The 72,089-nt window shown below is 43.0% G+C and overlaps 1 protein-coding gene and 1 pseudogene across 1 annotated transcript; both read right to left on the bottom strand.

The window, feature by feature from the left end:
• Positions 1–44,179: 44,179 nt before the first annotated feature.
• LOC146624972 (uncharacterized) lies at positions 44,180–62,322 on the bottom strand. Its single transcript, XM_085363237.1, has 3 exons — positions 62,145–62,322; positions 45,109–45,534; positions 44,180–44,967 (listed from the first exon to the last, which is right to left on the bottom strand). The coding sequence occupies exons 1-3, from the start codon at positions 62,320–62,322 to the stop codon at positions 44,180–44,182; spliced, it is 1,392 nt and encodes a 463-aa protein (XP_085219363.1).
• Positions 62,323–64,672: 2,350 nt separating this feature from the next.
• On the bottom strand, positions 64,673–71,024 carry LOC146624971 (uncharacterized; annotated as a pseudogene).
• Positions 71,025–72,089: the final 1,065 nt, after the last annotated feature.

The raw sequence follows: 72,089 nt of genomic DNA, 5'->3' as shown, positions 1-72,089 counted from the left end.
CAGAATTTTTAACAAACATACATTCAGAATATAATATGATAATTTTAACCGGTGATTTTAACCTGCACATAGATAATCCTTCTGACCCTGCAGCAAAAGAATTCTTAAACATTCTTCACTGTTTGGATTTTATCCAGCACGTCACGCAGCCGACTCACAACAGAGGACACACTCTGGACCTGGTCATCACCCATGGGCTGTCCACCAGCGTGTCCTCTGTTGTTGACTTGGCTGTCTCTGACCACTACTGTGTGTTTTTTAACATCACCGGTTTTATTCAGCGGAAGACCTCGGTGCGAACTGTGAGGAGGCGCTATCTAACCTCTGAAGTGGCTGAAAATTTTACCAGGGTTTTAGTCAAATGCCCCCCTGTGATTTTACCTGCACCTTGTGATTTGATTTTTAGTTATTTTAACAGCAAACTGAAGAAAAGCCTTGACTCCGTTGCTCCACTCACCACCAAAAAGATTAACGTAAAACATGCATCACCCTGGAGAAACGAAGAAGTCAAAAAACTCAAAAGAAATTGCAGGGCAGCAGAAAGGAGATGGAGGGAAAATAAAAATACTATCAACCATCAAATATTTTCCGAGCAACTTAAAATGTACAATAATACATTAAGGAAGTCAAGAAATTCATACTTCGCCAAAATAATCAGTATTAACAAAAATAATCCCAAGGCCCTCTTTTCCACCATAGATCATTTATTTAACCCTGATTTTAAAAGCTCCAAAAGAAGCTCACAGACTCGCTCTGTGAGCAGTTTGCAGACCACTTCGGGGGAAACGTCAGCGCCATCAGATCTGATATTTTATCTAATCGCGATATGATTGTAAACACATCTGAGGGCTCGATTGTACCTGAGGAGACACTGGACAGCTTTGTCCTGGTTAATGCTGAGAACTTTCAGAAGGTTTTCTCCACAGTGAGACCCACCACATGTCTTTTAGATCCAATCCCTTCTTCACTCTTTAAAACACTTTATGGATTTTTTGAGGCTGAGCTTTTATACATGATGAATTGCTCTCTTCAGTTGGGTGTCTTCCCTGCTGCCTTTAAAACGGCGGTGGTGAGGCCCCTTCTGAAGAAGAGCAATTTGGATTGTAATGATTTTAATAACTACAGACCTGTATCCAACTTACCATTTTTAAGTAAAGTCTTAGAAAAACTTGTTTTTACTCAGATTACTGATTTTCTCAATGATAGACAGATCCTGGAGATATTCCAGTCTGGATTTAGGGTGAACCACAGCACAGAGACGGCTCTCCTAAAGGTTTTAAATGATCTTAGATGTAACTGGGACGCCCAAAAGCTCTCAGTCCTGGTGCTACTGGATCTAAGCGCAGCCTTTGATACAGTAGACCACGCTATTCTTTTAAACAGACTAAAACACATGGTGGGCCTCTCTGGTGCTGTACACAACTGGTTCACTTCCTATCTCTCTGACAGATCTTTTATGGTGAGTATGGATACATGCTCCTCTAAGATCCATAGAATGACATGTGGTGTGCCTCAAGGGTCGGTTCTAGGCCCTGTACTTTTTAATTTGTATATGTTGCCTCTCGGCAGTGTCATCAGGAGGCATGGAGTGAACTTCCACAGTTACGCTGATGACACGCAGCTGTACATCTCCGTGTCTCCTGATGACACCAGACCAATGGATGCCCTTTTTAACTGTATCTTGGATATAAGATCTTGGATGGCAGAAAACTTTTTACAGCTTAACCAGGACAAAACTGAAGTTTTAATCATCGGTCCCGAGGCTCAGAGAGAGAAACTCTTGTCTAAATTAGAGGCATTTTCACTATGTCCTTCGCTACAAGTGAAAAACCTGGGTGTTATTTTTGACTCTGAGCTTGGTTTTATCCCACATATTAAACATGTAACCAAAATTGGATTTTATCATCTAAAAAATATAGCCAGAGTCCGCCCTATTCTCTCTCGGGCCAACACGGAGATGCTGATGCATGCTTTTATTACCAGTCGCATTGATTACTGCCCTGCTCTCTGGTCTTCCTAAGAAGAATATTTCAACTTTACAACTTTTGCAAAACTCGGCAGCTCGTGTGCTGACGAAGACCAGAGGGCGGGCCCACATTACACCGGTTTTAGAATCGCTGCACTGGCTCCCCGTGTGTTTCAGGATCGATTTTAAAGTTCTTTTATTGGTTTTTAAATGTCTTAATGGTCTTGGGCCTTCTTATCTCTCAGATCTGCTTTTACCATACGAACCCTCGCGGACCCTGAGGTCCTCTGGTACTGGCCTTTTGACTGTCCCTAAAGTCAGGACACATACTCACGGAGAGGCAGCTTTTCAGTGGTATGGTCCTCGTCTGTGGAACAGCCTGCCGGAGGAGCTCAGGGCCGCAGAGAACGTACATGTTTTTAAGAACAGGCTCAAGACCCACCTTTTTAATTTAGCTTTTACTTAGCGTTTATTTATTTTATGCTTATTTATTCTATCCTGTTATTCTATTATTAATTTAGGCTTTACCTAATATTTATTGATTTTATTCTTATTCATTTTTTAATCTTCTTACTCTATTTATATTTATATTTATATTGTATCCTGTTCTTATTTATTTTATCATTTTACCCTGTGTATATCGTATTGCGTCATATCTCCAGTGTTTCCTCGGAGGGCGCTCTCTGCACCGGGGCTGTGATCGACCGTGGCTGCTGGGTCTCTGGGGTCCTCTCAGCCTGGTTGGGGGGCTCCTTGGCCTCCCTCCTGCTGTGTGCCCAGCCCGGAGGCTGCGGTCTGTGACCGGCTCCCGGTGCAGACGGCTCTCTGTTATAATGTTTCCTCACTTGGCTCATGCGAGCCCAGCCCAATTTTTACTCTTTAAGTGTGCGCGTGTGTGTATGTGTGTGTGGGTGGGGGTGGGGGGATATATGTGTATTGAGAGTGTGGGGAGTGAGTTGGAGGGTGGGGTGGGCTGCTTTTAACTATGTAAAGCACTTTGTGCTACATTTTTTTCTGTATGAAAAGTGCTTTATAAATAAAGATTGATTGATTGATTGATTGATATAAAAGCTTCAAATTAATTCAGCTGCACACATGAAGCTACAGAAAACACCAATGACCAATGACCTGCAGGGTTAGAGCACCCCAGTGATTTCAATCCAGTCCTCCATATACAGTACATCTTTAGACACACCGCATGTTTAGCAAGTTTCTAACCAAAATAAACTGTTTTGTTACAGTGTCTTTCTCATACACTTGACTCCAGATTTTACAAATATGACCAAACAACAGCTAATAGGTTATTAGCAGCATGATGGCAGTGCAGCAGTTATGTGGCTAAACTGGAATTATAGGTCCTGATTTCCTCTGAAAAACCAGTAATGTTTAACACAGATCAAGATAAAGGTATCCACTGTGCCGCTGGGTTGCATGAATACATACCTGATTTAGGGCCCATTATGCCATAACAGGTTTCGTAGCTTCCCACTGATCTTCTATTATATGGGTTTTTTAAGTGTGTGAGTGTGCAAGTATATGTGTGAGACATCTCGTTACTGCTCCATCTAAGACAACATTATGTCTTTCACCCCAAGGAATCGAGCACAGTAGATGCGCAGCAACCTGGCTGTTCAAAATCTGAAAATCTTATGGACGTTGCGGGAAAAGCTTTGTTGTTACAGGCTTTGTGGTAATGCTCTTATGCATGAGAGCTGCATTCCTGTATAATATGAAAATGCTGCTTTACAGATTTGGGTCATGGAGAGGACAGGAGATGCCAACTCCTGGTAACTATTCTATATGCCAGTAAATGTTTTGCCTTCTCAATGGGGTTGGGACCATCAGTTGTGTTGTGCAGAGGTCAAGTTGGTACACAGCTGACAGCCCTATTTGACAACTGTTAGAATTCATATTTTGGCAAGAACCAAGTAGCTAAGTAAAGAGGACAGTCCACCATTAGTTTAAGAACTGAAATTCAGTCCATCCAGAATATCGCTAAAACTTGTGCTTGAATGTGTCCCCAAGTGCAGTCGCAAAAACCATCATGCGCTACGATGAAACTGGCTCACAAGACGACTGCCCCAGAAAAGGAAGACCAACAGTCACCTCTGCTGCTGAGGATAAATTCATCTGAGTCACCAGCCTCAGAAATCGCAAGCTAACAGCTCCTCAGATTAGAGCACAGATAAATGCCACACAGGGTTCCAGTAGCAGACACATCTCTAGATCAACTGTTCAGAGGACACTTTATGGTCAAATAGCTGCTAAGAAACCACTACTAAGTAAAAGCAAAGAACAGAAAAGATTAGTTTGGGCCAAGAAATAGAAGGAATGGATATTAGACCAGTGGAAATGTGTGCTTTGGTCTGATGAGTCCAAATTTGAGATCTTTGGTTCAAGTCTTTCTGTTACGCAGAAAAGGTGAACAATGGTCTCTACATGCATGGTTCCCACTGTAAAGCATGAGGCCAGAGGTGTGATGGTGTGTGAGAGCTGATGGAGAGAATGTGAAGAGAAACAAAGGGTGGCTATTTTTGAAGAATCTAAAATATAAAACACGTTTTGAGTTATTTCACACTTTTTTGTTTACTACATAATTTTATGTGTTTATTCATAGTTTTGATGCCTTCAGTGGGAATCTACAGTAATAAAAAAAAAATAATGAAAAATAATTAAATAAGAAGGTGTGGTTTGACTGGTAGTGTATATACATACATATACACACACACACACACACACACACATATATATACACACACACATACACACACACACACACACACACACACACACATACATATATACATATACATATATACATATACATATATACATATACATATACATATATACATATATACAGTGGGGCAAAAAAGTATTTAGTCAGCCACCGATTGTGCAAGTTCCCCCACTTAAAATGATGACAGAGGTCAGTAATTTGCACCAGAGGTACACTTCAACTGTGAGAGACAGAATGTGAAAAAAAAATCCATGAATCCACATGGTAGGATTTGTAAAGAATTTATTCGTAAATCAGGGTGGAAAATAAGTATTTGGTCAATAACAAAAATACAACTCAATACTTTGTAACATAACCTTTGTTGGCAATAACAGAGGTCAAACATTTACTATAGGTCTTTACCAGGTTTGCACACACAGTAGCTGGTATTTTGGCCCATTCCTCCATGCAGATCTTCTCGAGAGCAGTGATGTTTTGGGGCAGTCGCCGAGCAACACGGACTTTCAACTCCCGCCACAGATTTTCTATGGGGTTGAGGTCTGGAGACTGGCTAGGCCACTCCAGGACTTTCAAATGCTTCTTACGGAGCCACTCCTTTGTTGCCCGGGCGGTGTGTTTTGGATCATTGTCATGTTGGAAGACCCAGCCTCGTTTCATCTTCAAAGTTCTCACTGATGGAAGGAGGTTTTGGCTCAAAATCTCACGATACATGGCCCCATTCATTCTGTCCTTAACACGGATCAGTCGTCCTGTCCCCTTGGCAGAAAAACAGCCCCATAGCATGATGTTTCCACCCCCATGCTTCACAGTAGGTATGGTGTTCTTGGGATGCAACTCAGTATTCTTCCTCCTCCAAACACGACGAGTTGAGTTGATACCAAAAAGTTCTACTTTGGTTTCATCTGACCACATGACATTCTCCCAATCCTCTGCTGTATCATCCATGTGTTCTCTGGCAAACTTCAGACGGGCCTGGACATGCACTGGCTTCAGCAGCGGAACACGTCTGGCACTGCGGGATTTGATTCCCTGCCGTTGTAGTGTGTTACTGATGGTGACCTTTGTTACTTTGGTCCCAGCTCTCTGCAGGTCATTCACCAGGTCCCCCCGTGTGGTTCTGGGATCTTTGCTCACCGTTCTCATGATCATTTTGACCCCACGGGATGAGATCTTGCGTGGAGCCCCAGATCGAGGGAGATTATCAGTGGTCTTGTATGTCTTCCATTTTCTGATGATTGCTCCCACAGTTGATTTTTTCACACCAAGCTGCTTGCCTATTGTAGATTCACCCTTCCCAGTCTGGTGCAGGTCTACAATACTTTTCCTGGTGTCCTTCGAAAGCTCTTTGGTCTTGGCCATGGCGGAGTTTGGAGTCTGACTGTTTGAGGCTGTGGACAGGTGTCTTTTATACAGATGATGAGTTCAAACAGGTGCCATTCATACAGGTAACGAGTGGGGGACAGAAAAGCTTTTTACAGAAGACGTTACAGGTCTGTGAGAGCCAGAGATTTTCCTTGTTTGAGGTGACCAAATACTTATTTTCCACCCTGATTTACGAATAAATTCTTTACAAATCCTACCATGTGGATCCATGGATTTTTTTTTTCACATTCTGTCTCTCACAGTTGAAGTGTACCTCTGGTGCAAATTACTGACCTCTGTCATCATTTTAAGTGGGGGTACTTGCACAATCGGTGGCTGACTAAATACTTTTTTGCCCCACTGTGTGTGTATATATATATATATATATATATATATATATAGGTAGTCAGAACTGAGGGGATTGAACTACCAGAAGGCAACATTGCAGACATAGAGGACAGTTACAAGTACCTGGGGATCCCGCAGGCAAATGGGAACCATGAAGAGGCCGCTAGAAAGGCTGCAACCACCAAGTACCTGCAGAGGGTCAGGCAAGTCCTGAGGAGTCAGCTGAATGGTAAGAACAAGATCCGGGCCATCAACACATACGCCCTGCCCGTGATCAGGTACCCTGCTGGGGTAATAAGCTGGCCAAAGGAGGAGATAGAAGCCACTGACATAAAGACAAGAAAGCTCCTGACCATGCATGGAGGGTTTCACCCCAAGTCCAGCACCCTGAGGCTGTACGCTAAGCGGAAGGAAGGGGGCCGGGGACTGGTGAGTGTCAGCACCACAGTCCAGGATGAGACAAGGAACATCCAAGAATACATTGGGAAGATGGCCCCAACTGACCGAGTGCTCAGTGAATACCTCAGGCAGCAGAAACCCAAGAAAGAGGAGGGAGACGAGGAACCATCATGGAAGGACAGGCCCCTGCACGGTATGTACCACCGGCAGATAGAGGAGGTGGCTGATATCCAGAAATCCTACCAGTGGCTGGACAAAGCTGGACTGAAAGACAGCACAGAGGCACTAATCATGGCAGCACAAGAACAAGCTCTGAGTACAAGATCCATAGAGGCTGGGGTCTATCACACCAGGCAAGACCCCAGGTGCAGGCTGTGTAAAGATGCCCCAGAGACAATCCAGCACATAACAGCAGGGTGCAAGATGCTAGCAGGCAAGGCATACATGGAACGCCATAACCAAGTGGCCGGCATAGTGTACAGGAACATCTGTGCCGAGTATAACCTAGAAGTCCCGAGGTCAAAATGGGAGATGCCCCCAAGGGTGGTGGAGAATGACCGAGCTAAGATCCTGTGGGACTTCCAGATACAGACGGACAAAATGGTGGTGGCTAACCAACCGGACATAGTGGTGGTAGACAAACAGAAGAAGACGGCCGTAGTGATCGATGTAGCGGTTCCGAATGACAGCAATATCAGGAAGAAGGAACACGAGAAGCTGGAGAAATACCAAGGGCTCAGAGAAGAGCTCGAGAGGATGTGGAGGGTGAAGGTAACGGTGGTCCCCGTGGTAATCGGAGCACTAGGTGCGGTGACTCCCAAGCTAGGCGAGTGGCTCCAGCAGATCCCGGGAACAACATCGGAGATCTCTGTCCAGAAGAGCGCAGTCCTGGGAACAGCTAAGATACTGCGCAGGACCCTCAAGCTCCCAGGCCTCTGGTAGAGGACCCGAGCTTGAAGGATAAACCGCCCGCAGGGGCGTGCTGGGTGTTTTTTTTTTTTTTATATATATATACATATACATATATGTGAATATACACACACACACACACACACACACACACACACACACACACACACACACACACAAACGCTAAACCATTAGACAAATGCATCAACATTTTGTGTGCACATATTTATATATTCACACAAGATGTTGATGCATTTCTCTAATTATTTAATGCAGCAGGGGGGTTTGAGACTATCCCAGCTGTGATAAGATGACAGACGGCATACACTCTGAAAGGTCCCCAGTTTATTGCAGGGCTAATGGCAATAAAATGCTGACACTCATTTGATTTATTATGTAAATACTTAGCTTATATAAATTAGTAGACTGTATATAAACAAATTGAGTTTTTGAAATCAAAGTCAAGGAAAGTGCTTTAAGTATTTTTTTCCCCAATGCTCATCACAGGGTCACTCCTTTGGTTACATACCCTTGGCAAAAAAACAACAAACTTTATTTCTATAGCACCACCTTCCTATTCCAAAGTTACGAGGTGCTTCACAGTATTTAAAACAAACAAAACAAAAGAGTGGTATTAAAACACAACCAAAATACATAAACTGCAAGCGCAGTATTAAAGAAAAAAAGAGCTAAAATTTAATGAGACAATACATTATGCACACATCATAAGACGAACTGTGCAGGTAGGTTTTAAAAAGGTTTTTTAAATGTAGATGAGGAATTGATTGCACTGGTGGGCACACAGTATTGCAGTGTATAATAACAAGGACTTCAGTTTGATCCAAGTTCAGCTGCGAGAAATTAGCCATGCATTCTTTAATGACAGTAAAGAAGGAATGCAGGGAATCCAGACTTTTGTATTTTCTGGATCAAATGACACAAACAACTGGCAGTCATCAGCATAAAAATGGTTTGTATCCTCCTTGACTATGAAATCCTCACACTTTGAATATTTAATAACTAGGATGAGAATCATTTCAATGCCATTCACCAATGCCAACTGCAGGAGAACCAGAGTTATACGCAGGACTCACTGAGTAAAAGGTAAACAGTATTTAAAGCAAAAGATGTCCAGAGGCAAGAATCTTCTTTAGATGCAAGTTCAGGTCCACAAACAATAATCCACACAATTCGATTCACACCAGCCTCTCTCTTGCAACGTGTCATCGGCACAGATGAGAAATAAGATATGTTCAGGTTATGATCATAAATAGTTAAAAAAATGTGAAACTGAGTGCACTAACGCTGTTAGTTCAACAATCAGGTGCTGAATGGTCTTCCCTCAGCTTAAGAAGAGGCAACAAAAATCACTTCCAGGTGCGTTGGAGTGATGGGCAGGAATCCCTAGAGACCATGCAAACAGAGGCATGGTTAATTCAAACACAAGCAAACACACACAGTTAGAGCGAGACAGCGCTATGGAAAAAAGAGGCAGACAGAAAGGTAAGTCAAACTAGGAGGACCGGAGGATATATGGTAAATTGTGTCAAATGCTTTAGTCAGCATTAATAAAATAAGAGCAGTTAAATTACCTGAGGCTTTATCACATAATTTGTTGCCACTCGCTGCCTACCGATGACTTTCAAAAGAATTTTTTAATATCCAAGAAGTCCAGAGATAGGGATGTAGCTATTGAATTGTTTTAAAATAAAATAGCTTTACATAAACAAGGCTGGGACACCGCCAGACTTAAAAGACTCATTTATAATTTTAAGGATCTCTGGGCATATGACCTCATAAACCTTTATAAAGAACTTAGACTAATGACTTATGCATTATTATATTTATGTGGGAAACAATGTAGTCCAGATCTAGTACAGTTATGGGAGTAAGTGCATCTCAGAAAATCCTAAGGTAGAAATGAACAGGTATTATGTTTCATAGATGTAACCACCTTTGTGAAGTAAGTGAGTCTCTCAGTCTTTACCAAATTATTTACTGAAAACAACAACTCTGTCATAAAAATCCAGTGCAGCTGAAGCCTTGACATTATTAGTGTTCATAGAACCTTTATATTCTGCGTTTAGACTTTAGCATGTTTTTTTTTTCATTCCAGGCCCTTGGGTTCAAAGAATGAGCTGGCCAAGCTGTTATTTTGTCAAGAGCTTTCAAGCACATCATACTGAAATGACTGACCATATCGTGGAGATTGTTATGCTGAGCAGAGCAACTGAATTTTTCAGATATCTCAAAAGTGCTAAAGGTAGCAGGATAATCTGCAGACAAGTTTCTATTAACGCTTCGCAGGGATATTGTTTGCTTAAAATCAGGAGAAAGAGAGGTGCACTTTATATGAAATGAAATCATCTCATCAGCAGAAAGAGTCTGTCAAGGAGACGAAATTAATGTCTAATGAAGCTAGAGACACCAGCAACCATAGTCAACTGTCTTCCAGAGGCCAGAGCAGGCGACACTGAGGAAAAGTTAAAACTGCTGGCTAAGGGTAAATGTAAATTCTGTAGACTGCACTTAAATATAGAAGGAAGTGGGTGTGAATGGGTGAATAAGGCATGTTGTAAACAGCGCTTTGAGTACTCTGGGAGAGTAGAAAAGTGCTATATAATTGTCAGTCCATTCACTGTGTGGACAGGGTTTCCTCAAGTTACTTTTGCACTGTCATGTTCCGGCGCATGTTGTTATTACATGGCTTGATTAAGATTCACATTAGGCTGACATCTGGGGCCAGAGCTGAAACTGTTCTGGGCCAGCACAGGGCCAGCAGCATGTCTGTAACTGACTATGTGCTGGCCCATGTGTGGGCCACATCTGGCAAACCAGATCTGGGCCACCAAAGCGCCGTCATTCTTTGCGGTATGTGGGCCATGTGTAAGCACAATGTGTGGGCCAGATCCGGGCCATACCAATTTTGCTATGTGGGTTAAATTGCTGGCTATCTGAGAGGTGTCCAAGAAATGATGTGGGCTTCATAGATAATCCCACTTTGGATGGAGCAGCTCTCATTTCTAGAAATCTGACCAAATTTATTAAACCCCCAAAATGTGACTATCCAGAGTTGGGACCAGGAAGCAGAGTTGCAGTCTTACACGCCTCTCTGCAGCTTCTCTCCTCCTGTTACCCCCCAAAACCCCATCTCCATAGAGACTGTGTCAGCTCCCAAACAGACAAAAAATAAACTAAAAACCAGCAACCAGTTTTTAGTTGGTTGCTGGTTTAATGTTTAACATTATTGTTCTATAATTTCTTTGCTGTAAGTGACTTGTGTTCTGATTTGATGTTTGGTTTTTATCATTGTTATCACTATAAGTGTATAAGCTTCTTTCTCTGTACTTCTAGTGCTCTAGTTCTTTATGTGATTTCTAGTTCTTAGGTTTTCCATGTGTCCCTTTTAGTTCAGTGTCAAGTCTGCAACTTTGTGAATTGTCTCTTGTTTCCAGTTTTATTTTGATAGTCCCAGTCCTACGTTAGTGTTCCTAGCTTCGCTTCCCCTTGTCTCGTTATGTCCAATTAATCCCAGCCGTGTCTCCCTTCTGTTTCCCATTCCCTGACTGCCCTGTGTGTATTCAAGCCCTGTGTTTTCTTGTGTGTGCTGCTGGTTCATCTGTGTTTTCCCCCTGCATCTTTCAGGTTTCAGTTCTGTGTTTTGTTAGTTTTTCCAGTTTATGTTTGTAGGTTTCCGTCCACACCTTCGCCATTTCTGTTTGTATCACCACCTTATGAATAAACACACTTGTATCTAAGGTGCCTGCACCTTGGGTCCTAATTCTCCACCTCCACACTGCCACAGCGGACGTGACAAAAACTTCCTTTTGGCTGGAAGAAACCTCTAGCATAACCAGGCTCAGTGAGGGCCGGCCATCTCCCATTACTGTTTTAGGGTGTGGATGTATGATTTTTGATCTGGATGCATTTGAGTGAGATGAATGCCATCTCAGTACCCAGCAGTTCATTATATTTTCATCAAGGACGATTTGAGACAAGCAGAAACAACCTATTTTTCAGCTTGTTTGACCATGTTTTTCACACTTAGGAACACAAAAACCACACTCTCATACTTTAAAGCATTTGAAGGTTACACAGTGGAATAAGTCATTACGTAAAAGTTTGTAATTAACTGCGCCACACAGATTACCCTGCAGAAAAACACCACTCTGCAGAGCAACAATAAGCGATACAAAAGCAAGGCAAAACCAGAAGGGCAAAAACCAAGTCAGGCTCTTTTCCTTTCCTTCTGCCTGGCAGCTTTATCTTCCATATTCTTTGTCCAACGTATCTCTCCTCTACAGATGACCAAACCATCTCGGCCTTGCCTCTCTAACTTTGTCTGCCTCTTGTACTCATTTCTAGTCCTGTCCATGATGCTTACATCCCATGAAGATATGAGCATCTTCAGCTCGCCTCCTGTCTTTCTGTCAGAGCCACTGTCTCCAAACCAATCTATCATACCAGCTCTCACTACCATCAGACCTTTATTTCACTGTTGGTCAGTCTTGTATTCAGATGTGTTATTGCAGCTGGATAACAACTGTGTTTGAGTCTATTAGTCCTTGCGCTGATTGCCCTGTACAGTCTGCCTGAGGGCAGCAGTTCAAACAGGGAGTGGCCAGGATGTGAGGTGTCTTTTATGATGTTTTGGGCCTTTTTAAAAACAGTGGGCATTGTGTAGAACTTCCAGTGTGGGGAGAGGGCAACCAGTGATCTTTTGGGCGGTGTTAATGATCCCTTGGAGTGCTTTCCTCTGAGCCCCTGTGCAGCTAGTGTACCAAATACATATGCAGTAAGTTAGAACACTCAGTGGTGGCTCTGTAGAAGGACACCAGCAGTCTCTGTGTGATGTTATTCCTCCTGAGAATTCTCAGGAGGTACAGTCTCTGTTGGGCCTTTTTCAGCAGCTCGGAGGTGTTCACACTCCAGGAAAGGTTTTCCTCTATATTGACTCCCAGGAAGCGGAAGCTTGCCACCCTTTCTACACAGTCCCCATTAATGAATAGTGGTTGGATCTCTGCCTTTTTCCTTCTGAAGTCTATTATGAGTTCTTTGGTTTCTGAAGTGTTGAGGAGGAGGTTATTGGCCTTACACCATGACGTCAGCTGCTCCACCTCGTCTCCAAGCACTATGCTTTTTCTACAGAAGTGCTTTCCATTCAGACACATTCATACTCCACTAATCCTCCGAACTTCTTGATTCACTAACTGTCCTCCATCCACCCAAAATGGAGTAGTGGTAATAATAACTACTAGTGAATGAATCAGAGGACTCCTAAATGATCTCCGATAGCTACCCTTTTTCAAAATTTCAGGTCAGTAAACGCTGGTGTTAAAAACTCCTACCTTAAAGCTTTCTAAACAAAATATTGATGCAGAGTGCAGCTCTGTTTGTGGCGTGTCTCTAGCTCACCACTCACAGCTCCCCTTTTGTCAAATCTGGGGACTATGATCATGCTTCCCAGTCATCTGTCCTCCCCACCTTCACTGAGTATACTGCCACACAAGACACAATAAAACCTTGAACTTACTGTAAGCAAGCATTAAGGATGCATACTCTACCTCTTCACACCACCTGAGACTGTTCCACACTCCCCACCTCTCCCTGTCACCAATGGCGCTGCCCCACCCTGATCACTTAAACTGAAAGAAGTATTATGCTGAAGTTCTAGTGTTACTTGAATAGTTCTACCCACAAATCAAAACAAATGTGATTTTTCCTCACTTTTTCTGAAACACAGCTTTAGCCCTTTATCACTCCTCTCCTTGACTGCTGACCAGATGAGAAAGGAGCAAAAGAAGCTCAAGAAAAGAAAAAAATCAAGAAGCTGAAGACCAGAAAAGCAAAGCAACAGGTCCTTAGTCTGGAGAAGGTCCCTATCTTATGGATGAATTCTTTAATGGATCAAGTACCAAGGAGCCTAACCATTTCAAACCTGTCAGTATTAATGTTTCCTGTTTTATTGTGATAGTCTCTTGTCTAGTGTGTGTTATGTTGTCTCTTTAATCCTAATTTCCTCCTGTGTTCCCATGTGTCTCCACTTCCTCTAATCACCCTCCTGTGTATATATTCTCTCAGAAGCCCTTAGTCCTTTTGTAATGGAGACCAGGGGTTCCATTACCTGGTTGGTATTGTTAATAATAAATTGTTGGATTGGGAATTTAAAATAGGGTAATAAAGAAAACACATTAGTTCTTATGGAGTCTTTTATTAGGTTATTTGACATACGATTAAATTGACAGCTTGTAACAGAAAAGAGACAGTGGGACTGGCCATCCTACCCGTGTCGGAGAAGAGCCAAAGTTAGAGCTGCTTGCAGTTAATCATTTATCAATAACCTAAACATATGTGAAATGAGAACTTGCAAAGGTACTCACCTGTCCTGGTTGCTTCTTGCAGGATGTGGAGCAAAAGAGTGAAAGCGGCTCAATCACCTGTTTAAGAGCTCTTGGAGCAGACCAGTGTGCCGGGTTAGGGAGTGTGGTTAAAGAGGGTTTTAATTTAGATAGAAATGGGTGAAGCTTATGTTATTGGTTTGTTTATAGTATGTGTTGGAAATATGTATATGTTTGTGATGTGCTTTAATGTTATTGTATGTTTGTTTGTGTGGAGGGTTATGTGTTCATTTTGATTAGTTAACCCCCATACTTGGGCTATTCCAGATGCTCACCTGAAAAGGTAAAGTATAAAAGGAAGCCATTTTGTTTAGTTGTAGTTAGTAGTGATGGCCAAATGAAGCTTTCCGAAGCACTGAAGCTTGTATTGAAAAACGCTTCATTACTCGAAGCTTTTCAACACAGTCCTCTCCGGTGACATCTGGTGGCGAATATTTTGGAGAGCAGCTTGAATCTGCAAAATAAAACGGACTGCTCAATCATCACTGCTCACTCAAGAGTGGAGTTCTCTCTGATATTGGGCCACCGTTCTGTTGCTTTGAACATGTAATTGGTTTTGTTTTCTCGATTGGGGGGCAGAAAAAAATGTAATGCGTATCTGCGTAATACATTTTGATCAATAAACTTTCCCTATTTAAACATGCACTATGGTGTGGCCTTTCTTTGCTCATAACTCCTTGATGTTGGTAAATACAATAAGTGAGCAATATATATAATATACATATGATAACGCACAGCACATTATGGAGTATGCCCCTGCTGTGAAGGCCTGCCTCCATCTACTTGTCATTTAATCACAGCTGGACAGGTTCATACAAAATATTAGATTAGGCCGATTGTCCTATACATATTTTTGACCTAGGGGTAGGATTGATTGTGAACTGGAAAGGGAGAATGCTTAGGAAGCTGAGTACGGCTGCATCGTTACCGATTTGTAGAATCATTTTGATTCGATACAGGATCCGATTCAATTTGATTGGAATCTGGAAAGTTTTGCCTCAGTCAGAAATATTACAATTCTGGTCATTTAACAATATATATCCATAATTTCGTATCTATTAAAAGAAAGCTGACACATGTGAGACTTAATTAGAGATGTAAACAGAGAGTTATGAAAGCTGCAGCTGCAGAAGCCAGCGAAAAAAAAAGAGGCAAACACAGCGCGGACCTGACGACACATCAAAATCTGACTCTGACGCGTCGGGTCCGCGCTCTGTGTTCACGTTTGTATGCAGAATCCGTAAACCTGCTCCCAGTTACTGTTTTAGCTGCATGGTGTTTGACGACATGTTGTGAGGTTTAACCTGAGATGCTGGCGTTTCAGGCATAATAACGTTAATTTACAAATCGACGCAGGATTGTAATGAATCAATATCACTTTATTCAATTTAGCATGGATTGTAATCAGAAAGGCGATAATCAAAACCCACCCCTAATCAAGAACTTGCAAAGTAAAAACATGATCTATGTCAGGTAGCCCTTTTGTTATTTACATTTAAAAAGAGGATTAGTGTTACTGTGCGCTGGCTGAGTCTGTGCCCTGGAGAAAATCCACTTGCATGGAACAGAAGAGGCTGTGGAGTGCAGGAACCACACTGCAAGCTGGTAGATATGCAGGTATTCCTGGGTCCTGCAGACTATCACCTAACAACAATAAACAAAATGATTTTCTAAACTGTGTAGCAATGTAATGTACGTATAGTGTCAAATACATTTTTGTAGTCTTCATTAGCTTTAATTCACATGGAAGTGTTCCTAAAGTCATATGCTGTAATGATATTTACATTATGAAAACATGATTTTGGACATTTCAGGTGTTTCACTTCGGCAGATAAAATGAATTGAGCAAAATCAACTCAAAATATTTCCACACGCCAGAACGTCCTCTCTTCCTCGCTGGCTCCATATCTGTCAGTGGAATGATCACCTCTTCGCTCTCTGTCACCCTCAACACACTCCACGAATCCCGTGGATGATTCACTTCCTTATATCCGTTTGAATCAGGTACCGAAGCAGTTACGTGCGTAATGAAGCTTCGGACGTCACTGGTCACGTGACTTTTGCCAAACGAAGCAAGCCTCGACACAGTGCTTCTGAACCAGTGTGTTGTTTTTTTCGACACACGCTCCGGAGCGCCAGCTTCAAGCGGGCCATCACTAGTAGTTAGTGTTTTGTGCTGTTATCATGCTCCTTCTTTAGTAAAGTGCCAATCCATGGATGTCTTTTACTCCAGTCTCGCGTCATATTATTGGACAGAACCTATGACCACCGGCCAAAACTGACACCTTTGTTCAGCGCCCTGGTGTTAGTGTGGTTCCTGCTTTGTTGGATTTCAGTTCCCAAGTGAGTTTAGTTATACTAACTCACTTTAGTTACATTCTTTACTTATCACCTCAACAAAGGGCTAACCTTTAGTTAAAAACCTCCCTCTTCCACTGCATCTGCAACGTTAGCTCCTCACTACTCATATTATGACAGATGTGACTGTTGCTTTGACTGAAGAAATATAACTTTTTTTTCCACAAAAAAAGTGGAGTATAACACATGATACATCAAAAACAAAATATCCAGAAATGGCCCACTTTGAACTTTTTATATTTTGAGAACGAAACAATCAGAAAACAGACAAACAAACAAAAGAAAAAAAATGCAGGGGGAGAGAAGGCAACAATGTCATACATAAAACTCAGCAAGAAATAAAACACAGCACTTAAGTCTCTAAACAGATGAAATTTCAACAAAGTCCGGTTGAAGATGCTTAATAAAATTGACCCACTCGCACCATCGCTTGGCAAAAACATTCTTCTTAAGACGAATTGAGAATGTGATTGATTCCATTACATAAATCTCATTCACAGTGTCCATCCAATCTGATGTTGTGGGGGGCGCGGGAAGGAGCCAGCATCTTGTAACTGCTTTTTTGGCAGCTGCCACAAGGATCATAAAATATATTTATTTATCATACCCTTCAGATTATCGAGATTAGTTAGAAATGTAGTAGAGAATTGTAAAGGTATATTATTTGCCTTAAATATGGTAATTAAGGCTTTGTGGACCTTGTGCCAAAAGGGCTTGATCTTTGAGCAATCCCAGAATATGTGCCAGTGCCCCATCTCCTGTGCCCCACACCTTCTCCAACAGCCGAGGGCACCCGTGTGCCAATGTGTCATCTGGTTTGGTGTTATAAAAAAATGCATCAGACTTTTCCAACTGTAATCCCGCCACATATTAGAGTTCATACATTTCCATATCGATTTACATGCCAATCAGCCATTCATTTTCTATTGCAATGTCACCTTCTTTTTCCCACCTTTCTTTAATATAAACAGTAGATTGGGGTTTCCTGGGTAAAAGCCCTTTGTATAATTTACCAATCATACCCTTAAGTAAGGTGTTTTCGTAAGTTTCCAAAAAATTATTAAAACGGGATCATCTAGATCTGTTTTGCTTAGGATGTTTAGCTGGAGATAGTTCCTCAACTGGGTATATCTAAAATAGTCTAAATTATTAGGCTGAAAATCTGTCTTCCGATTTTCAAAATCCTTAACCTGTTTATTATGTATGAGCGAGTAGAAAGTTGTCAACCCCTTTGAAACCCAATTTTTAAAAGTCCCATCAAAGAGGTTAGAAATATATATCAAAACATCGTCCGCATATAATGCAACTTTACAGGTATCCACATAAATGGAGAGGACCATAATGTTATCTGTCTGTCTTAGCCATTGTGCAAGCCGTTCTATATACAAAACGAAGAGGAGTGGTGAAAGGGGGCATCCCTGCCTCGAGCCACGGTGTGTAGTAATAGACTGAGATAGAAAATGGTTTCTCATGCAAAGTTCGAATAACGTGAATAAAATCATGATGAAACTCCATTCGTTCCAGAACTTTGTATAATAAAGCCCAGTTTACTGAGTCAAAGGCCTTCTCCGCGTCAAGGCTCACCATTAAGTTTATTCTGTGAGATATGCTGTAGAATATGTAGTGAGCGCCTAATATTATCGTGGTCTGTATGTATAAGATGCGGAAGCCTTTTCTCCAACCTTTTGGCCAAAATGGACAAAGTTCCTATAGTACTTCTCTAGCAAATCCTCTTGTTTAGAAAGCATGGCTCCGGATCCTGGGTCCTTAATTTCAGATACTGTAATATCTGCTCTTTCTTTTTGCAGCCTTCTAGCAAGAATTTTTTACACTTTAGGACCAGCTTTGTAATAATTTTGCTTAACAAAGACAAACTTTTTTTCAATCTCCTGTAAGTATAACAAATTTATTTCATAATATTGTTTAATTTTGGGGCATTGTCTCTTTATGGCGTAATTCCAACTCATTCAGTTTCAGTGCCTGCCTGCACACAGCCTTGACACATAGTAATGAGCCCTGCAGGACCCTACGCTATTCAGGTCCCTGTAAGGAGTATGTCCCCTCTCATTGCTGAGGGAGGGCCCTGATGTGTGTCCATGCCCTAACAAAACCCCCTCTGTCATCTCCATTTCTGCCCGACCTTCTAACTAGAGATGTCCAAAAAAGCAAAAGTTATTTTCAGAACCAAGAAATAAGCAATATCAGCAAACCAACAAAATAAGACAATGTTAATACAGAGAGGGAGGAGGCAAGTTAGCTACTCTGCTAGGGAGTATCTTCATAGTCCTATTAATCTAAGAAAGGAAACTAGTCGAGCTTACCCAATTATCCAGTTCAAATAGGATCTATTTATAGGGTCTCTTTGCATAATTTTTAGAACCTCTAATGTTTCTAATTTTTTTCTCAATTCTCAAAATGTCTTATTTGTTCCAGTATTGCATGAGGCTATGACAGGGTTTTGTTATGGTATCACATTTTGGATCCCAAAGTTATAGAGCATAGAGCATATTTCTCCTGTTTTGGCTTCCTGTTAAATCCAGAATTCAAAATCCTGCTCCTCACATACAAGGTCTTAAATAATCAGGCCCCATCTTATCTTAATGACCTTGTAGTACCATATCACCCTATTACAGCACTTCTGTCACGGTTCTGGGTCAGTGTTGACCCAGCATTTTGAGTTTCTTATATTTTGGTTTATTTTTGCATTATGGATTATTTTCTGATGTTCTGGTGCTTTGTTTATTATTATTATCATTATAGATCTGTTTCAGTTATTCTTGGTGAGGTATCAGTTCTTAGGTTTTGGGTTCTCATGTGTATTGCAGTTTCTGTTCAGTGTCTAGTCTGTCTCTGTGTGGTGTCTGCATCTTTGTTTAGTGGGTTCTTGTTTCCTGTCTTATTGTGAAAGTCTTTGTCTTATGTTAGTGTGTGCAGCTTAGCTTCCCCGTCTCGTTAGCCCTGATCTCTCCCAGCTGTGTCTTCCTCCTGTTGCCCATTCCCTGATTACCACCCTGTGTATATAAGCCCTGTGTTTTCCGTGCTCAGTGTCGTGTTGTCCCCTCAGATTATGCTTGTGTGGCAGCATTCTAGTGTTCAGTACCTTTGCGCTGTTTATGTTTTGTTTTCATGCCAGCAATAAAGCTGATGTTTTGATTTACAATTCTGTGTTGGAGTCCTGCGCTTGGATCCTCCTCTCCGCCTGCCCGCACACAGAGCCCTGACAACTTCGCTCTCGCTCTGCAGGCCTACTTGTTGTTCCTAGAGTATTTAAAAGTAGAATGGGAGGCAGAGCCTTCAGTTTTCAGGCCCCTCTTCTGTGGAACCAGCTTCCAGTTTGGATTCAGGAGACAGACACTATCTCTACTTTCAAGATTAGGCTTCAAACTTTCCTTTTTGCTAAAGCATATAGTTAGGGCTGGACCAGGTGACCCTGAATCCTCCCTTAGTTATGCTGCAATAGACGTAGGCTGCCGGGGGATTCCCATGATGCACTGGGTGTTTCTTCTTCATTCACTATGTGTTAACAGACCTCTGCATTGAATCATATCTGTTATTAATCTCTGTCTCTCTTCCACAGCATGTCTTTTATCCTGTCTTCGTTCTCTCACCCCAACCGGTCGCAGCAGATGGCCCCGCCCCTCCTGAGCCTGGTTCTGCTGGAGGTTTCTTCCTGTTAAAAGGGAGTTTTTCCTTCCCACTGTCGCCAAAGTACTTGCTCATAGGGGTCATATGATTGTTGGGTTTTTCTCTGTATGTATTATCGTAGGGTCTACCTTACAGTATAAAGCACCTTGAGACGACTGTTGTTGTGATTTGGCGCTGTATAAATAAAATTCAACTGAACTAGCTGGCAATCAAACTGTAAGTGCTAAAGTAAGCTCGGGCTTATCTTCTCTCCTTCTTGTTAATGACAGTCCTAGTGTCTTTAACATTTCATCCAGTTGTGTATAATCAAACAGTGGTGTATTTAATGGCCTATATTGGTCAACATATGCATTTCAGAACCTAGATTAATCTCACCCAAGGCCTATGAGATTTTCTCTGCCTACCTACACTGTGATTTCTGCTTAAGTACCTAGGAGTCAAGTAATGTGACGCCTACCTGAGAAGCATAAGGCCATCACAGGCTATTTTCTTATCTCTGAAAGAGAAATTACCTTCTCCAAAGCCTTTTTGTATTTCTTCATTGACATAATAAAGCACCTGGGAGTCTATTCCTGACCTTTGAATGTTTGGCTTTGTCTTTAATCCTGTGTTGGCCTGATGCATTCGTGGTCTGCTGCTGTAGCCACAGTGGATAATCTTGCTCTGACTAATCTGGCTAGCCTTGCTGATTTAGTCTGTTTGTTAATTAATCATGTGCTATTTATGTTCCCCAGCTGACTGCACCCTTTCTCAGTTTTCAGGTGTTATTACAACACGGTGTATAATTTTCATAGTATTACTATCTGTTCCCGATTTAGTCTCTATATTATCATTGCTGTTTATTGTAGTTTAGATGGTCCTACAGTGTATAATTAATCAATTATAATTCATTGTATAATTTTAGTATAATTATACAATTAAAATAGGAAGTCACCCATCAATAGCCAGGCCATTCCATGGTGCTATTTTATCTACAAAGCTTTTCTTCTATTTTCCCCAGTAAATGACCTCCATACATTTGAATTCCTCTTCCCAGGGACAGCACTATTAACACTATTATTGTTAAAGTTGGGATGTCATACTGTGACACTGGACTAAACTTTATTACCTGTGAAATGAAAGAATTAATATGGTGATCATGATAGATGTGGGGAAAAACAGTGCACGGACATTTTGTCAAGCAGTGGATGAGATTTTGTCACAGCACCATGCCACCATGAAGAAATCATCTTTTTACTAACTCACCCACTGTGAACAGATTAGAATAAGAGGCTTTATGCTTTCACTCACAGCCTGTGGGATACTAATTGAGGCAGGCTACTGGTGTTACCAGTAAAAGAAAAGAAAAACAGCTCACAGTGACTCCAAAGGGGACTGGAACACAGTGCTGCTAAAGCAAGTTTGGTTTTACACATTTTTTCTGTTTAGACCAATGCTCCAGAGAAGTCATTTTTCCTGTTTTTATCAGTAGTCCAAACAGGATAATTGCATAAAGAAGGCAAAGCACCATGCAAACATGGCACTTTCAAACTTAGCCTTAGCAACTATCTTTTTACTCCTGCCTTGAAAATACCATAGCGTCTCAGATTCCACATAAAAATAGCTGAATTTTCACAAACAAAACATCATACTCAACAATGAGCAACACCACTAATTATAAATGAAAAAGATCATTCTTTCTACAGTTAGCTCCTGTTATTTTCATCTTCTCCATATTGTTTTATCATTTTATTCTTATAGCACATTTTAAATTGAAAAATATTTGTGCAAACCTTAAGATTATCATGGAGAGAATTCCACATTCTTATACTTATGACTGTTGGACACATTTGTCTTTGTGTGGTCCGAGCAAACCGATGCTTAAAATAAAACTTCCTTCTACTCTCCCCATTTTCTGAACACAGTACAAATAATCTTTGTAACTTAAGAGGCAATATTTTATGTTGTGCCCTAAACATAATAATTCATGTCTGTAATTTCACTATATCTTCTAGTTTTTATAATTTTGATTTTATAAACAAACTATTTGCCTGTTCTCTATATTTAACATTATGCATAATTCGTACTGCTCACTTCTGTAATAAGTATAATGGTTTTAAATTAGTCGCATATGTATTTTTCCGGCTCTTCAAACCCCACAAGGATTGGAACGATGGGGGAGGCTGCTGTGAATACTCAGAATACATGGATACTGGATACATCTCGGAAGGGCTAGCTCGGAATAACATCTCTGGGCGCAAATTGGATGACATCTCGGGGAGGCACACTGCTGTGAGTTCTCTGAAATCGGCTCCTTGAGCACAAGAAATGACAACATCACAGAACGTAAGTATGGATTGAGAGACCAGTGTTGGACTGTAGAACAGCTTTGAAATTCATATGAGCTGTTCGCACTAAAGTAAAAACCACCATCACTTCATGTGGATATCCTCTCGGCGCCAGCTGCGGTCGCAAGGCTGGAGCTGAACAACAACACCCTGATAACGACTGTGTTTAGTCTGTTCTTCCCATTCCATGCAAGGCCACCTGGGTTGGCTGGAAGACTGTTTACTTAGCCTGGCAGGGCGAAGGACACTGTCTCAGCTGAACTCTGGACACACACACACACACACACACATACATATACACTGATATGCACACACTCATCCCCCCTCCCTTTCCAAACGCCTTCGACGCTTATTCCCTTCCGATGCTGACGGTGGATCAAGGAGACCAGCGCACAGGCTGCAGTACTGTCTAAATCGGCTGTCTCTCACCCTTTACTCACCCCTGTTACTTGTCATGTGTTTCTTTGGTGTATTAAGAGTTTTTTCATGTGCAGAGATGTTTTTTTCTGTTCTCAAACTGATCTCCCTGTTGGAGCTCAGTCTGGGAGGAGTTATTTTTTTCTCCTTATCTTTCCTCATGTGGTGCATTTTCCATTGTTATACCTCTCTGACCTGTATTCCCCATGTGATGTTTTGTGTAATGTATGTATGGTCGGAGGGAGGGTAAGATGGCGCTGCCATTGCGTGCAATAGGTCGGCAGCCTTATGAAATTTCCCCTTGTGGGACTAATAAAGGTATATCAATTCAAATGACCTCAGCCGCCTCAACAGGTAGAGTTTGCTCTGACCCTTCCTGTAAAGAGCATCAGTGTTGTGGCTCAGGTCTAGTTTATTATTCAGGTGAACACCCAGGTACCTATACGAGTCCACTATCTCAATGTCCACTCCCTGGATGTTAACTGGTGTCATAATAATACTACCTCTTCCCCCCTCTACACGATTTCCAAATATCATAAACTTTGTTTTTGCCAAATTCAGCGATAACTTGTTTACATTAAACCATTTTTTTAGTTTTTTCATTTCAATAACCATAATTTTAACCAATTCTTTCAAATTTATTCCAGAACAAAACAAAATTTGTGTCGTCTGCAAACAAAACAAAATTTAACATTTTTGACACGTCACAAATGTTTATATATGAATTTAAATGTTTTGTTCCTAAAACAGAACCTTGAGGGACCCCACATTCTATTTTAATTCTTTCAGATGAATTACTTAAATACAGCACATACTGAAACCTATTATCTTATTAAGTAACTTCTTAACCAGTTCAATACAATTCCTCTCACACCATAACTACTTAACCCTTTAAAGCCGGTCGGAGCGGGCACGCTCCGTTTTGCGCAACTACTTTTAAATCCAGGTAGCACTGCAACCACGTAAGCTAGCGCAATAATCTTTTTTGCATATGAAGCCGCAGGAGTTGTACTTACAGCTTATGCCATCAGCTTGTCCTAGGTCACAGTTTCCTTCCACATATGGCTTTGCAAAAACTGCAGAAAAAGCGCTTGCAGTAACAAAAACATAATATTCCAGAAACATGTTTTGCCGATCCGATCAGCTGTTCGTAACACTTCCTACGTTGGAATAGATGTCAGCACGAACTATCGCATGTCCGCCGTGACCTGCCCGAAACCGGAAGTGACGTCATTTTCGCGGAAATGTTTTTTTTTTTTTTTTTTAACCATCAGGGCCTCATGGGCCTATACTGCTCTTTTTAAAAGTTATCTTTGACTTTATGACTTTCTGTGTCGTTTCTGGGATGCCTAGGACTCATATTGCACTGCTGGAAATAGTTTATTTTGATGCATATGCTGCTTTTTTGCAAATTTGCATTATAATATTTATTTTCGTTTTTCCTGCAGTGTATAAAAATTGGTGTATTTCAAAAATCAAACTATGAAGACACTCAAAATAAATTTCCTATGGTGGGAAACTATTTTGTGCAACTTTTTTGTATTTACAGTTTTGAGGGATAAGCCTCTTAAATTTCTCTAACTAGAAATATATGTTAAAAAACCAAAAATGATTTTCAATTTTTTTGTAGTTTATTGCACTTTTTTGCAATTTATGTAGTTACTATGCACTTAATGCATACATATTGTTAAAATCTAGGCTGTAATGGTTGTATTGATGTATGGCAACTTGAAATGCTCCCAAAAATGGCACTACAACATGTAAAAATATACTATAGGCTCTGGCAGACTTGGTTCTATGGTAGGTCTTAAAGGGTTAACTTGGAAATCAAGATGGAGTGTTGCAGAGTGTCAAAAGCTTTGAAAAAAAATTATAATGTGTTGCTGATGAAATGTCTTCAGTAGTATTCAGTTGCTGTTGATCTGTTTTGTGGAAATCCATACTTACTGTCACTTAAAAGCTGATGTTTTTCAATGAAACTATCAAATCTTTGTTCAAATAGTTTTTCAAGCACTTTAGAAAACTGTGACAGCAATGATACTAGTTTATAATTACTGAAACTATGTCTGTCTCCTGATTTATAAAGGGGGATAACGTTTGTTATATTTTTAGTCTTTCGAATGAAAATGGCAGAGAGTTTTGATTATACAATCCAAAGTCTTTTTTACTATGACCATGTCTAACCCATCACAGTCAGTGGAAGTCTTATTTTTAAACTTTGCTACAATAGCTATAATTTATTTTTCAGTGATATCCCCTAAAAACATAAACTTTAGCACTCTGTTATCTCCTTTCCATTCGTCATTCCATTCTGAATCATCCTGTTTTCTAATTAAGTTTGCCAGGTTAGGTCCGATATTTAAAAAAAAAAAGAATTAAATTCATTTACCACTTCATTCATATCACTTACAACCTTATATATCCTTAAATTTGCCTACTTACTTTAATAAGAAAAATATTTATTACCCCACTACTTTAAAAAAAGAATATTCCACGTACCCTTAATATTATTTTTATTGTCGTAAAATAATTTATTAAAATATTCTTTTTTGGCCTGTGTTCCTTCTTTTTCCCTTCAGGCTTAGAAAGACTGAAGGGAAAAAGAACACATGTAAAGGGAGCTCTTAAAACATGCGGTTATCCTAATTGAGCTTCCATCAAGTCAGCAAAGAGGCACAGAAAAGAAGATCAGACACCAACGAGGGAGGATCAGAAAGACAAACGCAACAACATTGTCATCCCCTATGTAGCTGGTGTATCAGAGAAACTGAGGAGAGTTTTCTCCAAGTACGACATCCCGGTGCATTTCAGACCCAGCAACACACTCAGACACTGGTTCATCCCAAAGACAAAACTCCAAAACACAAACTTAACAATGTGGTGCATGCTGTACAGTGCAGGAAGGAATGCCCAGACCTCTACATTGGAGAGACCAAATAGCCACTTTTTATGAAGTGGCTATTTGGTCACTTCATAAAAAGTATATGCGCATGGCACAACATAGAAGAGCCACCTCCACGAGACAAGACCCGGCTGTCCATCTGCATCTAAAGGTCAAAGGTCACTGTGAGGATGCCAACGTTCACATTATGGGCAGATTAGACAGATGGTTTGAAAGAGAAGTGAAAGCCATCTATGTCCACTGTGAACGACCATCTTTGAACAGAGGCGGTGGCTTACGAAGCTCCAAGATGGCGCGGCCACATCCAGACGCCTTCCTGACCGCTCCGCTCCGACTATCTACTTTTCTTGTTTTTTACTTATTTTTTGCTCTGGTTTACATCCCAAAATCCTCTAGTCTTATAGTTTACGACAGCGGATCACTTGTAAACATCGGTGCCAAGGTTCCACAACTAATCTTGGACACTTTTAAACCCGACCCTTCCTGTCCGAATTACATGATGTGCTGAGCTCGCTTCAAAACAAGGACCCGGGCGCAGCCCTCATTGTAGCAGGAGACTTTAACAAAGCGAACCTCAGACAAGTCATGGCAAACTTTTACCAGCATGTCTCGTGTCCAACGAGAGGGGATCGAATTTTGGATCACTGCTACACGCCATACAAGCAGGGCTACAAAGCTGTCTCACACCTGGCTTTTGGGAAGTCTGACCACAGCGCCATCTTCCTCATTCCCCAGTATAAAACAAAGCATACGGAGGGAAGAAGTAACCACGAGGGAGGTAAAACGGTGGACTGCCCAATCAGAAGCTACGCTACAGGACGCACTCAATGACGTTGACTGGGACATGTTCAGAGCATGCGCAGTCGACATCAACGAGTTTACGGAAGTAGCAGTATGCTTCGTCAATATGCTAGCGGAGGAGATTATCCCCACTGCGAGAGTCACCACATTCCCAAACCAGAAACCGTGGATGGACAGATTGATCCGCACTGCAGTAAACGCCAGGACCGCCTCCTACAACGCGGGTCTCGCCACTGCCGATATGAGCGCCTACAAAGCGGCCTCATACGGCGTGCGGCGCGCGGTGAGAGATGCCAAACGCCGGTACCGGGAATGTGTGGAGTCCCGCTTCCACCAGGGCGACACACGGAGTATGTGGCACGGACTACGCACCATTACGGACTACAAAGCCAGGGACACTGCGCCGATCAATGCCGACTCTGCATTCACCAACGAGCTGAATCAGTTCTACGCCTGTTTCGAGGTTAGCCAGGCGGCTAATGCTATCTACCGCCTGACTACCGAGGACAGTGATGTCATCAGCGAGAGACCAGTGACCAGCATCGCGGAGCATGACGTCCGAGCGGCATTGAGGAGAGTGAACACAAGGAAAGCGGCGGGGCCAGACGGCATCACCGGCCGTCTGCTGCGCTGCTGTGCTGACCAGCTAGCAGGTGTGTTCACTTACATCTTCAACGAGTCCCTGGCGAAGTCTGTGGTCCCCACATGCTTCAAAAGATCCACCATCATCCCTGTGCCCAAGAACAGCAAACCCTCATCCCTGAACGATTACCGGCCAGTTGCACTGACCTCGGTAGTAATGAAGGTGTTTGAGAGGCTGCTGAAGAACATCATCTCCTCCTCCATCCCAGACACCACAGATCCGCTGCAGTTCGCCTACAGATCCTACAGATCCACAGAGGATGCCATCGCCCACGTCCTACACACCACTCTCAGCCACGTGGACAAGAAACAGGATAACTATGTGCGAATGCTGTTTGTTGATTACAGTTCAGTGTTTAACACAATAGTGCCCTGCAGACTGTTCACAAAGCTCAGGGATCTGGGACTCCACAGCCGTCTGTGTGCATGGGTGTTGGACTTCCTCACTGGCAGAACTCAGGTGGTGAGGGTGGGCAGGTGCTTCTCCAACAGCATCACCATCAACACAGGAGCACCTCAGGGATGTGTCCTCTCGCCACTGCTCTACTCCCTCTACACTTCAGACTGTGTGGCCACCCATGGCTCCAACACCATTGTGAAGTTTGCTGACGACACAGTGGTGTTGGGTGCCATCTCCAACAACGATCAGGCGGCCTACATGGATGAAGTGAAGAATCTGGCATCATGGTGCCAGGACAACCACCTCCAGCTGAACGTCGGCAAGACCAAGGAGCTGGTGGTGGACTTCAGAAGGGGTCAGCACAGAGACTACAAGCCCATTATCATCAATGGAGCTCCAGTGGAGAGGGTGCAGTCCTTCAAGTATCTTGGTGTTCACATCTCCTCAGACCTGACATGGGCTGCCCACATTCAGGTCCAGACCAAAAAGGCTAGGCAGCGCCTGTATCACCTACGACAACTGAGGAAGTTCAGGGTCTCTCCAAAGATCCTCAGGATTTTCTATACAGGCGCTGTGGAGAGCATCAGAACATGACATCGTGGTTTGGGAACAGCTGTGTGAAGGACCAAAAAGCTCTCCAGAGAGTGATCCGTACAGCAGAACGCTGCTGCAGGATTGCTCTCCCCCCGCTTCAGGACACGTACACCAGGAGATGCCGGACTAGAGCAACGCAGATACTGAAGGACCCGTCCCATCCTGGCAACAAACTGTTCCAACTTCTGCAATCTGGTAGAAGGTTCCGCATCTTCCGGGCAAGGACAGAGAGACTCAAGAGGAGCTTCTATCGCTAAGCCATCCGGGCCCTAAACACACACACCCGCCCTCTCACATCATCTATAATTGACAGAGACAGGACTCTTCCAGACACTAAACCAAGGCACAATGTACATTTCAAATTCCTTTAATTTTAAATATGTTTATATTGTCTATTCTGTAAAATAGTCAGATGTCTCTTCATATTAATGTACAGAATTCACCTGCTTGCTGCTACTACTGCACATTCACCCAATGTGTATATATATATATATATATATATATATATATGTTCTTCCTCTACACCCCCCCCCCCCAATTTTTTTGCACATGTCGAGGAGCGTGTCAGGCTACATTTCACTGTATGTCATACTTGTATAACTATGCATGTGACAAATAAAGAACCTTGAACCTTACGACACCTACTGTCTGCCATCTATAATCCAGTTTTGAGATCCTTCCCAGATGCCTTAACGCCCACTCACATCCTGGGCCATCTGACCTCAGGAAATCACATGGACTGAGGATAGAAGCTCCTCTTGAGCCTCTGTTTTAGCCCCGATGCTGCAGAACCTTCTGCCTGTTTGCAGAAGTTCGAACAGATTGTTGCCGGGATGGGGCAGGTCTTTCAATACCTGAGCTGCTCTAGTCCAGCATCTCCTGCTGTAAATGTCCAGGAGGTGTAAATGTCCTGTAGGGAGGGGAGAACAGCCCTGCAGCAGCGTTCTCCACAGTGCCTGCATAGAAACTGGAGAGACCCCGAACTTCCCCACCTGTTGTAGGTGGTATAGGCGCTGCCTAGCCTTTTTGAACTGGACCTGAATGTCTGCAGACCATGTCAGGTCTGAGGAGATGTGGACACCAAGATACTTGAAGGACTGCACCCTCTCCACTGGAGCTCCATCGATGATAATGGGCTTGTAGTCTCTGTGCTGACTCCTTTTGAAGTCCACCACCAGCTCCTTGGACTTGCCGACGTTCAGCTGGAGGTGGTTGTCCTGGCACCACAATGCCAGATTCTTCACTTCATTCATGTAGGCTGCCTCATCATTGTTTGAAATGGCGCCCAACACCACTGTGTCGTCAGCAAACTTCAGAATAGTTTTGAAGTGGCGAGAGTACACATCCCTGTGGCGCTCCCGTGTTGATGGTGATGCTGTCGGAGACGCATCTGGAAGCTTTCTTAACTCATGTGACATCCTACCTTCTATGTTGTATTTATTGTGGTTGAAAAGCTGAACGTCAATGGGCAGTTTTAATGCGACCAAAACATCACTCCATGGTTGTATTAAGTCAAGTGTAAAAAGGGAAAAGAGATGTTGTGCAGATAGAGATCACCTCTTTTCCACTAATTTAATGGAGTAGAACAATTTATGCCTGTTTATCAGTGTAGTGTTGTTGTTGTTGTCGTTGATGATTTTAAGTCACCCAAAATGTTTTCTTGGTGGCTGCACTGCCTTACTCCCTTCACGTCATTTCTCTTCTTCTGCACTCAGCATTATGTATGCTCTGCCTACAATACTGCAGTTCATCACATGAACATACATACAGAACAGTCATATACACACCAATACACAGGGCAGATACATACACAGACACTCAGATTCATCCTATCATTGTCAGTGATCATATCCATCTCCCTGACACAGAAAAGAGTCACACCACCAGTTAGGAGCTGGAGATTTAATGCATCATCACTGAAAGAACAACTTCTTCAAAAGGTAAATGGACTGGTTCTTGTATAGGTCTTTTCCACTCACTGTGCTTTACACATCTTGCCTGATTCACACAAACACTTTTTTGATGCTTTTTCTATCCACCATTCACACTCAGATGGATGCATCAGAGAGCAAATTAGGGGTTAGTATCTTGCCCAAGGATATTTGGCATGTAGGCTGGAGCAGCCAGGGTTCAACCCACCAACCTTCTGATTAGCAGGTAACCTGCTTACCTCCTGAGCTACAGCCAGGACACAGCGCATGGGCAGTGTATTTAGATAATAATGACCTACCTGGAATATCACCATGTGTTCTATGGGAAACAGGAAAGGTAGTAATGTATGGAACAAAAAATCCTATCACTAGAATCTGCATTTGCTGCCTTGCCACAAGAACTTATAATTAGCAACCTGAAAAAAACCAAAAACAGAATTAAATAAAACAATTAATGAGAGAAGAAAATTTTTGATGATACCATGTTCAAAGTTGGAGAACTTTGAACATGGTAATGAAGCTGGGGAATTTCTTACTAAGGCAAGGCAAGGCAAATTTATTTGTATAGCACAATTCAACAACAAGGTGATTCAAAGTGCTTTACAGAGACATTAGAAACAAAAACAAATAAAAAGCATGATTTAAAATTGATTAAAACAAGCAAACAAACTAACTAACTAAACACATACATTTCACACCTGTTCGCGCGATCTGAACCCTTATCGTAAGGGGAGCTACCAGTCCTTCTGTGGACGAGCTACTTTCTATTTTAAATTCCCTGAATTTAAAATACTCTCTAGACCCAGTCTAGACCCAGTTGGGGAGCTACCCAGAGGTTTAACTAATCAGTTAAACCTAAATAAATAAAGAAAACAACTATTTAATCTATAAAGCATTCTAATGGGAACATTACTCATAGTCCACAACATATAAATAAACAATTTAACGGCTTTTATGATGCTTTATACTTATCACAGTGTAAAAATCTCTAATCTGCCTTTCATCTGCTCCACTATTAAACATCACAACTGCTTTAAAAACCTCAAACACTTCTCTGACAGTTAACACTACGACAGACACCAACCACCTTGCAGCTGCAGCTCAATGTAGCAGCTTCAGAAAATTGTGGAGTGCCCACTGCAGGTCAGGGATGAGTTCCTGCCCCAAGTGGACGAGTTTAAATATCTTGGGGTCTTGTTCACAAGTGACAGGAGGGTGGTTGTAGCTCAGGAGGCAGAGCAGGCCCTCTTCTGATTGGAAGGTTGGTGGTTCGATCCCTGGCTCCCCCAGTCTGCAAGTGATGTGGAAGCTGTACCGGTCCGTCATGATGATCTGCTGGTTACAATAAAATTACATACTCAAGGCAAAAATAACAGGTGACTAGACAAATCTGAACAGTCTCTTTATAAAGACAATTAATATGTCAAATTTTTACTATGTTGGATGTTTCTCCCTTGTAAGGAGGAGATTTAGTCAGTACAGGTGGTTTATAGCTGATCACAGGAGGACAACACCATAGGAAAGATAGAAGGGAAGCGGAATACTATTGTAAACACTGCCTGACATACCAGAACTGTCACAGGTCACAAGGCCAGTGTGTGGACAGGACCCAAAATCAGATTCAATGAACCAACAGGTTTACTCAGTAAACAAAGCTTTGTTTCAGAAAGAGAACTGGGGTAGGGGACTTAGGTGAGTTTCTCAGGTGTCACAGCCACTGAAAGCAGAATAAGAGGGAGATAAGAGGAGGAACAGGAAATAACAGCCAGGGGACGGATGATAACTGAGAAAGTGCTTACTTGTCAGGCTGGTAGAACGAAGGCCTGGGGAGGGTAGCCAAGCGAGTGTCCAAGAAAGAGAGAAGAAGGCATGTTGAGTGATCCCGAGGTGAGTGGTGGGCAGAAGGTTAGGCAGATGTGGCTTCCATGAGTGTTTCCAGGAGACAGAGCAGAGCCAGCAGACTCTTTTTAGATGAGCAATCTGGAAAGTCTAGTGTCCGTGAGGCTACTGCAGGTGAGGTGAGTAATTGTCCCGAGTTCCCAAGTTCCCAAGCTACCACCATGGGGTAGCAGACAGTCTGGCAAAGAGTGGAAGTCAGCGCTGGTTTTAAATACTGGTCAGCTTATTGCTGTTTGATGGCTTGCAAGTGGCCACAGCAGGTGAGAACTGGAAACCCCGCCCTGAAGGCCCCCGAAGGACCTGGATGGCAGGGCCACACTGAGAAAAACCCAGACACTCGCACAGATCATGACAAGAACAAAGGGAATGTGTGTCTGAGTGTAAAAGCCAGTGTAAAAAATGTCTGAGTGTAAAAGCCAGTAAAAGTAAAGGAAACTGAACAAAAAAATAGATCTAGGAGTGCATATATACAGTTTTTATAATGTTTTTAGAGTTTATATAATATTTATTATGAAAGCCCAGATATAAAATCAAAGCAAAGCCAGAAGGTTTCCCCTGTTGCCTGTGTTTCAAAGAGCTAAGTAGATATATATATAATGAAAAATCTCAGAAAGATTTATGTTTGCCATGAACAGTATCTCACATTAAACTGTGCATGCAATTTGGCCTAAACTCATCTAATCAATCAGATATTGTTCCTTACCCAACCAAGGATTTGTTTAACTGCAGATACTGCATGTGGGAAGTGCACTGAACGGAATTTAGAAAGTGTTTGTCAACTCCTCTGTGACGGCTAGCCTGTGTTTACTCAGAAACAACAGAACAATAAGCCCTGTGTAGTCTTTGACAGTTCCCAGAAGATGTTCAGTTTTGTCTGTTGTGACTTTGGCTGCTGATATATGAAGGATGAAAATGTGTCCAAATCACTAACTAATGTGTATTCCAAAAAATGTGCTTTCAGGAAAACAGCTAAACAGGGGGGGGGGGTTAATATTATTCTTTATCAGTTGCATTCATAGTGTGTTCTTGTAGATATGAACTAAACATTTCAAGCTGAATGTGCAGCCTTGACTAGTTTCTACTCAGCTTAAAGATACAGTGCAGAAATACTGACTTACTTAACTAAAACTCAATAGCCAGATAAGAATACAGGAGCAGTATGAGCAAGAAATGTGATCCACATGGGTCAAAACTGACCCTTGTCTGCTGGCTGAAGAACTGAGAACATTATGCTGCTCGTAACATCATAGAATCCATTCAACAGTCATTGACTAGTCCAGTGGTTAACCTGTTATCTAATGTAACGCAAAGCCAACAGCACAAAGCAAAGATGAAAACCAGCACAAAGGGACTTTAAAGCGATCGTTAAGGTGACTGCAAGAACAAGTGGAAACGGAGGCTGCAGCCTGACCGCTCATCATTTTGTTACCTGATGAAGTTCAGGATCTGCCTGCTGGCAGTCACTGTGGGTGCTTAGCTGCCAGGTTTGGTCATCAATTTAGAATGTAAAACTAAGGAAAACAATAAACTCAAATTGAACATATAAATAATTATTAGCTTTGACATATTGGATTAGCTGAAATGATTAAGTGAAACGCTACAATCATTATCTCCAAAAGTTGATTCTGTTCATCTGGACGTAGCGTTTTGTGGGAGAAACGTTTCGAACTGAAGTGGGCTGGTTTCATTCATTGTGTAAATGTACTGTTTATAAGATCGGGGAAACCTGCAGTCAGCTGAGACTGAAGAAGTCACTTGGATGAGTGATGAAATGTTTCTCCCACAAAATGCTACGTCCAGATGAACAGAATCAACTTTTGGAGATTTACTTTCCTGGATGATCGAGCATGCATCAAGACGCTACAATCATTAGTTGAATTGTTCAAGGAGCCTTTTGCCATGCCCAACACCTAAGCCAAATAGGTCATTGCTATGATATTATTGGTCAGGGTGTGACCTTAAGTGTAAAATATTTACAAATTTACACTGTGATCAGTGTGGATTTATTTGTGTTTAAGATGCTGAATTACTTACACCAAACTCCATGAAAAGGTTTTCTTCCTTCTCTCCAAGGTATGTGATAGGGCAGCGGATGGCTACTTCTCTATTTTGATTGTATTGTGCTATTCATGAAAATAAATAGATGAAGTATGAGTATAAACTACAGTGGGGCAAAAAAGTATTTAGTCAGCCACCGATTGTGCAAGTTCCCCCACTTAAAATGATGACAGAGGTCAGTAATTTGCACCAGAGGTACACTTCAACTGTGAGAGACAGAATGTGAAAAAAAAAATCCATGAATTCACATGGTAGGATTTGTAAAGAATTTATTCGTAAATCAGGGTGGAAAATAAGTATTTGGTCACCTCAAACATGGAAGATCTCTGGCTCTCACAGACCTGTAACGTCTTCTGTAAGAAGCTTTTCTGTCCCCCACTCGTTACCTGTATGAATGGCACCAGTTTGAACTCATCATCTGTATAAAAGACACCTGTCCACAGCCTCAAACAGTCAGACTCCAAACTCCGCCATGGCCAAGACCAAAGAGCTTTCGAAGGACACCAGGAAAAGTATTGTAGACCTGCACCAGACTGGGAAGAGTGAATCTACAATAGGCAAGCAGCTTGGTGTGAAAAAATCAACTGTGGGAGCAATCATCAGAAAATGGAAGACATACAAGACCACTGATAATCTCCCTCGATCTGGGGCTCCACGCAAGATCTCATCCCGTGGGGTCAAAATGATCATGAGAACGGTGAGCAAAGATCCCAGAACCACACGGGGGGACCTGGTGAATGACCTGCAGAGAGCTGGGACCAAAGTAACAAAGGTCACCATCAGTAACACACTACAACGGCAGGGAATCAAATCCCGCAGTGCCAGACGTGTTCCGCTGCTGAAGCCAGTGCATGTCCAGGCCCGTCTGAAGTTTGCCAGAGAGCACATGGATGATACAGCAGAGGATTGGGAGAATGTCATGTGGTCAGATGAAACCAAAGTAGAACTTTTTGGTATAAACTCAACTCGTCGTGTTTGGAGGAAGAAGAATACTGAGTTGCATCCCAAGAACACCATACCTACTGTGAAGCATGGGGGTGGAAACATCATGCTATGGGGCTGTTTTTCTGCCAAGGGGACAGGACGACTGATCCGTGTTAAGGACAGAATGAATGGGGCCATGTATCGTGAGATTTTGAGCCAAAACCTCCTTCCATCAGTGAGAACTTTGAAGATGAAACGAGGCTGGGTCTCCCAACATGACAATGATCCAAAACACACCGCCCGGGCAACAAAGGAGTGGCTCCGTAAGAAGCATTTGAAAGTCCTGGAGTGGCCTAGCCAGTCTCCAGACCTCAACCCCATAGAAAATCTGTGGCGGGAGTTGAAAGTCCGTGTTGCTCGGCGACAGCCCCAAACATCACTGCTCTCGAGAAGATCTGCATGGAGGAATGGGCCAAAATACCAGCTACTGTGTGTGCAAACCTGGTAAAGACCTATAGTAAACGTTTGACCTCTGTTATTGCCAACAAAGGTTATGTTACAAAGTATTGAGTTGTATTTTTGTTATTGACCAAATACTTATTTTCCACCCTGATTTACGAATAAATTCTTTACAAATCCTACCATGTGGATTCATGGATTTTTTTTTCACATTCTGTCTCTCACAGTTGAAGTGTACCTCTGGTGCAAATTACTGACCTCTGTCATCATTTTAGGTGGGGGAACTTGCACAATCGGTGGCTGACTAAATACTTTTTTGCCCCACTGTACATGGGTGACTGCCAACAAAGTGCACTTCAAAGCCAACACAAAGTGCAACACAAAGTCTAAATAGTTATCATACCTCAAGAAGCATGTCCTTGATCTGCCTGATTCTCACTCCTTTAGCTCCTCCCCTTGATGAAACGGCATCCATCAGTTTTGGGGTGCAATGGTCCAGTTTAGCCATAAACGTTGATTCCAGGCTTACAGTGGTTATTCTCTTGAACTCTTCCTTTATCTGTAGATGACACAAACAGAAGCATTAAATCTTGCAGACAATTAGCTATATTGCATTAATGAATGCTCTAATACATTAGTTAAAGAGGAACAACTAAATCTGTATGAACCACAATAGTAAAATGGACAACATCAAAATGGCCCACTATTACTGATTGTTTTTTCCCCCATACTCTTTAAATGAGTCACTTGTGAAAAGCTGGACCAGTTAAATACTCAGCTATAGGAAACTGCAACCATTATTCCAAGCAAATGTCAGACTTCAAGATTATCTTTAAAAGAAACCTGTTGTTTTTGAAGCATTAGAGATAAACTTGCTTTAAACTGATAATTGTCAGGGTTCCTGGGTCGGTGACCCAGTGTTTTCAGTTTTGTCACATTAGGTTATGTTGCCACATCAATGTTCTCACTTCCTGTTTTTTTTTTCCCCCGTGTCAGCTTGTCTCTTGTGTCATTAGTCAGATTATGTTCAGCCCTGTACTCACCCGTTTCCAATCATTGCCATCATTCAACCTGTTTATTTAAGTTCCTCGGGTTCACCAGTTCTTTGTCGTGTCATTGATGTTGATGTTGGTGTGATGTTGTCCTTCCCGTGTGTTCTCTCAGTTCAGTCAGCCATTCAGTGATCCAGCCAGTCAGTGTCCATTCACCCTCTGTTCATCCACTCCTTATAATAAACCTTCACCAGTCTTCACCTACCTGCGAGTCCTGCGTTTGGGTTCCTTCTTCCTCGCCTCCAAACAACACGACCCGTGCCACGAAGACATGATTGGAACCCAGCGGACTCGGACCTCTACGAGCGGCAGGAGGCAGCGCTTTCCCGTTGGGCAGAGGAGCTCAGGGGAAAACAGCGGCTCTTTGTGGAGGGAGAGCACGTCTTTGAGGGGACTCGCCTGGCTCTGGGCGGGCCTCGGAGACGCCGCGTTCCCCCACCTGCTGCCTCACCTGCACCGGAGCATTTGCCGCGGAGAGTGGATGTTTCACGTTGCGCTTCGGCCGCTCCCTCTCTCGCCGCTCCGCTCCTTGCTCACACACCCGCCGCCTCATTCGCCGGACCTCAACCTTCGCCACGGCACAGCGGCTACGCCTCCCACCTCGGCTCAACAGAGGCAACCGCGCCAGAGGCTCCGCTGTTTACCCCGGCCCCTTCCTCTTCCCTGAGATAGCGGCGCACACGCCGCCATAATATGGACCATTTTCAGCAACTCCCGGTGGTGAGTGCCAGTGACTGTTTTCCACACCCTTCATCTGATTACTCCCTTAACACGCACAGTACACTCACTTCTGATTCATGGGGAGTTTCCCTCCTAGAGGATGATGTGAACTGGGAAGACTTTTTCTGCTCTGCTCCCTCTGAGCTGGGATTCATTAAGGACAATCCCCGCACTTCAACACCTCCGGAGACAGTTCAACTCAAGACTGTAAATGGTGATGGCAGAAAGGCCAGAGCAATCTCCAATAAATCTGTTACAGTCCGTGTGTATGCAAACCCTAGGCCTGCTCACTCTAGGGCCGTTTTATCTGAGCCTGCTCCTTCGTCCACCTGTCAGCCTGTTCCGGTTTCATCAGCTCCGGCCACTGTTGAAAATACTCATGCGCCCAAACCTGTCAGTATCACTCACCCAGTCATTATCTCCACTCCCGTCAGTCAGCCTATACCCACACTAGTGCCAGCTCCCAGGAGGAGGGCAGATGCGACCCAGTCTACCTCCATACCCGTTCCTGTTTCTCGGGTGGGGGTGACTGGTGTCCAGCCACCTCACGCGCCTGTCCCAGCGCCCAGGCTGAGGGCAGCCAGGATCCGACCTGACTCCCCTAGAGGCTCGGCTGAGGCTCTCCAGCCAGCGCCCTCACGTCCCGGAGGCACGGAAGAGCTAACTTGTCCACCTGCTAATTCGCCAGCCCGTCCATCTCCTCACTCAGCTTTCCATCCCCTAGCACTATCTCTAGTAAGGCTAGCTGACCTGTCCCCTGCTCAGGCACCAGCCTTACTAGCCCAAGCTGCAGCTTTATCCCCCTCACTAGCTCAATCTTTAGCTCAGCCATTAGCCGTACCAACCTCAGCTCAGCCATTAGCCTCACCGACCTCTGTTTATCCATTAGTCTCCTCAGTCCAGTCAGTTCACTCACCTGCTGTTCAGCCTTCACTCCAGTCCCCTGTAGTCCAGTCTCCTCCTGTCCTCCAGTCTACTCTAGTTCAGTTTCCTGTCCTCCAGTCCCCTCCAGTTCAGTCTTCTGTCCTCCAGTCCCCTGTCTAGTCAGTCCAGTCTGCCCCCGTCCAGTCAGTCCAGTCGCCTCCCGTCCAGTCAGTCCAGTCGCCTCCCGTCCAGTCAGTCCAGTCGCCTCCCGTCCGGCCGCCTGTAGCTCAGTCGCCCATTCTCCCGCCGTCTGTAGTCCAGTCTTCTGTAGTCCAGTCTTCTGTAGTCCAGTCACCACCCTGTTCAGTTCCCTGACCTGCAGCCACAGCATCCAGAGCCAGCTGTGAGCTCTCCCGCTCCTGAGCCAGGGGTTTCCACGCCCGCTGGCCCGGCCGCTCCTCAGTCAGGGGTTTCCGCGCCCGCTGGCCTGGCTGCTCCCCAGCCAGGGGCTTCCGCGCCTGCTGGCTCTACAGCTGTTGCTCCGTCACCCCCGGCTCCCATGCCGTCGCCTGGTCAAGCCTCAGCCTCAGCTTCTGCTTCGCCTGTTCCAGCCTCAGCTTCTGCTTCGCCTGTTCCAGCCTCAGCTTCTGCTTCGCCTGGTCCAGCCTCAGCTTCTGCTTCGCCTGGTCCAGCCTCAGCTTCTGCTTCGCCTGGTCCAGCCTCAGCTTCTGCTTCGCCTGGTCCAGCCTCAGCTTCTGCTTCGCCTGGTCCTGCAGCTGCCACGCCGTCGCCCAAGCCACGTTCTGGACGTCATTGCCGGCGTGGCCGCCCGCCGGACCTCCTCAGGGGCCGCCGCCGTCTTCCTCGCAGCCGCCCACCAGAACTGCTCACTGGCCGCCGCCGCCTTCCTCGCCGCCGCCCACCTGAACTGTCTCGTTGTGGATAAAACATATTTATATCTGTTTTACTCTAAGTGCCTTTTGTTTAGATGAACTGCTGGACTTCCACACCAGCAGGTTTAGGGAAGTCGTTTATGGGGTCACACTCTGATCTCCCCCCCCCCCCCCACACACACACACACACACACATACTTACACAACACTCAGGTAAGGTACTCTTTGTTTGTATGTATATGTTATATGTTAATGAACCTATGTATATTCATGTAACCTCAATAAAAGAGCAGTGTTACGAGGGAGCGGACGAGAGCAACTGGGGTCAAGTGCAACAAGGGCGTTTGTCCAGTTCTCTCCCGTGCACGAGAAACATAAAGAACTTTGCCTGCTTGGTGCTTTTTGCTGTGTAACTGAATCGTCTTGAACATTCCAGCGAATAGGTTTATGCTACAAACCTTTCATTAATTGGTCATTCCAAGCTGGATCCCTGGAGTCGACATTAACCCGGGGGAGAAGAGACACGCTGGAAGACTGACGTCAGCGTCCTGCAGTAAAGTCCTGAGACGTGAGAATTCGTCATCGGGCCGGTGGATTAGCTGTCTGTCTTTTCTCCTCGATGAATGACGATCAACGGGATTCGAGGCTAATGCTACACGCAATAAGAAACACCAAGTAAGTTTCAAAGAGTCCGACTCTATAACCGTGTGAGTGTGTAGTTCCTTAGCCACATTGTGGGGCTAAGTATGATGCTATTCGCTGCTTTGTGGAGCGATAAGTGAGTTTTTCGCTCTTCTCTTGTAGGCAGAAGAAAGTGGACCACCACTACACAAGGTGGAGGTCAAGGGGTTGGCCTAACAAAGCTCTGTCACCATATCTGACACAACAGATTCATCTATCTCACAATCGTTCTTCCTCAGACAGGACTAAAATTTATTTTATGAGGGTGATGCTGTTTCGGTGATAAAGTGTAATTCCTCAATAATCTCATCAATACACTTGTTAGATACGTTAAATTTGCTCTCCAGTTTTAGAAACAATAATGCCATGTTTTTTTCAACGATATTTGGTAGACCTCTCACATCATCATCGTTACCTTGACCATCATTAGTAATCGATAATTCCCCATCCTGAACATCCATATTACTAAAATCTTCTGTGTTTGAAGAACATGCATACCTTTTTAACAGGTTTTCCTTGAAGTCTTGCAGTGAATGAGGAGTATGCTTTCAGCTTCTGTGGGAGGCAAATGTTCCATAAACATTAGTGCTGAAATTGCAGTTTTTAAATACACAAATGACAGTTTCGTGTTTTTTCAAATGTCGACCAAGGTGCTCAAAAAAATATTTTTCTGTGGAGATTGCACTGGTGCTACAACACCGGCAAGTGAAAGACAGAGTTTCTGCAGATCTGACTCGTTCCTGAGTTTCCTGAGACTGATTTCTTGATAAATGTGATCTAAGGCTACCCCAAGTTTTGAAGGAACAAAAACAATCTTTGTGAAGACATGGGAGACATCCCCCTCCATAACCATGGCATAATCTATAATGTTTTAGCAGCCCTGTTTTTGTAGTGGTTTCAAATGTACACATTTCGCACACCCAGCCCATTTTGTAAAAATGTGTACTAATTTAACAAACTACTAATGACCCTAGATAATCATACTATGTACAAACTGCTTACGTAAAGTCTTAATGTCAAGTAGGTAGGTTCGCATAGCCTATGCCAGAATGATGCTGTCGGAATCACATTAACAATATTTCACACAACCTGATGTGTTAGAAAAAGTAATAAAGATAGATACAACTTTTAAGATCAAGAACAATACTTACTTTAAGCTGTACCACAATAGTAACCACAATAAAATGTAATATTATTTATGGCGTCTTGTTATGCAAGTTTTATAAAGACATAAAATAAGTGAGCCAGACAGAAAAAAAAGTTTCTATGGTTATCCCTCTGACAAAGCTATTCACAGCTTAAAGGCTTCTAATTTTGGCTAAAAAGAAATAAAAAAAAAAGTCAGCCTAAAAAAGGTCATAATTTCTGATCGAAATTAGATTGCATTGTGTAGCAAAACTTCAACCATGCTTTTCCTAGCCACAGCAGCACTCTCTATCTAAAGACTTTTGTCAAATGAAACTATAAGTCTTATCCACTCCTGTGCTAAAGTTTAGAATGGCTAGCATTAGCTACATGTGGTAGCGCATATTTCCTCAACTGCATCAGCATAACATCGTACACAAATCCACCAATGTGACTAACACAAATGCTTTGTTTTAGTAGAACTGTTAATTGTAAATTAAATGTTACTTACCTTGAAATTTCTTTTACATAAGCTTGCAAGCCATGCAAGCACAATATTAATATGTGAAATTGACCGGGTACGTTAAGTGGGTAGGGGAGGGAACTTGAATGGAGAAAAAAAATGGAGAAAAAATAACTTATATTTTCTCCATTGTTGTTAGGTGTGGCTGTGTGCAGGCAGGAATAGGACCCAAGGTGCAGACTCCGGAGACAGATGTGAACTCAAAACAACTTTAATGTTAAACTCAAATATAACATAACTGGAAAAAATCAAAATAAACTTACACCAGGAGGAATGACAGAACACACAGCTAGGAAAACGGTAGATCGCGACACGGACACAGAGAAACACAGGGCTTAAATACACAGAGGGAGCAATCAGGGAATGGGTAACAGGAGGGAAACACAGCTGGGGCAAATCAGAACTGACGAGACCAAAGAAACAAATGTGTTTCGAAACAAATGAAACACATTGAGCCAGAAACAAAAAAAAAAAAAAAAAAAAAGTGCAAACACTGGAGCCCGGAAAGCAACAGAACAAAAAACAGGCTCATGACAGGCGCAGGCAGCCAGGAAAAACAGTTCACAAAAAGTTCAGGGGGCCGGCCCGGAGGCTGACAGCACAATAGTCCAAACCCGGGCAGTTCAGGGGGGCGGCCCGGAGGCTGACGGCCCAAGAGCCCAGAAAACAGTTCAGGAGGCCAGCCAGGCAGAAGGCGCCGGTGGCGACAGAGCAGATCAGGAGGCCGGCCGGGCGGGAGGCAGCGACGGCGACCGAGCAGGTCAGGAGGCCGGCCGGGCGGGAGGCACTGGTGGCGGAGTAGTTCAGGGGGCCGTCCATGACGGCGGCGTAGTTCAGAGGGCTGTCCAAGACGGCAACGATGTCCAGTCATCGGCCGGACAGAACATGCAGGATGAGCAGGCCGGACGGGACGTGCAGGAACAAACAGCATGAAGACCTCAGGAGCAGACGAAGCTGAACACTCGGAGACTGGACCAGGCGGAGCTGCAGAGGCCAAAGCCGGACCAGGCTGAGGCCGGACCAGGCGGAGCTGCAGACTCGGAGGCCGGACCAGGCGGAGCTGCAGACTCGGAGGCCGGACCAGGCGGAGCTGCAGACTCGGAGGCCGGACCAGGCGTAGCAGAGGCAGAAGGCTGAACAGGCTCCTCGGGCCCTCCAGCGGAGACAGGTGGCTGAACGGGCCCTCCAGCGGAGACAGGTGGCTGAACGGGCCCTCCAGCGGAGACAGGTGGCTGAACGGGCCCTCCAGCGGAGACAGGTGGCTGAACGGGCCCTCCAGCGGAGACAGGTGGCTGAACGGGCCCTCCAGCGGAGACAGGTGGCTGAACGGGCCCTCCAGCGGAGACAGGTGGCTGAACGGGCCCTCCAGCGGAGACAGGTGGCTGAACGGGCCCTCCAGCGGAGACAGGTGGCTGAACGGGCCCTCCAGCGGAGACAGGTGGCTGAACGGGCCCCTCGGAGCCACCAGCAGGAAGAGATGGCTGAAGCGGTTCCTCGGAGCCTCCAGCGGAGACAGGAGGCTGAACGGGCCCCTCGGACCCTCCAGCGGAGACAGGAGGCTGAACGGGCCCCTCGGACCCTCCAGCGGAGACAGGAGGCTGAACGGGCCCCTCGGACCCTCCAGCAGAACCAGTTTGCAGAACAGATGAAGTGGGTGTGATGTCAGAATGTCCAGAGTCAAAATGCTCAACAGTTCTGTTGTGGCGGCGGCCAGAACGCCGTTTCCTTCGGGATGAGGAAACAGGAACCGGTGGAGAAAAAGAGACCTCCTCCTCATCCTCTGACCACATGGCTGGCAGGTGAACGAGAACCCAGCTGGTGTGGGGAGGGAGAGGAAGTCCGTGGCAATGGTGAAACAGAAGGAAAGTGTGTGTAGTCCTGGAGTAACGGTGGGGAAGATGTAGAGAGAGAGAGAGCAAGCTCACCAGCCTTGACTTGCTCTCTCCAGGCAGTAATGGTGTCGTCCAACTTAGTGTCCTTAGCAAACTGGCTAAGCCGGGGGTTAAACCGAATGATGGCCTCCACCGCACTCAGCCCCACTGCCATGGACCTTAAATCAGGGGACTGGGCGATGCGGTCAAGCAGGCTCACCATCCGCTCCATCTCAGTGTTGTACTCCGAGGAAAAAGAGTCTGCGGGGTCCATGTTCTGGTCGCGATCTTCTGTTAGGTGTGGCTGTGTGCAGGCAGGAATAGGACCCAAGGTGCAGACTCCGGAGACAGATGTGAACTCAAAACAACTTTAATGTTAAACTCAAATATAACATAACTGGAAAAAATCAAAATAAACTTACACCAGGAGGAATGACAGAACACACAGCTAGGAAAACGGTAGATCGCGACACAGACACAGAGAAACACAGGGCTTAAATACACAGAGGGAGCAATCAGGGAATGGGTAACAGGAGGGAAACACAGCTGGGGCAAATCAGAACTGACGAGACCAAAGAAGCATAAACTGAACACACTGAGAAAAGACAGAGACCTTCAAAGTAAAACAGGAAACACATAACACAGACTGAACAAAGACACAGACTCACATGCAGGCACTACAAAGGGAACAGAGACGTGGGAACAGGGCAGACACAAACACTGACTGAACACGGGGATATAGGAACTTAAGATACACATAGACGCGAACTAGACAAGGGGATGCAGGTGATAGGGGAGACAGAGCAACTAAAGACGACAGAGACATAAGCCATAAGACGGAACTCAAAGAAACCAAAAACTAGGAAGTATAAATAATATCAAAAACTCAAAAACCCTGGGTCGACGACCCAGGCATCCTAACAGTACCCCCCCCCTTAAGGGCTGGCTTCCAGACAGCCCAAACCAAAACATCAAAACCAAAAACAACCCAACCAGGGTGGGCGGCGGGGGAAACAGGATGGAGGGCTCGAAACAAATGAAACACATTGAGCCAGAAACAAAAAAAAAAAAAAAAAGTGCAAACACTGGAGCCCGGAAAGCAACAGAACAAAAAACAGGCTCATGACAGGCGCAGGCAGCCAGGAAAAACAGTTCACAAAAAGTTCAGGGGGCCGGCCCGGAGGCTGACAGCACAATAGTCCAAACCCGGGCAGTTCAGGGGGGCGGCCCGGAGGCTGACGGCCCAAGAGCCCAGAAAACAGTTCAGGAGGCCGGCCAGGCAGAAGGCGCCGGTGGCGACAGAGCAGATCAGGAGGCCGGCCGGGCGGGAGGCAGCGACGGCGACCGAGCAGGTCAGGAGGCCGGCCGGGCGGGAGGCACTGGTGGCGGAGTAGTTCAGGGGGCCGTCCATGACGGCGGCGTAGTTCAGAGGGCTGTCCAAGACGGCAACGACGTCCAGTCATCGGCCGGACAGAACATGCAGGATGAGCAGGCCGGACGGGACGTGCAGGAACAAACAGCATGAAGACCTCAGGAGCAGACGAAGCTGAACACTCGGAGACTGGACCAGGCGGAGCTGCAGAGGCCAAAGCCGGACCAGGCTGAGGCGAAGCAGGAACAGAGGCTGCTGCAGAGGCTGAGGCCGGACCAGGCGAAGCTGCAGACTCGGAGGCCGGACCAGGCGGAGCTGCAGACTCGGAGGCCGGACCAGGCGGAGCTGCAGACTCGGAGGCCGGACCAGGCGTAGCAGAGGCAGAAGCTGGACCAGGCGTTGCAGAGGCAGAAGCTGGACCAGGCGTAGCAGAGGCAGAAGCTGGACCAGGCGTAGCAGAGGCAGAGGCTGGACCAGGCGTAGCAGAGGCAGAGGCTGGACCAGGCGTAGCAGAGGCAGAGGCTGGACCAGGCGTAGCAGAGGCAGAGGCTGGACCAGGCGTAGCAGAGGCAGAAGGCTGAACAGGCTCCTCGGGCCCTCCAGCTGACGTGGCAGAAGGCTGAACAGGCTCCTCGGGCCCTCCAGCTGACGTGGCAGAAGGCTGAACGGGCTCCTCGGGCCCTCCAGCTGACGTGGCAGAAGGCTGAACGGGCTCCTCGGGCCCTCCAGCTGACGAGACAGGTGGCTGAACGGGCTCCTCGGGCCCTCCAGCGGAGACAGGTGGCTGAACGGGCTCCTCGGGCCCTCCAGCTGACGTGGCAGAAGGCTGAACGGGCTCCTCGGGCCCTCCAGCTGACGAGACAGGTGGCTGAACGGGCTCCTCGGGCCCTCCAGCGGAGACAGGTGGCTGAACGGGCTCCTCGGGCCCTCCAGGAATAGGACCCAAGGTGCAGACTCCGGAGACAGATGTGAACTCAAAACAACTTTAATGTTAAACTCAAATATAACATAACTGGAAAAAATCAAAATAAACTTACACCAGGAGGAATGACAGAACACACAGCTAGGAAAACGGTAGATCGGGACACGGACACAGAGAAACACAGGGCTTAAATACACAGAGGGAGCAATCAGGGAATGGGTAACAGGAGGGAAACACAGCTGGGGCAAATCAGAACTGACGAGACCAAAGAAGCATAAACTGAACACACTGAGAGAAGACAGAGACCTTCAAAGTAAAACAGGAAACACATAACACAGACTGAACAAAGACACAGACTCACATGCAGGCACTACAAAGGGAACAGAGACGTGGGAACAGGGCAGACACAAACACTGACTGAACACGGGGATATAGGAACTTAAGATACACATAGACGCGAACTAGACAAGGGGATGCAGGTGATAGGGGAGACAGAGCAACTAAAGACGACAGAGACATAAGCCATAAGACGGAACTCAAAGAAACCAAAAACTAGGAAGTATAAATAATATCAAAAACTCAAAAACCCTGGGTCGACGACCCAGGCATCCTAACAATTGTAACCTCTGATTTCAAGTTGCAATTACTCAATTTCTTTGAGTAATTGCAACTTGGATTTTGTTTTGAACACATTAATATTGGGATTTAATTTAATATTACATACAAAATTAATTTGATGTAATTACCAAAATTATTAATTCAACACAACCCAAAAAATAAAATTTGCAACTTAGAACGTCTATCTTAATCAGTAAATTTGATTTTTTTTTTTATCTTGCAACCATGGATTTTATCAAGTGGTGGTAAAAGGCCTGATGAATTACTTTTTAGAGTGTGTTTATAAGATTGGGGAAGCCTGCAGTCAGCTCAGACTGAAGAAGTCACCTGGATGAGTGACGAAATGTTTCTCCCACAAAACGCTACGTCCAGATGAACAGAATCAACTTTTGGAGATTATGTTGTAATGTCCTGAAATATATTTCTGTAGTGCATTAAAACTTTTTTTTGTTTGTTTACATGAACACAATCTTCAAAATGTCAAGAGGTGCATGAGAAGATAACCTGTAACGGGAGATTAACCAGTTGAGTTTCATGGCTTTCAGACTCATTTCCATGATGAAAAGCTTATGGCTAGCATATTAACTGACAAAACCCATTTTTCTGTCATGTCTCTCCTCTCTTTGCCTTCAGCCTCTAGCTGACTGGGGCAGATAGCTACTCCTCCCTGACCCTATTTCTGCCAGACTTTGTGTTGCGGCAACTGTCTTAGTCTACTGGTACTATGTACATAACGCAATATAAAACTTAACACTTTTTCCAGTTTTCCTGAACATGAGGCTTTGGAGTAATAAAAAGGCACTGTGCGGACTGTCTATCGTGCACTGACTTCAACCCTGTGATGTGAAGTCAACTCGCTGTGACATAATTTAACATCCAGCTGCAGCCCTAACCCTTTTCAAACCCAATACTCTAACATTTCAATCTAATATTGCCCCTGGCCCACACAAATAATCTGAGGGGAGAAAAGCAATATTAGGTAAATTGTTTCTGAAAGATACCCACATCCTTCTGAGGTATTCAATAAAGCCATGTCTGCTGGAAGCTGTGTGTATGACAGAATAATTATCAATTTCCATATTATTATGATATTGGGGTTGGAAACAGCATAACAGTAAACATTTGTTAATGCCCAATGATTAGATCAAGTGTGCACAATGCAGCATTAGGCAAATTAAATTTCAAATCCACAGACTTGTGGGTTGGCTGAAAATCTGATGATGTCCATGAGAGTAGGTAGGCATTCCCAATTATTATGTAAGATGGGAAAGTTAATGTTGCTGAAAAACTGTGCACATAAGCAAATTGAGAGAAACACTGCAGAATGAAACATTGTAACCAATGGCAGCAAAAGCACTGAAATGAAATAATATCAGTATTCAATGGGGTCTTTTCGTCTTCTTTTAACAAATAGATTGTAGATGCCTTCTATACTATATTTTGATGCTATAATGTAAGTGTAAAAATTGTATTAATGCATGTGACCTTTGCTCATCCTTTACTGAAACACTTTCCAGGATTATCAGTGTGCATAATTTATATTCATGGTGTCTACTTAATCAATACTCTGCCCAAGTTCTGTTTTAATATGACTACAGTGATACTGAGGTTTTTAATATTCTTTACAGATAGCCTCAGTTGTTTGTTTTTTCTGAATAGTGGCAGAGCATCAAGAGTTATATGTCCAAATAACAAAGAGTGTGTCACTCTGCAGGACCAGCACCCCAGTACAGGGAGTTAGATCAACTCTCTGTTTTAAGTCCTAATCTTTGATCCTATGAGTGTTACCTAGCAGGCAATGCAGAGTTCAGATGGAGCCAATGTACATGAGAGGGGGCCCCCAGTTCTAACCACCTCACAGTCTAGGTGTCTCCCTGCCACCTCTGATAAGAACAGCCTGAGTAGGCTTGCCGCACCAGTCCTACCAGCCACACCTGTTATTGCAGCGCCTTTCTTAGTCGGTGCACTTGGTAATTAACTGGGTTCATTTTTGGGACCTGAAAAATAGGCCTCAAGAGTCTGTTAGATTTAAAGGGCTGGAGTAACCTGTGAAAGCTATTTACACTAGAATGGATTAATTATTAATCCATTAGTTTATTAATAATTTTAAGATCATTAAATATCAAGAACTTGAAGTCTGGTCCTGCAACTGAAACACCACTGTGTGCAAATCATATGAGTCTTGAGAAAAAAGGCTGGTAGCTTTACCTAGGGAAAGGAAAAGGAGGACACAGGGACATTTGGAGTAATTTAGGAAAGACTGAAACAAACTGTAAGACATGGGTCGGCAACCTTTCTGATGACGAGTGCATCTAAAATTTCCTCAGAAGTCAGTGTGCTGTATGATTGCATTAGCAATAAATTGAATAACTCTATATTAACAGTTTCACACTATATATACACTCAACAAAAATATAAACGCAACACCTTTGTTACTGCTCCCATTCCCCATGGGATGGACGTAGAGACCTAAAATTCATTCCAGATACACAATATAACCATCCCTCCCAAACAGTGGTTACAAATCAGTCCAAATGTGTGGTAGTGGGCACATCTGCCATATTGAGATAATCCATCCCACCTCACAGGTGTGCCACATCAGGATGCTGATCTGACATCATGAGTAGTGCACAGGTGTACCTCAGACTGCCCACAACAAAAGGCCACCCTGGAATGTGCAGTTTTGTCTCACAGCAAAATGCCACAGATGCCACAAGCAATGAGGGAGCGTGCAATTGGCATGCTGACAGCAGGAATGTCAACCAGATCTGTCGCCCGTGCATTGAATGTTCATTTCTCAACCATAAGCCGTCTCCACAGGCGTTTCAGAGAATATGGCAGCACATCCAACCGGCCTCACAACCGCAGACCTCGTGTAACCACACCAGCCCAGGACCTCCACATCCAGCAGGTTCACCTCCAAGATCGTCTGAGACCAGCCACCCAGACAGCTGCTGGAACAATTGGTTTGCACAACCAAACAATTTCTGCACAAACTGTCAGAAACCGTCTCAGGGACGCTCAACTGCATGCCCGTCGTCCTCATCGGGGTCTTGACCTGACTCCAGCTCGTCGCCGTAACAGACTTGTGTGGGCAAATGCTCACATTCGATGGCGTCTGGCACGTTGGAGAGGTGTGCGCTTCACGGATGAATCATGGTTCACATTGTTCAGGGCAGATGGCAGCTGAGAATGTCCCAGTTCTTGCATGGCCAGCATACTCACCGGACATGTCACCCATTGAGCATGTTCGGGATGTGCTTGACCGGCGTATACGACAGCGTGTACCAGTTCCCACGAATATCCAACAACCTCGCACAGCCATTGAAGTGGAGTGGACCAACATTCCACAGGCCACAATTGACAATCTGATAGACTCCATGCGACGATGTGTTGCACTGCATGAGGCAAATGGTGGTCACACCAGATACTGACCGGTTCTGGGTCCCCAGACCCCCAATAGCGCAAAAAACTGCACATTCCAGGGTGGCCTTTTGTTGTGGGCAGTCTGAGGTACACCTGTGCACTACTCATGATGTCAGATCCGCATCCTGATGTGGCACACCTGTGAGGTGGGATGGATTATCTCAATATAGCAGATGTGCCCACTACCACACATTTGGACTGATTTGTGACCACTGTTTGGGAGGGATGGTTATATTGTGTATCTGGAATGAATTTTAGGTCTCTACGTCCATCCCATGGGGAATGGGAGCAGTAACAAAGGTGTTGCGTTTATATTTTTGTTGAGTGTATATATATTTTTTTTTTTACTTTGATTTTTATTAGGTTAACATTGTGGACATACAATAAAGAAAATAACAAACAAACATACATATAAACAAACATAGAGTCTGGAGTTTACATATCTTTTTCCATTTATCACGTTGCAGAAAAAAAAGAAAACCTATTATGTTATTTCATTTGTGTCACTTCTGAATGTTTTCCACTTCCTCCATAGTCTGTCGTATTTACCTCCCATCAGTCTAATGTTGAGTGTTATTTTTTCCATCTCTGAGATATCCTCTACAATACTGATCCAATCCCGCTGGGTGGGAGGATCTGGGTGTAACCACTTCTTTGTAATTGCTTTTTTTGTTGCGGCCAGAATTATTTTGACTAAATACACGTCCTCTTTTTGTATGTGTTCTTTTATGTTTCCTAGATACATCACTTGGCAAGTATTTGGGAATGTATAACTCAAAATATTATCCATATTCATTTTTAAGTCTTCCCAATACTTTTTAATTTTAATGCACGTCCAGAATACATGAGAATGATCCGCTTCTAAGGGCAGGGATAGCTCAGTAAGGGCAGGGATAGCTCAGTAGGTAGAGTGGTGGCCCCATGATCGGAAGGTCGGGGGTTCGACTCCACTGAACGGCTACCCTGAGGTACCCCTGAGCAAGGTACCGTCCCTACACACTGCTCCCCGGGCGCTGCACTGGCGGCTGCCCACTGCTTCACTGGGTGAATGGGTTAAATGCAGAGGAACTATTTCCCTATGGGGACTAACATGCACACTTTACATTTCTCCACACAATCTCAAACAATTTTGTAAACTTGAGGTCAGTTTGCTTTTTATTTTGGGTGTAATGAAAAAACGTGTCAAATTTTTCCAACAAAATTCCCTCCACAACGGCGAATTAGTTGTACTGTGTTGCAATTCACACATATTGAGCCATTCTTTCTCTGTTATTTTTATGGTCAGTTCAACTTCCCATTTCTTTTTAATATAGAGTGTTGAATCTTGTCTATTTTCTTCTAATGACCTATAGAAGGTGGAAATGGTTTTAAATTGTTTATGTTCATAGCAATCTTTTACTTTTCCGACAACCCCCAGTGGTTTCCCAAGCCAGTCAGATTTTATTTGTTTTGCGCAGTAGTCCCTAACTTGCAAATATCTAAAGAAATCTCTATTTTCCAATTTGTATTTGTTTTTTAGTTGTTGGAAACTCATTAGTCTTCCGTTTTTCATAAGGGTACAAACTGCTGTAATCCCTTTTAGTTCCCACTGTTTGAATGTTTGGTCCAATTGTCCTGGCTTGAAATTTTTATCATGTCTAAACCATCTGAGTATAAATAATTGTTCTTTTAACTGACATTTTTCTATTACTGTGTGCCATATGTCTAATGTAAATTTCACAATTTGATTCATTCCACTTTTATTCTTTGTCATTAAATGTTTGTCAGAGATAAAAATTTGAATGTTGTTTCCCTCGATTTCTTTCTCAATTTCCTTCCATCTTGCCTCATATTCTGGTCTACACCAACCAGCAAGTGGTCTGAATTGGGCTGCATAGAAGTATTCCCTTAGGTTCGGCAAGGCCATCCCTCCCTTGCGCTTCGGGAGTTGCAGTGTTGTTAGTCTTATTCTGGGCTTCTTCCCACCCCAAATAAACCTTGATATCATCTTGTCCCATATTTTGAATTTTTTTTGAGATATAGGAAGTGGGAGTGACTGAAACATGTATAACAGTCTTGGGAGAACATTCATCTTTATTATTTGGATTCTTGAGTAGAAGTTTGTAGGTGTTGCCGACCACCGTTCTAGATCTTTTCTAATGTTGCCCTCCACCTGATTATAGTTTATGTCCGCCATATCTGATAATGATTTTGTCAAGGTTACGCCCAAATATTTCATGTTGTTCGAGTGCCAATTTAATTTGTATTCGTCTCTGATCTTTTGGGAGGGTATATAATTGAATGATAGAATTTGTGTTTTGGATACATTAATTTTATAGCCTGATAAGTATTCAAAGGTATGGAATAGTTGCATCAGAATTGGGAAGCACTTGTCAGGGTTTCGTAGAAAAATAATAACGTCATCAGCAAACAATCCAATAAAGTGTTTTTGTCCAGCAAGGGATACCCCCTCCAACTTTGAATGTTGTCGCACTGCTTGTGCTAGTGGCTCAACATATAAAGCAAAAAGAATTGGTGACAAGACACAGCCCTGTTTTGTGCCTCTATATAGCCGAATTCTATCTGTCAGACTACCATTCACCTTGATTCTAGCTGTAGGGTGATTATAGATTGTCCTTATACATTGTATTGAGCTGTCCTTAAACCCGAATTTTTCCAATACTCCAAATAGGAAGAGCCAGCTTACGCTATCAAATGCCTTTTCTTGATCTAAGCTAATTAACACAGTACCGATATTAGTTTTTTCTGCATTGTCAATAATGTGAAGGACTCTCCTTATATTGTCCTGTGCCTGACGTCCCTTGATAAATCCAGTTTGATCCACTTCTATCAGATCTGGTACAAATTTTTGGAGTCTTTTGCTAATGATCGAAGCGTACAATTTATAGTCGTTATTTAGGAGGGAAATGGGTCTATAATTCTTGCAATATTCTTTGTTTTTTCCTTCTTTGGGTAAAATGGTTATAATAGCTTCTCCCCATGATGGTGGAGCTATTCCCTGATTCAGAGTCCAGTTGAAGCAAGATAGAAGAAGTGGCTTGAGTTCTTCTTTGAAAACTTTGTAAAATTCAGCCTGAAAGCCATCGCTTCCTGGGGCTTTATTTGTTTTCTGTTCGGCAATAACTGTATCTAGTTCCTTATCCGTAATCTGTGAAATCAGTAACTTGTTTTGGGTATCTCCTATGGAGGGCAGATCCAGCGGGTCAAGAAAATTTTTTATTGTCTCAAGGTCTGCGGCTGCCGGTTGTGAATACAGTCTCGTGTAATATTTTTTAAATTCATTTTCTATCTCATTGGGCATATAATGTAATTTGTTACTATCCAAGTTTCTTACTTTATCAATAATCCTTGATGCCTGCTTTTTACGCAGTCTACTGGCAAGTATTTTAGTTGCTTTGGGCCCTGATTCGTAATAGGTTTGTTGCATATACCTAGCCTTTTTTTCTACTTCTTCTTTTAGTAATTCATCAATTTGATTTCTGATGTCTGATATTTCTTCTAGAATTTCTGGATTTTTAAGTAGTTTATGTTCCCTCTCCAGATGTTTAAGTTTTTCTGTCAAATTTTTATATAGGGCTAGTCGCTTTTTTGTGTGCTGCTGTTAGGGCTATGAGTTTTCCCCTTAAGACTGCCTTTAATGCATCCCAAAGTATAGTTGGGCTCACATCTCCGGTATCATTGTCTTCTATATACATTTTTATATCTTCTTTAATTTTCTTAACATGTTCATCCCTATTTAAAATACCCAAATTAAGTCTCCATGCTGTATGTATTTTCCTATTATCAAGACTGATTTCTAGACTAATCAAACTATGGTCTGAGACATCTGCCACACCTATTTTACAATCTGTAACATTATGAAGTTCTTCAATATTAATTACAAAATAATCAATTCTCGAATATGTGGCATGAGGGGCAGAATAGTGGGTGTAGTCCCTGGTTTGAGGATTACGTGTTCTCCATACACCAATCAGTCCCACCTCTTGTAATATTGTATTCATAAAATTAGACAAACGATGTTTACATGTTGCAGCACTGGTAGTGTCAATATCCCGATTTAGCACAACATTGTAATCCCCTGCACATATCACCAGACCTTCAGATTCTTGTGTCACTAAATTGAATAAATCTTTGTAATCACTTTTCTTACTTCCTGGTGGGGCGTAGATATTAACCAGGGTAACTAGTTTATTTTCCAATTTCCCTTTAATTAGTAAGTATCTACCCTCTTTATCAGACACTTCTTTGTGGCATTCAAATTGTACAGAGTTTGCTATTAAAATAGCTACTCCTCTTTTCTGACTTTGTCTGTAGGAATTGTAATAGGTGTTTTTATAACCAAATCTTTTCAATTTTTCATGTTCCTGTTGGGGCAGGTGAGTCTCCTGCAAGAATATTACCTGTGCCTTTTCTTTTTTGAGTTTTGTTACCACTTTACTTCTTTTGATTGGGTTATTCAGACCATTCACATTCAGTGACACCAGTTTTATATTATTAAAAGGCATATAATCCACGCGATTGTAGATCGTAATTCTCCAGACAACAAAAAATTGTGGCCTTGACATTTGGCCAACCACCATATACCATTACAACAGTGCAAAATAAGTAAAAGAAAAAACAAACAAACCCTATAACACCCGACTTCCACGTTGGGGTGAACGCTTCCCACCCCGAATCCCCGTTGGCAGGCTGAGGAGAAAGTCTCTTCACAGAGGGCCCCTCCTTGGCGGTGATACATAATGTTTCACACATCCAAAAGTCCAACGATCTCTGGCAGCGATATTTAGAGTCACAGCGAAGTCCATTTTGTATTAAACTATTCAGTAAGGTGCTCTTTTTTGATCGTTGTTCTCACACTTAGGAATAGATTGTCACTCTCGGAAGAGGAAGGAAAAAAAAAAAAGAAGAGAAAAAAAAAAGGGAAAAAGGGTAGAGAATAATTGAGGACTCACAGTTCTAAAGTTAAATAACCCCGTGGGAAAAATAATCGATACCTTGAGTGACATAGATGAGATCTTCATGTCTTGAGAGCAGCTTGTATTATCCTCTTACTGTGTCGATTCACTGCCACAGTGTTGCTCGTGAAAGATGCTCCATCTCCGGTCCCAAATCCGTTGAATCTGCTCCTGGCAGCTGCACAGTGTATCCTCTCTTTCTCAGCTCAAGCGCAGCCTCCCTTGCGCTGCCGTAGGTTCGTACACCCGTATCCCAATGGATACGAATTTTGTCAAGCGGTGTTTGGAATCTGACGCCTTTTTCTTTCAATGCCCTTTTGATGTTCCCATATTCCCGACTTTTCTGGGCCACCTCTGTGGCATAATCATAGTCAAATAATATATGCTGACCTTCATACTCCACTTTGCCAGCCCAGGCTCTTTTCAAGATGTCCTCCTTACATATATATTCCTGAAAATTTATTATTATTGACCTGGGCGGCGCATTCTGACCCGGTTTTCCCGTCAACGCTCTATGGGCTCGTTGTATCCGTAGTCTCATATCCTGTGGCAATGAAAGAGCTTTTTTCAATAAATCTTCCACGAACTGTGGCATCGATTCACCTTCTACTCCTTCCGGGACTCCGTAAAGTCGAATATTATTCCTCCTGGATCGTCCTTCCAAATCCGTCATCTTTCTTTGTATAGATTTGTAGTTTTCCATAACTTTGATTAAAGCATCTTTCATGGCTGCATTTAATTTCTCCGCTTCCGCTATTCGTGTCTCTGCTTCTGTCAATTTACGCTCAAGTGTGTTGGCTTTTTCAGTATTTGCAGAGATGCTTTGATAGACTTCTGTTTTCAATAATGCCAACTCAACTCTCACGTCTTGTCTCAACTCTTCTCTCATTTTTAGCATATCTTGTTTACTTTCAGTGCGAAATGATTGCAGCTCCATCTTGATGTCTTTTAACATTTCGCTAACACTCTCGGAGTCCCGCCGTTGATCAGAGTTATCCATTTCTTTATATTCTTGGTATGCTGCTCGCTTTTTGTGACTTCTCGTCTTCGTACCCCCACTCATCCCAGTCAAGAATCACGAATAATTGTCTATCTTCTTGAATTTGGGGGGTTAATTAGAAAAGTTTGCTGCCAGGCTCCCAACTACACGTCCATCTTGGTTTCTCCTTCCGGAAGTCTCAGGAGTTCACACTATATAGAACCACTTTATAGAATTATATTTGTTGGCAGATGTTGGAAGCTATCAGTGAATAGTTATCAGCTATTTCGGAACAAAAAAAAAGAAACTTTTTATCCATAACAGCAAATGGACTGTACGACAGAAAATACAAATGCTATCTATGGCCTCCTCACAACAATGATAAGTAAAATAAACTGAGCCAACATGGCATGTTTGTTAATACAGAGACACACATGTTAATGTGATCTCTGGTCTCCCAGTCAGAGACACAGGTCTCCCAGTGTCCAGCATTCAGAGGCTACCTGAGGACTCATGTGAGAGAAAATCTGCTCACACAGACATGTAGAGTCAAATACTGTCAATAAGGCCTCTGCAATGTTCTGAAGACAGTTAAACTTGTCAGGTAGTGATGTCCAGCAGGTGAACATGCAGCTCCATGAACACGCACAGCTGTCGATTCCAGCTCCTTAGATGTTGCATTAACTGGCATTAACTCAGCCAGTTAATGTGAGACAAACCCAGCTGCTCATTAAAGATTTCTGGTTTGATCAGAAAAAAAACATTGGTCCATACACCTGAAAGTCCCAAAAACGCCTTGTGAATTCTGTCTCGAGTCTACGGATGTGTCCGTGTATTTCTGTGGTGCTGATGCTGCGCTGAGTGGACAGCTCCTGAAGCTATTTTAATATAGTTATTTTTAGCCAATTACAAGTTGAATCTGGTAGTTGGGGTTGTTAGCTAAGATACTGTCATTAAGAAGCAGCACAACTAATGTGTCTATGCGAGCTAATTTGCGATGTGCACCGCTGGCCCGGCCATTTATTTTTTTTAATGCACCTTCTCAGATTAATTCACTGCGTGTCATGCCCAGGGCTGGACTGGGACAAAAAATCGGCCCGGGCATTTTGACTAGAGACCGGCCCACCAGGTATTAAAGCCATAGAGCCTTTGAATGAAAACAAACACTGTTGTGACAGTGATGTACGCTGTCTTGTTGGTATATGTATGTCTACATATCTGTGTGAGCAGATTTTCTCTCACATGAGTGTTCTCAGGTAGCCGTCTGAATGCTGGACACTCGTGGGAGTGTAAGACCAGAGATCATATTAACATGTGTATTAACAAACATGCCATATTGGCCCAGTTTATTTTTCTTATCACTGTTGTGAGGAGACCATAAATATCATTTGCATTTTCTGTTGTACAGTTCATTTGTTGTTATGGATAAAAAGTCTTTTTTTGTTTCAAAATAGCTGATAACTATTCACTGATAGCTGCCAAAATCTGTGAACAATTATAATTCTATAAAGTGGTTCTATATAGTGTGTAACTGTTAATATAGAGCGTTATTCAAATTATTGCTAATGCAATCATATGGCACTTTGACTTCTGAGGAAATTTTAGATGGTACTCGTCATCAGAAAGGTTGCCGACCCCTGCTCTAGCAGATCATTACATGAAGGAACCTTTTAAAAACAAGCACGTCCATGCTCACAGGTGTACACACGGGTGCCCACACACACAAACTACACCCTTTTTGGCTCCTACCTCAAAGCACACTGTGCGCTGTTATAAATAGTAACGATGCCAATGTTCACATTTTGGACAGAGAGGACAGATGGTTCGAAAGAGGAGTGAAAGAAGCCATCTATGTCCACTGTGAGTGACCATCTTTGAACAGAGGCGGGGGTTTACGACACCAACTCTCTGCCATTTATAATCCAGTTTTGAGATCCCTTCCCAGACGCCTTAACGCCCACTCACATCCTGGGCCATCTGACCTCAGGAATTCGCATGATAAGGTGGGGCCAGGTTTCACAATGAACACACCCGAAACTCTGGCTGATTGGGACCCACGTCCAGTTTCACACCTTGGCTCAGGCGATTAGAGGATCATCAGGGGGTCCTTTTGTCCCTCTGTGGGGGGAAACTCCCACTAGGTTTATATCTGGGACTCTCCACCATTTGACCTTAGAACTGAAGAAGCTTCTCGGATGAGAGGTGAAATGTCTTCAAGCAACTTAAAGAAGTCCAGACGCTTTTCTTTGCAAGCTCCTTTGACTTTCTTTTTTTAAATTTCTCAACAGGTGATCCAGGTGATTGATATATGTATTTTTGTCTGCTTATTTTGTTGTTGTTGTTGTTTTTTTGCCCTTTATCACCGTTCCTCTTCCCCACTGTTTTTATTTCCCTCTTTCTTTCTCTCCTTTCTTTTCCCCAGTCAAGTCTGTCCCATATTTAGCAAGTGAAAATAAAATAAAATAAACAATAAAAGGTGATTCAAATAGACCATTATGGTAACACTGGGATGGTCTATTTGGTAAAGTAAATCCGTTGGGCATCTTTCTTCGCCTTTAGACAATAATTCTGACTGCAAAAGAGCCAAATAGGACAGGCAAAAAAAAAAAAAAGGGAAAAAAAAGGTGTATACACACTTTCTCACAGTGACATCTGCATTCTAGGTCATGAATAACACACTGCTGGTGAATTCAAAGACAGAAAAATTATAGCGACAAGGTTAAATTTACAGAGTTCACACTCCAAAGCTGTGATCGAAAGGTTTCCCCTCTGGTCTAGTCCTGCTCCTGCAACAAAGAAACACACATAGAAACAACTTTTGGAGGTGCAACCTCACATGCTGACGTTAAGTCAGTCAAGTCAGTCAAGTCAGTCAACTCCTACCAGTCCAGTCAAATTCCCATTTTTTCAATCATTTCTGATAGTGGAATCTATTGTCACATTAAGTTTCTCACCGTCAGCAATATGACACCATTTCAAAAAGAAAAAGAATTTAGACTGGATTACCTCGCTGAATCCTTTTAGACAGGGACTCGCTTTCTGATTGTCCCAAATAAGTGACTTTCTCCAGAACCCATTTTAATGTGGAAAATCTCACTTGCAACGGTTTTCCCGACACGTGTCATATAGCGCTTTCATTCTAATCGTTCAGATCTGCTTAAATGACAGAGACATTATCAAACAAAACTTTCAGTGCACTGTGAAAGTATCAAAATGAAAAAGCCTAGTTAAGTCATGACGCATGCTCCTCATATTAGGAGGGTAAATCATACCAAACCTAATTGGCAGGTTCAACTTTGCAACAAAAGAAAAACTCATCTAGATTACTCTCAAAACATTCATCCATCAGCCACACACCACAAAATATAACCCTATTGTCTTATTAAAAATGAGTTTCTTCCCCAGGTCTGTGTTTGTCACTCATTTAGGTCACAGGTGGCGCTGTCACTTGGTGTTTGCTCTCTCTGCGGTAGAGTATCACTTCCTGTTCCTGCTCAAACACATTGGTGTTTTTGAGTAGCTTATCTGCTTAGCAATTTAATTAAAAACTGTTTGATACATTGTTTTGTCATAGTATAATCTTCACGTGCTTCATCTGAAGCACACTTTCTGTGCACTCACTACCTAACTTATAGCCAAAGTATACTGAATTGGAGACTCGGCTTCACACCCATCATTCACCTGTAGCTAACCAGGCCCCTGTAGCTGGTCCAGCCGAAGATAGCGTATGCCCCGCTAGCTGTTCTCCAGCAGTCTCTTCTGGTTTATGATTGCTATGTATTGCTTGATTTCTGCTTCTATGTCAATGCTTCAATAAATAAGGACTTGGAGAAACAAACAAGACAACCTGTTCCAAACTTGCACACCCCTGCTGCGGCAGCACCATCATAGATGTAATGGTAAAAATAGCGGCCTACTGATTAAACCAAAACCCCTTTCATTTGAAATTATTAAATCTCTTTATAATAATAATAATAATAATAATAATAATACATTTTATTTATACGCGCCTTTAAAGACCCTCAAGGTCACCCTACATTTGTACAACAAAAGAAAAGTTAATCAAGATAAAAACAGACTAAGAACAAGTCATGATGACGAATATGCATTTCTGAATAGCTGGGTTTTAAGACGTGATATAAAAGTTGGGTGGTGGAAGGAATACTTCGAGGACGTCCTTAATCCCATTGACATGCCTTCCGAGGGGGAAGCAGAGTCTTGGACATGAGGGGGATGACCCGCTAATTTCTGGGGGCGAGGTCACTGAGGCAGTTAAACAACTCCTTGGTGGCAGAGCCCCTGGTGTGGATGAGGTCCACCCCGAGTTCCTGAAGGCTCTGGACATTGAAGGGCTGTCCTGGTTGACACGCCTCTACAACGTTGCATAGGAAATCAGGGGCAGTACCCCTGGACTGTCAGACTGGGGTGGTGGTCCCCATCTTTAAGAAGGGGGACCGGAGGGTGTGTTCCAACTACAGGGGGATCACACTCCTCTGCCTCCCTGGGAAAGTCTATGCCAGGGTGCTGGAAAGGAGAGTTCGTCCGCTAGTCGAACCTCGGATACAGGAGGAACAATGCGGTTTTCGTCCTGGTCGCGGAACACTGGACCAGCTCTTTATCCTCTCAAGGATACTTGAGGGTGCATTGGAGTTTGCCCAACCAGTCTACATGTGTTTTGTGGACTTGGAGAAGGCATTCGACCGTGTCCCTCTGGGTGTCCTGTGGGAGGTGCTACGGGAGTATGGGGTGTCTGGCCCATTGCTATAGGCCATTTGATCCCTATACAACTGTTGCAAGAGCTTGGTTCGCATTGCCGGCAATAAATCAGACTTGTTCCCGGTGGGTGATGGGCTCCGCCAGGGCTGCCCTTTATCACTGATTCTGTTCATAATTTTTATGGACAGGATTTCTAGGCGCAGCCAAGTGGCGGAGGGCTTTCACTTAAGTGGCCTCAGAATCATCATCGTGAGTAGCTTAATGTTGTTCGTGTGTAATTTTACGTTGAGTAGGCTAACCACGTTATTAAATTAATGCATGTAAGGTGAACTAGCAAACATCATCATAGCTACATGCGGCTGTCTTCTTGTTTGATGGTAGATACTCCCTTCACCCTGGCCAAAAAGGCTAAAATGACCAAAGAAAAAGTGGAAAACAGTTAAACATGAGAGGTTTTTGGACAAAGTTGGTGTTTTTTCCATTGTTTAAGCACTGCTTCCAGCCAAGAGTGATACCATATATGCCCCATAGCTGCAGAAAAGGCTAACATTGTTATCTTTTTACAAAAAAGCAGCTGAACATGAGAAGTTTTTGGACCAATTTTGTGTTCTCCATTCTTTAAGCACCGGTTTGAGCATCGTTTAAGCACCGGCACCGTTTCAAAAGTACCGGTTTGGCACCGGTATCGGATAAAACCTAAATGATACCCATCCCTAGTCTTAACAATCCAATGAAGTTGACGCTTCTTGTAGGCTGCAAAACCTTGTGTCAGGATGTTTTCAATGGTGCTTCTGTAGAAAGTTGTGAGGTAAAGTGTGGAGAATCCTGCTCTGCTTTTCTGAGTCTCCTGAGGGAATGGAGACGCTCTGGTGCTTTTTTTGAACTGCTGTGGTGTTAATGGAGAAGGACAGGTCATCAGCAAGGTGTACACCCAGGAACTTAACACTGTTGATCCACGGCATCACCATCTATGGTGAGGTCAGTGTGGTGATCTCTTCCAGCCTTCCTGAAATCGATTACTATATCTATAAAAAATGTCTTTCACCAGTTTTCAGCTAGGTATGTTTGAGCTGGGTCAGTCTAACCCGGCACTATGTGTGTTGTGTTTAGGAGGTTGGTGTATCATCAGAGACCTCATAAATGACTTTTCTGAATTCTTAGTTGGAATGATTGTGAAAAAATGACAGGATTTTAATCTTCGCACCCTGGAAAAAAATTTTCTGAATGACCATGTCATTGTGCAGGACTGTCTCAGGGGCATCTTTGCACAGCCTGCACCTGGGGTTTTGAGTGATATGGTAGACCCCTGCCTCTGTGGCTCTTGTGGATCTTAGTGCCTCTGTGTTGTCTTGGAGTCCATCAATGTCCACTGGCAGAATTTCTTAATATCCGCCACTTCTTCTATCTTCTGGTGGTAGACAAAAGAAGGTGAAGGTGGCCACAACACGGTCAGTTGTTGTTGTGATTTACTCATGAATGTTTGTTGTCTCACCTTTACAGTGAGTCCTCAACCTCCTTTTTGTTTAGCATATAGCCTCAGGGTGCTTACTGGGGTGAAATCCTCCGTGCATTGTGACCAGCTTCCTTGTCTAGATGTCAGTGGCATCTATCTCCTTGTTTTTACAGCTGATTATCCCAGCTGGGTATCTGATCACCGGTGTAGATGTTGATTACCTGGATCTTGTTCTTCCCATTCAAACGCGATGTTGCCTGTGAGGAGCTTCGATGTGGTACTGAGGCAGGTTAATTGGCCAGTATTTGGATGGGAACGGTTCCTTTTGGGGGTCCATGAGGATCAGGACTGTCCAGCCTTTGGTCGCCATTCTGGATGTGTCTTATCATCTAGCAGTTTGTTCATTTGTGCTCATAAGCGCATGGAGTGCATAAAGCTTTTTCAGCCATTAGGCATGAATCGTGTCAGGGCCTGTTGCTGTCCAACTTTTCATACTGGAGACTCTTTCTTCGATGTCTGCCACTGTGATGTTTATTGGACCCTGTTCGGGGAGGTTGCTGTGGTCTGCCCTCAGATCCACTGGCCACTGAGCATTGTTGTTATCGGTTGTATCGTTATCCCAGATGGTCTTCCAGTATTGTTCAATCTCTAGCCTTGGTGGAGCTGTTGTCATATTGTTCCCTGCCACTGAGAGTACACCTTGGATGGTTCAGTGGACTACAGCTTCAATAGTTGTCTAACTTCCCTGCTGCCTTGATCTTAGCCTCTAGTCTCCTTCTCCATGGAGGGTACTGCTCCTTGTGGCTGTCCGTCTTATACCCAAGCTATAAGACGGACGGCTGTTTACTACTGCAGTGCTACAGATCAGCTGGTTAGTTTTGGTGAAGGTTGCAGTAGGGATTGTCCGTAATGCTGCATTCACATCCTCTGGTAGACCTCCAGAGGGTATTTCACATAGTCTTGGTCACGGAGAGCCCAGGTTTCCCGCTTCACCATGATCATCCATCTCTTAGGTCAGGAGTGTCCAACTCCAGGCCTCGAGGGTCCGTGTCCTGCAACACACCTGAATCTAATGATTAGTTCATTCTCAGGCCTCTCGAGAACTTCAAGACATATTGAGGAGGTAATTTAGCCAGTTAAATCAGCTGTGTTGGATCAAGGACACATCTAAAACCTGCAGGACACCAGCCCTCGAAGCCTGGAGTTGCCTACCCCTGTCTTAGGTCATCTGGTCTTGCATGCCTTGAGCTCTACTTGGGGCTTGGTAATCTTGAGTGAGGGTGATGATCTCTCCCCCCAACCTGACTTCATGGCTCACACTTCCCATAGCATTTGTGTTGTACTTCATCAGTATCCAGCTGTTGGAACACTGCACTTTAAGAAATAATGGATTGGATTTAATTGACAAAGTTAAGGCAATCTTTTCCACAGAACCTGGTCAATTAAACATAAATCAATATGGTTATTATCTGCAATTTCAATGGTGATGTATATCAGAAGTGAAATTGTTCTATAAAAGCAACAGCTTTCCTTTCATTGTTACTATTTAACACCATTAATTAGAATTTAAACACTTTGTTCATTTTATTAACTGTATTGCTTTAGGTTCAATTGACAATATTAATTTGAATTTAATGGCACCATTTAGATTGCGTTTTGGACCTAATTAATTTGATTAATTATGATTTAATTAATAGTTTCATCTATATGCTAAATGTTTAGGTATCAACAAAACAAGTCTAGAAAGGTTCCTGAGTTGTCATCTATACATTGTAATTAGGTGTTTGGACCTTTCAGAAGTCTTCAGCAAAGGTCTAACACTTAACTACAGAGTACAGGTGACAACTCAAAAACCTTTTTACACTTGCTCACACGTTACCATTTATAACATTCAAGATCCTTGCACTTCAATAGAAAACTCCTACACCAAAGCATACATAAAGTGTAAATGCAAAAAAAGGGTGCTGCATCAACAACTTTATTTACTGTGAGCCTTAACAAGGCAAAGCTTCTACAGGGAACAACACTGCATAAGGCAATATTACATGCTTAAAGTGCATGACCAAAATTTAAACATTGGAAACAACTTTCCGAGTTTCAACAAAGTGACATTGTAGTATGCCGTAAGATGTCAAATTCAATACAACTTGTGATTATAGTCAGTACTGCAGATTTACCACAGCAACTTAAAAATCACTGCATGCAATGCAATTACAGAAAATACCTAAGTGACACAAAAAGGTAAAAACGATTTAGTCCCCAGTTACAAAAATCTGATTCAGAATTATAAGTTTTCTATTATATAATAAATTTTACAATAAAAAAAATGCATATAGCAAATCTCAAAATATTCTTAATTAAATGCTAAGACCAAAAATCCAGCACTTAACTTGAGTACAGGTGACAACCTTAGAACCTTTTCACATTTGTTTGCACATACACTTTAACATTTATAACACTCAAGATCCTTGACCTACAATGGAAACCTGGTACACAAGAACTAATATGAAGTGTAAATACAAAAAAAATTGTGTTGCTTTAACAACTTGAACAAAAGCCTTCAACGAGGCAAAGCTTAAACAGGGAAACAACACTGCATAATGCAACATTAAATGAAGTGTGTAAAATAAAATGTAAACATCTGAAACAACTTTCCAGTTTCAACTAAGTGACAGTGTAGTGAGGAGTAGGATGTCAAACCTGACAGAATGATTTCAGGATCTACAGTTGTAGGTCTGCAATGGCTACAGTCTGCAGAATTGCCACAGCAACTCAAACTGAAGAAAATGTTGTGAAACAAGAAAATATATCCATCTGCGTAATTTTGTCCCCAGTTCCAAAAACTCAGTTTCTGAATTATGTTTTCTTTTTCACAATCAAAAGAAAAATGGCATTCAGTAAATCTCTTAAATATTAAAGCTATGACAAAATATTTACAAACAAGGATCAACATATATATATTTATAAACTTTTAAACAGTGAAACAGAGCACTTATTTTGGGAGACATTTCGATCTAGAAGAGTCATTGCGTCTCCTTTTGGCAGAGTTTGTTCTTCAGCACTTGTATTTTGTTAGACAGTTTTTTGTCTTCCAGTCCCATGAGCACCTTCTGGAAGAACTCAAATGTGTAGCGAAGTGGCTTTGGGTAACTCAGATTGAGGCAGTAAATTAGCCCAAACAAAAGTGCACACCTGCTCGCCACATCGTGAAGATCCTGCAAGACGGTGCATCTCTCGATAATGATGCCAACATCTTCAAGCCTGAAAGCCTGAAAAGGACAGAAATATTTTAAATCCGTTGTATTTTGGTCATCGCATCATCTATCTATTCACTCCATTTTAGTTCAAATGGTCCACACTACCCTAATTACACATATCCCTGAATGAGACTGAGAAGAACAGACCAAAGAAAAATGTGGATTTAAGACAATCACCAAATAAAGACCAAGAAGAAGATACATGAAACATGGACAGAGGGCAGAAGGAGTATACATTAATAATATTATCAATATTCTGCTGACCAGGGCCATTTTCTTTAGTTTCGCATAAAACAATGTAAGTGAATGGAAACAAAATCCTAGTATTTTCCATTCACTTTATTGTTGTAAGCTAATTTAAAGAAAACTGATTGCTGCCGGAACAGGAGAATGCCTGGGCTTGTTTAGAAAATACATGTTTCAACTTACAAAACTCTGGGAATTATGACATTCAAAATTTTACTGAGGGGTGGAATAACCCTTTAAAAGAAACTTACCATGTACTCTTTGATGAGATTTTCAGGGTTCTCATTCAGGTATATAATCACAGCTTTAAGGATGCATTCACGCTTCACTTCGATTCGGGAACTCTAAACAAAACAACACATGCAGTGCAATTACTTTTTTGAAGTTTTTAGAGACTCCCACAGAACTTAAGTCAATTTTTATTGTTGTTTAACCAATTCATAATTGTTTCTAAGTAATTTTAAACATGCTTTTTGCAAGCAAGTAGTATTTTGTGTTAGAGAATGAGAAGCTTACCAATTCATTCCCATAAAGATTATAAGTTATGAGTCCAATTACACTGATTGCAATACATTGGGTCGTGGAAAATGCAGCTTTAGTGTGGTGTACCACCTGAAAGAAGGAAGAAAAGTGTTGCTGCATAGGAGTGCTGTTCAAAGGAATCAAAAACATTTTGATAGAGATTTCCAAAAATTAATGACAAAAACTACACACTGTCACATTAATATGAGGTATGCGGGCTACCACCACATTTGCAGTATTCATACCAAGTTTGAGTGAAAAAAAATAATCTATTGTGTTACTGAGTTGTGGCGAAATGTGAAATGTTGTCTGCCTTTGTCTTTTCTCAGTGTAGCTAATTATTCTTTTGGAAAATTAATGAGTAACAAAAAAAAGAAAAGAAAAAAGCTACAATGCCAGCAACGGCACTTATGGCCTCTAGGGACATGAGTTACTTAGTTCTGCTTTGTGTCAGGACCAAGTCCAGAATATAAGCCAAAAGCAAGATGAGAAGTATAACGCAGGAGAGAACAAGCATAAAATAACCCAAGAAAGTTAAAAATACAGGTTAATAACCAGACCTCAAATCAACCTGCAACTAATCTATTAGTTACAGAACATTATAACAAGACAGAATACCCGTGAAATTGCAGACAACGCTGCTGTGATCCGCCGCACTGTTTCCCCTCCTTTTTTTCGTAGAATCTTCATCAACTGGTCAGAGTACTGGTCAAGACTGCGCATGAATGTGGACAGCAGTGGAACTGTGGTGATAACCTAAAAGACCAAATAAGAGAATTCAAAATGTAAAATTGCGTATTAAGGAAAAAGTAAATAATATGCAAGCATTAGGTACCTTCAACATGCACTTTTGGAGCACAGCTCAAATCTCCGCAGCTCCAAAATCCACAACCAGCAACCTGAGAGAAAAAGAAAAACAGAAAAAATGAATCGTGTACAGTGAGACACATGCAAAGGGGTAGCACAGAGATGGTCTAAACTTAAGAACACTCCTGTTTCTTTTAAAATGTATTAATAATACAAGTTAAATTTCAAATGCTCCAAAATTTCTATTACTCATTTCATAAATCTGTTCCTGTGAGCACGTTTACCATTATATACCGGAGCAGCCCAGTCTGTGAACGTGACCCTTTGAAGGTGACCCCTGTTGTGATATTTTGATACCATGGTAGCATTTACAGGATATTGTTTTATTGTGATATTATACAGAAAAGAGTTACTCAATAAGGCCCATTTAATAGTTGTTTTTCTCTTTCTCTCTGACCCAAGAATTGATGTGTAAGAATCACAGGCTGGTACCCCAAGGTCGAAAATACCACAGAGACGAGACCACTTCCTTACTCCCATCCTCCCTTCTTTATCTCTTAGAAAAAGGCTCGTTAAAGGCCAGGTGGTTTGTTTCAGAATTCACTAATGAAAGAACTCTGTATTCTATGTCTAGGAGTGTATTTTGCTGGGATGATCATAAATTGTAGCTGAACTGATAAACTACACAAAGGATACTTCTCTGCTCACAAGGCAGGAAGACGTTTCCTTATTTGGTCTGTACCGGTTTGAACTGGGAAAGCTGACACACGAACCTTTTTTTCTCTATATAAGCTGTTGTATACTTAATAAACCTTTGAGTCGATTGGGAAGGCAACCTAAAGCAGTCTCTGTTTTCTTGTTCTCCCAAGCTGCTCCCGACCTCGTACTAACACGCTGAATGGCATACCTGAGTGTTACTTTAAATAATTAGGAATCTTATAAGGAAAGGACAAAACTCTGCTTATCGCTCGTGCCTTGGAGGGAAAACCGGGATGGACATTTTTTTCCTTCAATTTGGCGTCAGAAGTGGGATTGACTGACAGAAGGTAAATATGCGTCTTTCATATTTATATAAAGACCGTATTATACCTCTCTCAGTGATCGATCCATAAAAAAACGGGATATGCTGACGAAGTTTCACTTAGTGATCCAGAGAGATACACTGACGACTTCCTCAGTCCCCGAATAAAGTAAATTAACCCTTGTGTGGTGTTGGTGGACCCGCTAGAGTTGTGGCTTTCCAAATTAACACTATCAAACAATTTTATGTTAAATTACTATGAATTAATGTGCTTCTCGTTTTTCTTTTATATAAAATGTTATAAATAAATCAGTTATAATCAAGTGGAGTGAGTGGAAAGACACAACACATTTATACGTAAAAAAAATAATAATAATTAATTGTTTAATTTTTCTTTTGAAAAAAAAAAACAAAAAAAAAAACAAAAAAAAACAACACGGGTCTCAAGGGTTAAAAGCAGTAAATTAAAAGCAGAAAGACACAGGAAGTTGCCTGTTGTTTTGCGAGAAGTTGCTCGTTAAGCGAGAAGTTGCTCGTTAAGTGAGAAGTTGCTCACCAAAAAGTGACACAGGGAGTTGCCTGTTGTTTTGCGAGAAGTTGCTCGTTAAGCGAGAAGTTGCTCGTTAAGTGAGAGTTGCTCACCCAAACAAAAATTGCTAGCAATAAATTTAAAGTGACCTCAGCTGTGCCGCAGCGAAAATACTAACCTAAATCCTCCTAGCGTGTAAACCCCTCTGGAAATCACTGAACATGGGTCAGAATTATTCAAAGACCACAGACAGGTCCGATAAAAAATCTAAAGTACCTGTAAAACCAAAAATTAATAAAATACAAAATAAAGTCTCAAATAACGGCTCAGTACAACTCCCATTTCCGGTTACGTGTAACCTACGTCCGCGAATCGGTGAAGACGTCCATGATCACGTATCCAGAACATGCGGAAGTGCTTACGGGACTGACTTTGTCTACAACTTAAGAAGTTCAATGCATTCTAATTTATTTCCGGAGCCCTATCCCGAACGATTATCGCCAGAAAACAGGTCAGTAAAACTGAAGGCCAGTGCAGATACTACCACGAAAGCTAAAAGTGTTAAGATAAAGTTGAATTTTGATGTAGAAGGCTCAGAGGAAAGTGAGAAACTAATGTATGCAGGATTACCCGCTCCAGCACAGCAAGGAAGTTTCAGAGGACGGAAGGATAAAAGTAGAGATATGTGTTTTTATTGTGGCTCAGTTTTCCAGCAGCTACAGACACCCGGAGCAAAAATGAATTTGTGTATTTCATTTAACATAAAGAGTGAAATGTTTGCTGACACTGATAACAGCTTATGTTTTCTCTGCCCTATGTACCGACATGATGGAGAAGGAACATCCTCTGTGTCAGCTGGACCCTCAGCAGAGAATGACCTCAACATCCTTTTTGTCCGGTACTCTATGTCACACACTGTGCCAAAAAAACGTGTACAGACGCCACTACCAGGTAATCCCATGACTGGGAGCCACACTTTTGTTTCTCTAAGGTCAAACAGTGATTTTGTTACATAACTCAGACATAGGTTACGAAATATGTCGACACATAGATGTAACCTACCTTATATTGACTTTATACCTTAAATACAACAAGCCAGTATATGTCAAGCAATGTCCCATTTCCACGGAAAAAGCCGCAGCTCTAGATGTCATGATAGGAGATTTATTGACTACAGGAGTAATAAAGCCCACACTCCTGTCAATCCTGTGCCAAAGCCTAACAAACCTGGCGTATGGCGTTTCATACAAGACTTAAGGCAAATTAATGCAGTCAACATTCCTCTGCCACCTCTCGTTTCAGATGTTCACAGCATATTGACATGCATTGCATACACATTTTACCGTGGTGGATTTATGCTCCGCTCCTTTTTCTCAGTACCTGTGCATGAAGACACACAGCCGTTATTTGCATTCACACATAGAAATAAGCAGTACACTTGGACTCGTTTGCCCCAAGGCATGATAGACAGCCCTGCTGCTTTCTCAATGGTGGTCCGTGCTACCCTGGACAGCTTCACTCCTCCAGGGCTGCACCCTGATCCAGTATGTGGATGACCTCCTCCTCTGTGCTGAAAGTGAAAAACTATGTCAAACTGCTACACACATGCTTCTCCAGCACCTCCAAAAGACTGGCCACAAAGCATCAGCAAAGAAAATGCAGTACTGTCAGACTTCTGTTCAATATTTGGGATTCACACTGTCTCACGGAAAACGTTCCATGACTGCAGACAGGGTCAAAGCTGTGACCTCCGTCCCTCGTCCCACTACACAGAAGGAAATGTTGTCCTTCCTGGGCATGGTGAACTATTGCAGACAGTGGATACCAGACTGTTCTTTTCATGACCACATTCTGCGTGACTGTTGTAAAAAAGAGAAGCCTCCTCGAATACTGTGATCCACAGAAATGACTACCTCTTTCAATGCATTAAAGGGAGTGCTGACCTCCGCCACTCAAAGGTGCTGCCTGAATTGTTCAGGGAATGCCGGCCTGCCTGAGGGCAGTAGCAGCTTGCTCTATCATGATAAGGGACTGCGAGAAGCTTACACTCTCACATGACACTATTCTACACACCAATCACCAGGTCACGACCATTCTAGCAAACATAACTACACAACATATGCAAATCTCACTATAAAAGCGAGCAGCACACCTGATTCGCCAGCACATTTATTGATCCTATGCTGTGTTCTTCTGACCGACAGGATGGCTCAGACAGGCTTGACGATCATGACTGCATGACACGTATACAGGAATCCACAGCACCACGTCCAGATTTAGAGCAAACACCTATCCCAGACTCAGCCACGGTTTATGTGGACGGGTCCTGTTCAAGGCCGAGTGACAACTCATTTCTTTGTGGCTATTCAGTGGTAACAGTGCCTGACATCATACTAGAGGCTCACTCATTACCATTTCACTCAGCACAAAAAGCAGAGCTCATGGCTTTAATACGCGCCTGTGAGCTCCATTTGGATAAGCGTATGACAATTTACGCAGACAGCCGCTATGCATTTGGCGTCGTACATGACTTTGGCACATTGTGGAGACAAAGAGGATTTAGATCTGCTGATGGAAAATAAATTGCTAAATTCTGATCTTGTTCAAAGACTTTTTCAGGCTATACAGCTACCATCGGCCGTTGCAGTTGTAAAAACGAAAGGACACAGTACAGCTGACACAGACGAAGCAACAGGTAATGCTTTAGCAGACGTGACAGCCAAGGCTGCAGCTGCATCACAGCTCCCACCTCCGCAGGACGTATTATCTGTGCCCCTACAGCTGCCACTTGTTACACTCCCAGACTATTTAGAAACAAATGTTGATTTAAACTTTATACAAGAGCAAGCCTCTGCATGTGATTACACCTATTGGGAGAATAATGACTGTACCTTAGATGACAGAGATGGCTTATACAAAATCTTAAGGGTTTGATTGCCCTCCCATATTCCCTGATGCCAGTCCTTGCCCGACATTTTCACTGTGTGAGTCATGTCGGACAAAGAGGGGTAATAGGGGCAATAAAATCAAGATTTGTAATTGAGAAAACATCACATGCAGTAAAAAGCATATTAGCAACCTGTCTAACATGTGCGCGAACTAATGTAGGTAGCTCAAAAGCAAAACATCAGCATTTACCAAAACCAGATTTTCCATTTCATACATTATGACTCCATCTGCAGTAACCAAATTATTTCCATTTGAAATAAGACTATTTCCAACACCATGGTCAGCTTCCAGAGGGGCACCGCTAGTAGAAGGTGATGTATATTGCATTGTCCACTGATGTTCACAACTTGGTAGAAAAACTGAATAATAACTATCAGAAAGTTTGTCTCTCTCAGCCTTTCCCCTCCACAGTTCCACCAGTGGAGACAAGGAGATGCGTGTTGGAGAAGTTGCTAAAACCAAGGACACTTTGGGAGGCCGCGCGTGTTCCAGCCCCAGACTGTACTGGCAGTGACGAAGAACCAGCATCCTCACAGACGGACAACCTCAGTGGATTCATGCCAGCAGGGTTAAGACCAGCCCAATCGGACCATCTCAGGCGTCGGATCAAGCAGATGACATCTCCGGCGGGCCAACGCCCGGAACCAGAACAAATAAACACACACGGGTAGATGACATCTCAGGCGAGCCAGCGCCAGGATCCAATGTACATACACACACACAATCACTGATTAACACACAATGCCTGAAAGAACAACAACAAGGTACTCGAACATCCAGCAGGAATAGAAAGCCAAAAGTACCACATGATGTCTAACCTGATAAAGCTAGACTCATTTCATCCTGATCATGGAGGAAATGAAATGCCCATTGTCATCATACGACGCTTATTCTGTGTCTCTCGAACCTGGGACCAGGCCAGGAGACGACTGAAGAACTGTTTTTCTTATATATTTAGGTTATTTATCATATCTATCGCATTAACCTTAGGATTTTTCTTTGCTATTTTGTATTGTAGACTGCAACCATGTTCACATTTCTGCAGGTCATATTTTGCTGACGATACCTCATGCTCTATTTTGCAAGACACCTACTTAATGCACTCCTCA

The sequence above is a fragment of the Diplotaxodon limnothrissa genome, linkage group LG9 (genome assembly GCF_057381915.1).
Source record: "Diplotaxodon limnothrissa isolate DT_005_m linkage group LG9, D_limnothrissa_male_GT1.1, whole genome shotgun sequence".
NCBI lineage: Eukaryota > Metazoa > Chordata > Actinopteri > Cichliformes > Cichlidae > Diplotaxodon > Diplotaxodon limnothrissa.
This window is presented reverse-complemented; position numbering and strand designations above follow the sequence as displayed.

Bases quoted from the DNA above. Each gene is read 5' to 3' on its own strand.
- LOC146624972 (XM_085363237.1), bottom strand. From the start codon at position 62,322: ATGACAACAGCTCCACCAAGGCTAGAGATTGAACAATACTGGAAGACC. The intron at 45,535-62,144 runs GTATGAAAAGTT...CTGTCTCCGGAG, and splicing joins CATCGAAGAAAGAGTCTCCA to TCTGCACCTTGGGTCCTATT. The intron at 44,968-45,108 runs GTCCAGCCTCTG...CGCCTGGTCCAG, and splicing joins CTCTGCCTCTGCTACGCCTG to CTTCTGCCTCTGCTACGCCT.